The sequence below is a fragment of the Bos indicus x Bos taurus genome, chromosome 5 (assembly GCF_003369695.1).
Source record: "Bos indicus x Bos taurus breed Angus x Brahman F1 hybrid chromosome 5, Bos_hybrid_MaternalHap_v2.0, whole genome shotgun sequence".
Classification (NCBI taxonomy): Eukaryota; Metazoa; Chordata; class Mammalia; order Artiodactyla; family Bovidae; genus Bos; species Bos indicus x Bos taurus.
The window spans coordinates 104899795-104971883 of NC_040080.1; the positions used below are offsets into that span (position 1 = coordinate 104899795).

General features: G+C 38.6%; 1 long non-coding RNA gene across 1 annotated transcript; it reads left to right on the forward strand.

The window, feature by feature from the left end:
* Positions 1-54289: 54289 nt before the first annotated feature.
* LOC113893800 lies at positions 54290-60358 on the forward strand. Its single transcript, XR_003511339.1, has 3 exons — positions 54290-54457; positions 55108-55255; positions 60101-60358. It is a non-coding gene; the product is annotated as an uncharacterized LOC113893800 (long non-coding RNA).
* The last annotated feature ends 11731 nt before the right edge of the window (positions 60359-72089 follow it).

The window sequence follows — 72089 nt, forward strand, 5'->3', positions numbered from 1 at the left end:
TTAATATAGCCAATATCTATAACAATCACCTCTCCTTGTTATCTACATACCATACTAGAACCCTCATTAAGGAAATACTCTTTTTGTACATGTTACCAAGGATCTAATTGAGATTAGGAATTTTGCTTGAATGTTTCTTAGATAATGCATTGTATTGAACTATGTATCTATTTATTTTAATAGTTAACAAAATCTATATTTTATTTTGTTTTTTAATTCTGTTTTGCTTTCATTTTTGTGTTCTTATATGCATAAAACAAGAGGACAATTAGTAACTTTATTGCTGATTATATATGATTCCAAGAAATTTTCAGTCAAATTCCTTTCGTAGTTATAATTTCCACTGACCTAATGATTTCCCTGAGGAAGAGGGATATAACAAATTGTGAAGAAGGCTTGACCAAGATGGTGACATAGAGGGCCCTGAACTCCCATCATTCTATGGACACATCAAATAGGCAACAAGGAGCAATTGTTTCTGAAAGAAATTCTGAAACTAGCTGAGTGACTCCTACACCTTCAGCAAATAAACAAATGTCCACCTTGGAAGGGATAGGAAAGGCTGAGACACACTGTCACCACAAACCCTACCCCTCCCCACCCCACCCCACACCCCCACACACACAGTTCCATACAGTCAGGAAGGAACTTCTAACTCTCAGCTTCTCCCTGAGGAGTGAAGGGCTTGGAGCCCACATTTAGTACCCCAACCTTTAAGACTCCCACCCATGGTATAGGTCCTCAAAACAACTAGCTCCTTAAGCCAGAAGCTGTGCTTATGATACCTATAAAAAGCAGTGAAGGTAAAAGTCACTCAGTCCTGTCCAACTCTTTATGACCCCATGGACAGTAACTCACCAGGCCTTCTGTCCATGAAATTCTCCAGGCAAGAATACTGGAGTGGGTAGCCATTCATTTCTCCAGGGGATCTTCCCAACCCATGGATTGAACCCAGGTCTCCTGCACTGCAGGCAGATTCTTTACCATCTGAGCCACCAGGAAAGCCCCATGACATGTATAAGTATAGCCAATAATGCAGCAGTTGTTGACAGATATAAAAGCACTTGCTACATATATCCCCTCAGGGCTTAACACAGAGATAACAGGCAAAAATGCACAGGTCTCAGTCTTTCTCAGAAAGAAGTCCATTGGCGGATTTTGAAACCTGCAAGCTGAGGGTCAGACTTCTAGTTTAGCACATGTATAGGGGCTGGCTATGATCCTCCCCAGAGACCAGGGAAACAGTGGACACCTTACCTGTGGTCCCCCATTAGTTTGCTCCCAGTTGCCAGCATCTCCCTAGAAGGAGTTCAAACACATGTTTGCATCCCAGTGTATGGACTGCTGCCTGAGGTTAGATCCCCAGATCATATGGCTCTGATAATCAGTGGTGCTTGCTTTCATGATTCCCACAGGACTGTAGCAAACAGAGCAACAATTCTTAACAGGTACAGGAGGATTTGCCTCCCCTTTCCCCCAGCTATATACCCAGGCCCAGTACAGAGCTAACAGGCAAAAACCCTCATCTCCCAGCTACTCTTCTCTACCAGATATTGCTTGAGATTTCAGCTTCTTAGCAGCATTATCTAGGTGCTGAATGTGATCCTCCACTTTGGGACACAAATTCATATACCATGATCAAGAGGGGTTTATTTTAAAGATGCATGGATGGTTCAATATTCACAAATCAATAAAGAAATGTGATATATCACTTTATCAAAATTAAGAGTAAATTATCTACTGATTAAAATGGATCTGACAAAACTGAAGATACTTTTATGATGAAAATTCTGAACAATATGGGTATAAAATGAATTTATCTCAACATAATAAAGGCCATATGTGAAAAGCCCTCAACTAATATCATACTTAATAATGACAAACTCACAGGTTTTCCTCTAAGAACAGAAATAAAACAAGGATGCCCACTCTTGCCACTTTTATTCAATATAGTACTGAAAGTTATAGCCAGAGTAATTAATCAAGAAAAAGAAATTAAATGTGTACAAGTCAGAAAAAAAGAAATACATTTTTTTCTATTTGCAGATATCATGGTATTACATGTAGAAAAGCTAAATACCCCATCAAAAACTAGCTGGAACTAAAAAACAGATTCAATAAATTACAAAAGATCTCAGATAGCCAAAACAAATCTTAAGAAAGAAGACTAGAGCTGAAGGAACTATGCCCCTTCTGACTTCAGACTATACTACAAAGCTACAGTAGTCAAACCAGTACGGTACTGGCACATAAACAGACACATAGATCAGTGAAACAGACTACAGAGCCCAGAAATAAGCCCACATACCTATGGTCAATTAATCTGTGACCAAGGAGGCAAGAATATACAAAAGAGAAAAGACAGTCTCTCAGTAAGCTGGGAAAACAGGACAGCTATATGTCCAAGAATGAAATTAGAACATTATCTAACACCATATACAAAAATAAACTAAAAATGCATTAAAGACCTAAATGTAAGAGTGGAAGCCATAAAACTTCTAGAGGAAAACATAAACAGAACAGTTTTTGTTATAAATTGTAGCAATTTTTTTATGTCTTGTAAACCAAAGGAAATTAAAGCAAAAATAAACAAGTGGGACCTAATTACACTTAAAAGTTTTTTCACAGCATAGAAAACCACTGACAAAACAAAAAGACAAACTACTGAATGCAAGAAAATGTTAGCAAATGATCTGACAGTAAGGAATTAATATCCAACATGTATAAACAGCTCATACAACTCTACATCATAGGATTAGCAGATGCAAACTGGTATATATAGAATGGATATACAACAAAGTCCTACTGTATAGCACAGGGAACTATATTCAATATCCTGTGATAAACCATGATGGAAAAGAATATGAAAAAGAATAACTGAGTCATTGTGCTATAGAGCAGTAATTAATACAACATTGTAATTCAACTATACTTCAATAAACTTTTTAGAAAAATTAAGGAAAGAGTAGAAACTCCCAATCCATCATAGGTAATCAAAATTTTGAAACTTGTAGGTATCCTTCTCTTTTACATATCCATAATGTTACCTCACGTATAATATGACAGAAAATTGAAATCATAACAAAGTAATCATAGTTCAGGCATACAAATGAGTTGATTGGCTACTGAGGATTCAGTCTTACACATGTCCCTGCACCACTGAGAACATGATTCTTTCATTTCGACAAATCTTACTGAAAATTTCAAAGTGATCTTCATTAACCTAAGTAATAGTTCTTACAAAAGAAGGCAGTTTAGTTGCTCAGTCGTGTCTGACTCTTTGCAACCCCATGGACTGCAGCACACCAGGCTTCCCTGTCCATCACCAACTCCTGGAGCTTGCTCAAACTCATGTCTATCAAATTGGTGATACCATCCAACCATCTCATCCTCTGTCATCCCCTTCTCCACCTGCCCTAAATCTTTCCCAGCATCAGGGTCTTTTCTAATGAGATGGCTCTTTGCAGCAGGTGGCCAAAGTATCAGAGCTTCCGCTTCAGCATCAGTCCTTCCAATGAATATTCAGGGCTGACTTCCTTTAGGATGGACTGGTTGGATCTCCTTGCAGTCCAAGGGACTCTCAAGAGTCTTCTCCAACACCACAGTTCAAAAGCATGAATTCTTCGGTGTTCAGCTTTCTTTATGGTCCAACTCTCATATCCATACGTTATTGCATAGCACAGGGAACTATAGTCAATGGGAACTATAGCAATATCTTATAGTAAGCTATAATGGAAAATAATTTCAAAATCAATATATGTGTATGCGTATAATTGAATCATCTTGCTGTACACCTGAAACATTGTAAGTCAACTATACTCAACTATGCTATACTTTTTACTTCAATATATACAAATTATATATGCATTTTATATATATTTATAAATAAAATGAGAAAAATAATATTATCTGCACAGTGTTGACTTCCCAAGTAAATGAAATGACATCTCTAAAGGGATTAGGAACTTTTTTCTTCCTTCTTTTTGTTTGTGAGTTTTGAACTTATTTGTTATGGGTCAGTAATTTAAATCTTCCTCTTAGGATCCAGCCATTTAATATGCAGTGAAACATTAAGCCTACATTGCTTGTAGAAGTTTTAGACATTTTGAAAAGTTTTAGAGATCCAGTAGATTCTAAACTACATGATCCCTTCATTTTCCCTCTGAACTATTCTTTGTATTCTTCCCTCTCCCATCTCTCCCAGGACTCCCTGAAGTAAAATTTTATTATCCTTACTAATTATCAGTTTCAAATTATTTTTTCAATTGAGAGGTAACACAGGATATGTACAAATGTCAAAAAATAACATTTCCCTAATGGGGACACATATATCTTTTCACTGTAGTTACTCTGGTTTAGGCATTGTTCATATCATGTTTTTGATGGTTTGCCTTATTCCACCTCAGGGAAACCACACATGTAATAAAATAATCATATAATTTATTGTGGCAAATGTTACTTAACTAGATTACAACATTCTATACTAAGACTTTAAAACATTCTTAAATTAAGGCTGACCATTATTTTATTTGCCTAAGGTCATAAGAATTCTTGCCAGAACTCTAAAACCCTTGGTTTGGGTGAGTCTCTTCTTTAGATGTGATTTAGCTCACCGTTTCAGTAGAGTAAAAAATGGGTCTTTTTCTTAAGATCATAGACTTCTGCTTATTTTCTGAACCTTTTTCTAAAACTATCACACAAGTAAAGCCAACAGTATTCGTGCCTGGAGAATTCCTTGGTCAGAGGAACCTGGTGGGCTACAGTCCATAGTTTTGCAAAGAGTCAGACACGACTGCTTAGCACTGCACAGCACAAAGCCAACAGAGCAGTGCTGTACCTATCACAATTTATATTACATTTTATTTTTAAATCTTATAGTACTGAAATCGTAAGATAGAATTATTTTACTTTTTTTGAATTCACTGAATTACTTTTGAATTTTTGAATTCATTCCTGGAATAAAATATTGAGAGGAATAATTTTCTAAACTAAACGCCTTGTTTTTTAATTATCAGTGATTATTTTGTTACTTGCTGTTAAAAAAATACTTGTTTTTAAAGTATCAGTGGTAATTCTGTTGCCTGCCTACGACTTTTAAAGCATTATACTTTATTAGAGCCAAGAATAAGCAATCGTCAAGAAAGTATATTTTCACAAACTGTAAAATAAACCTTAAAGTACCAACCAAAGGGTCTACAATTTTCAAAAACATAGACCCAAGTTTATTGCTATAGCAGCAGTAAATTATTGTAATTTTAGAACAATTTCCATAATAACATACTTGCCTTTTCAGGCAAAATGTACGTAATTATATAACCTATGAAATGAAATCATTATGTTGTTAGATATTAAATATAAGGTTTCCCATAAGCTGATTTGGAGAAGGCAATGGTACCCCACTCCAGTGCTCTTGCCTGGAAAATCCCATGGACGGAGGAGCCTGGAAGGCTGCAGTCCATGGAATCGCTGAGGGTCGGACACGACTGAACGACTTCACTTTCAGTTTTCACTTTCATGCATTGGAGAAGGAAATGGCAACCCACCCCAGTGTGCTTGCCTGGAGAATCCCAGGGACAGGGGAGCCTGGTGGGCTGCCGTCTATGGGGTCACACAGAGTCGCACACGATTGAAGTGACTTAGCAGCAGCAGCAGCATAAGCTGATTAGTTACTATTCAGAAGATATCATCTTTTAAAAATGTTTGAAGTTTAATTATTTGGCTGTGCTGTGTCTTAGTTGAGGCACAGGGCATCTCTGATCTTCCTTATGGTATCTGGGATCTTTAGCTGCGGCCTGTGAACTCTCAGTTGTGGCGTGAGGACACTTAGCTGTGCAGCATGTGGTATCTAATTCCTTGACCAGGGATTGAACCTAGGCCCCCTGCACTGGACCACCAGGGAAGTCCCAAAAAGGTACCATCTCTTTTATCTTAACATGTGTAAGTCAGTATCATCATAGTCTTTATTTATTATCTAACATGGCAGTAAATAAATGAATTACTTATAAAAAATATTGGGCAGGAAAATAATTTAGCTGTTAAACTCAATTAGTTTTTCTTGTGGGTCCTTCTGCTTTTGTGGCTTTAGCACATAAAACTTCATTTGCCATTTTGTCATTGGACTTTCCCCCCTTTCTTTAGGTCATTTCCACATCTCATTCTGCTTAGAGGGCATCTTGACTCAAGTGTCAGTCTTCTTTCTGGATTGTAGGCTCACCTTGCCTCTAACCATATAATTCTTCCATCTCTTTATTCTCTGAGCTGGAAATTCTGGTTATCATAGACTTTGCTCCATTTTCTATTTAGTCAGCTTTAGTCGTCTTTATAATTTGGTGCCAGAAAAATGTAAATACTGGGTTTTTTTTTTTTTACTGTAGAATTTGCAGTAGGGAGGAAGTTCATAGATCTGATTTCTAATTCTTCCTTAAACTCTGGTTGGAAGATTATATTCTTGTTCAGGACATAGAATTGTCTCTGTTAAATGAAGGATCTGAAATAGGTTATCTTTAAAATCTTTGGAACTTTATAAATATGCTCAGTCCTCTAAGTGAACGTAATAGAGTGAAAACAATTTATTTTTCAGATTACCTTGACTCTATCAAACATGAGTCCTTTAGGAAAATTCTTTAAATAGCGCATGGAAACTGCTTCCCAGTTGCCACTTTGAGACTGTATTTCCTTTCTACCAGGTATAGATTTTGCTAATATTTTTTCTCCACTGAATCAGTTCAGTTCAGTTCAGTTACTCAGTCATGTCCAACTCTTTGCAATCCCATGACCACAGCACGCCAGGCCTCCCTGTCCATCACCAACTCCTGAAGCTTCCTCAAACTCATGTCCATCAAGTTGGTGATGTCATCCAACCATCTCATCCTCTGTCATCCCCTTTTCCTACTGCCTTCAATCTTTCCCAGCTTCGGATCTCTTCTAATGAGTCAGTTTTTCACATCAGGTGGCCAAAGTATTGGAGTTTCAGCTTCAGCATCAGTGCTTCCAATGAATATTTGGGACTGATTTCCTTTAGGATGGACTGGTTGAGTCTCCTTGCAGTCCAAGGGACTCTCAAGAGTCTTCAAAGCATTAATTCTTTGGTGCTCAAGTTTCTTTATAGTCCAACTCTCACATCCATACATGACTACTGGAAAAACCATAGCTTTGCTAGATGGACATTTGTTGGAAAAGTAATGTCTCTGCTTTTTCATATGCTATCTAGGTTGGTCATAGCTTTTCTTCCAAGGAGCAAGCGTCTTTTAATTTCGTGGCTGCAGTCACCATCTGCAGTGATTTTGAAGCCAAAAAAAATTAAAATCTCTCACTGTTTCCACTGTTTTCCCATCTATTTCCCATGAAGTGATGGGACCAGTGCCATGATCTTAGTTTTCTGAATGTTGAGTTCTAAGCCAACTTTTTCACTCTCCTCTTTCACTTTCATCAAGAGGCTCTTTAGTTCTTTTATGCTTTCTGCCATAAGGATGATGTCATCTGCATATCTGAGGTTATTGATATTTCTCTGGCAATCTTGATTCCAGCTTGTGCTTCATCCAGCCTGGCATTTTGCATGATACACTGAATGAAGCTAGTGTATTTCCTTCCTTCTTTCTATTCTTTTTCAATTCTTTTCTCATTTAGTTTATTACAAAGTTCCCTGTGCTACAGAGTAGGTCCTTGTTGGTTATCTATTTTAATTATAGCAGTGTATGCATGTCAATTGAGTTAGACAAGGCTGTGGTCTGTGTGATCAGTTTGATTAGTTTTCTGTGAATGTGGTTTTCATTCTGTCTCCCTCTGGTAAGGATAAGGATAAGAGGCTTATGGAAGCTACTTGATGGGAGAGACTGACTGTGGGGGAAACTGGGTCTTGTTCTGATAGGTGGGGCCATGCTCAGTTCAGTTCAGTTGCTCAGTCATGTCTGACTCTTTGCGACCCCATGGACTGCAGCGTGCCAGGCTTCCCTGTCCATCATCAGATCCCAGAGTTTACTCAAACTCATGTCCATTGAGTCGGTGATGCCATCCAACCATCTCATCCTCTGTCATCCCTTTCTCCTTCCACCTTCAGTCTTTCCCAGCAACAGGGTGTTTTCCAATGAGTCAGTTCTTTGCATCAGGTGGCCAAAGTATTGGAGCTTCAGCTTCAGCATCAGTCCTTCCAATGAATATTCAGGGTTGATTTCCCTTAGGATTTAGTTTGATCACCTTGCTGTCCAAGGGAATCTCAAGAGTTTTCTCCAGAATCACAATAAAAAGCATCAATTCTTTGGCAATCAGCATTCTTTATGATTCAGCTCACATCTGTACATGACTACTGGAAAAACCATAGCTTTGACTAGATGGGCCTCTATCAGTAAAGTGATGTCTCTGTTTTTTAATATGCTGTCTAGGTTTGTCATAGCTTTTCTTCCAAGGAGCAAGTGTCTTTTAATTTTATGGCTGCAGTCACTGTCTGTAGTGATTTTGGAACTTAAGAAAATAAAGTCTGTCACTTTTTCCTTTGTTTCTCCCTCTATTTGCCATGAAGTGATGGGACCAGATGGCATGATCTTCGTTTTTTTAATGTTGAGTTTTAAACCAGCTTTTTCATTCTCTTTTACCTTCATCAAGAGGCTCTTTAGTTCCTCTTAGCTTTCTGCCAAAAGGGTGGTGTCATCTGCATATCTGAGGTTATTGATATTTCACCCAGAAACCCTGTTTCCAGCCTGAGATTCATCAACCCTGGCATCTCGCATAAAGTACTCTGTATATAAGTTAAATCAGCAGGGTGACAATATACATCCTTGACATAATCCTTTTCCAATTTGGAACCAGTCTGTTGTTCCATGTCCTGTTCTAACTGTTGCTTCTTGATCTGCGTACTGGTTTATCAGGAGGCAAATAAGCTCTTCTGGTATTCCCATCTCTTTAAGCATTTCCCACAGTTTGTTGTGATTCACACAAAGACTTTAGCATAATCAATGAAGCAGAAGTAGATGTTTTCTGGAATTCCCTTGTTTGTCTATGATCAGGCAGATGTTGGCAATTTGATACCTGGTTCCTCTGCCTTTTCTAAATGCAACTTGTACATCTAGAAATCCTCGGTTTACATACTATTGAAGCCTAGCTTGAAGGATTTTGAACATTACTTTGCTAGCATGTGAGATGAATGCTATTGTCCAGTAGTTTGAACATTCTTTGGCATTTCCCTTCTTTGGGATTGGAATGAAAACTGAGCTTTTCCATCCTGTGGCCACTGCTGAATTTTCCAAAATTGCTGGCATATTGAGTGTAACACTTTAACAGCATCACCTTTAGGATCTGAAATAGATCAGCTGGATTCCATCACCTCCGCTAGCTTTGTTCATAATAATACTTTCTAAGGTCCACTTGACTTCACACTCCAGGATGCCTGGCTCTAGGTGTTTGATCTCACCATCGTCGTTATCTGGGTCATTAAGACCTTTTTTTCAACATTCCTTTGTGTATTCTTGCCACCTCGTCTTAATACCTTCTGTTTCTGTTAGGCCCATATATTTGTACTCAGAATTCTTATTTAATTCTACATATATTAATTTCTAGATTGAATTTTACATATCTAACTCAGTTGAGTAGGTCTGCTTTTAGTTTTGTTATGTTTTTGTTTGTTTGTTTTTGTTTTCATTCCCTAAATGTGATGTACCTCTATTAATATTTACTTGGGGAACGTCTTGATCTCTATTTTAGAAAGCCATAAACTGCACATGTAACAGGGGAAGAAACATTGTCCAGCTGAATAAATGTTTTCAAGGATTAATGATATTTTTACAAGCACACGTATGTTCTCTAACACAGGGAAGAAAACAAATTTGAAGCAAACACCTCCTGCTTCCAACTGGTAGCACCCTATAACCCAGTTCAGCTTGTTAATTGGCTGCCCTTGCAATAAAGAACTCCATAAAACACCTATATAATCTCAGAAAATAATAACACTGTCAGCCTGAATGAAAATGCCAGCAGCAGACTCAGTGTGCTTAAAATAAGACGAAAAAGTAAATATAAGGATCAGGGCCAGTTTGGGGGGAATACTGAACTTTCACCATCTGGGCTATTGCATGCATGAATGCTCAGTTGCCCAGTGGTGTCTGACTCTTTGCTACCCCATGGACAGGCTCCTCTGTCCATGATATTTTCCAAGCAAGAATACTGGAGAGGGTTGCCATTTCCTCCTCTAGGGGATCTTGCCCACCCAGGGATCAAGCCAGTATCTCCTGAGTGCCCTGCATTGGCAGGCAGATTCTTTTACCACTGAGCTACTAGGTAAGCCCCTGCTACTTTTAATAGTAGGAAACAATTTTAAAATCTAAGGTGTATAAGAGTATACATATTCAGGGGTACATTATAGAGCAACAAAATTTGCTACCCCCAAATGTGTGGATTATTTGGAACTAGAAATAATCAAGGCCCAAAAAACTCACAAATAAAGTTTGACCTTCTCCCTAATTGTCTCTGAAAAATTTTAGCTAGAGGGCATGTTCCTGAAATAGAGCTATCACCAGAGTTTTCTGCAAAGAATAGGAGCTCAGTGTGGTGGGGAGCAGAAGCAAGGTTCCCTAGAGATCAAAGTTCCCTCAGTGTCCCATTGTCTTGGTATGGCCAGCAACATATACTTATCAAATATTTGTCTAACTCCATGTTCACTGTCTTCCTCTTCTTTGAAGTCCCAAACCCCTTCCCCCAACATCCTCTTTTGTCTTTAGCTAAAGACGATATTTAAGTGAGATTTTCAGCCTCTTGGATAAGTTACTCAGCTTTCCTGGATCTCTTCCAAGTATACATGTTATTAAATCTTGTTTGATTTTCTTCTGTTAAATCTGCCTCATGTCAATTTAATTCTTAGACCAACCGGAAGAACCTACAAGGGTAGAGGAAAATTATTTTTCCCCCTAATAACACCATGACCTTTTGTTAATTGAAATACTTTTCTGTTTAGCACAGTTCTTAAAGACTATAATTTAGGAATTCAATCATGACAATTTAGATTTCAGCCTAAGTGTATTTAACACTTATTTGGATTCAAGAAGAAATGTTTATTTGTGAAAATGATGTTGTAAAATACCAATATCTTATTGGCATGTCCAAAAGATATAATTGATATAGGTTAACAAACCATTCTAGTTATACTTATAGCCATATTACATTTAAAAAGTACTGTCAGAGCATTCTAAAGTTTCCACAAATTAGTATATAACTACCTAAAGGCATATAAGACAATTTAATAGACTGTTTATAATAAAATACAATTCATTTATTTCAAATATGCAGTATGCAAATCTAATTTCTTTCAGACTCTAATTAGATAATGATTATTGGCATTAAAAATTGAGCATGATAAAAGAGTTTTTTGTTGTTGTGTTGTGTTAGTCATTCAGTAGTGTCTAACTCTTTGAGACCCTATGGACTATAGCCCCCAGGCTCCTCGGTCCATGGGTTTTCCCAGGCAAGAATACTGGAGTGGGTTGCCATACCCTTTTCCAGGGGATTTTCCCAACCCAGGGATTGAACTCAGGTCTAAAAGAATTTAATGATGGCTAAAAAACAAATATACTATTGCTGGGCAAGAAAAGTTGTATCTAATTATGTTAGGAAAAATCAGAATGATAACATTTGAGTTGCCTGAGTAAATTACATTTAACTTTCAAAAACTACTTTGAGCATAATTGTTTATAGAGGCACGTACCTTTTCAGAGATGCTTATTATAGTCATCATTATGAAAAGAAACTTTTAAGATGACATGCCTATAAATAGCTAAGCCTTTCAAGAGAGTACTATTCTAGTTTTTCTAAATAATATCACTGCTAGAAAAAAATATGATCCCCAAGATTCAACAACACTTTTCATGAAGTAGTATGTGTTTATTTCAAGGGCTGTCATTCGTGAGAGATATGAGTCCAAGCCTGCTTTGTTTGTGACAGCTAATAATACCGCAGAACTGAAAAGAAGTATTATTTTCATTCTAATCATACTCTGTCCCTGTTCAGTGAATTAAGTCTCAAGCTTTGAGAGTCTTCATGTGCAAGCTTCAACTTTTGGACATCAAAGGCAGTTGAACTGTAGAGCAACTAAAGTTGCGTGAAAGTGAAAGTCGCTCGGTCTTGTCTGACTCTGCGACCTCATGGACCATATAGTTCGTGGAATTCTCCAGCCAGAATACTGGAGTGGTGGGTAGCTGCTCCCTTCTCTGTGGGATCTTCCCAACCCAGGGATCAAACCCAGGTCTCCCTCATTGCAGGCAGATTCTTTACCAGCTGAGCCACCAGGGAAGCCCAGAAAAGAGTAGTCTGGTTACATGTAAATCCATTGAAGTCTGAGGAAAGGAGAGTGAGAGTTTCTAATTTGAATGAGACATGAGTGGTGGGCAGCCACGCTAGTGTAAAAGGATGAGGCTTAGCAGAGGTCTTGCGAAAATTTCATGTATACAAAGGAGCCTTAGTAAGAGATTTATTTGAGAAGGTATAGACTTCACTTGAAGGAGGGGCCAAATCACACCTGTAGTGGTAAGGCCACCTGCTAGTAGTAATTCTTCTTCACAGGAAAGGATAAGAGAACTGACCTTCAAGGAAAGCCCAGCTGGGCAAGGTTTCTGGGAATGGTGTTGGCAGTAGTCGAAGTATCAAGGCACCCATGTTACAGAGCCCTGCCTGAATCAGTGAGACAGTTTCAATTGAATAGAAACACAAATCAAGTGATGATCTTGTCCCAGGTGGCTGCATAGGCAATATTATTTGTTCAAAAGCTTTAAAAAATTCATTGACATTGTAAAACACCAAAGGCAAATTCACTTGTTCATCTTGAACTTGAAAAGAAATATGGGGGGTGGCAATAATTTGAGCACCTTCATGTCAATGGGGAGTCGTAAATCACTCTGATACTTAAAACATGAAAGGACCTTATTTCATTCCAGAATGTCTCTTAATTTTGTAGTTCTAAGGATGAAAGGCCTCTCATAGAAACTGAAAGGAATATTGTAATAGGGCTGCTAGCATAAAAACATATAAATTTAATTCTTTCATATGGCTTTTTTAATGTACTAATAAAATTGGGTAGTTTCAACCACCTTGTAAGCAAGAATTGCAGAGTAATTTTAAAGTTTTCATTATCCAGTCCTTATGATACTTAAAGACAAGGAAGGAGTAGGATTTAGTTAGGGGGGTGGGAATCTTATTAGACCAGGCTTGAAAATTGCAATAAACATGATGGGACTACATAAATGGCAAAGAATTCTTAGCAAGATGTAACAGGGTAGAATTAATGTTGGAGCAATTATTTTAGCAGAATGCTCATTTTCTGTGTGTAATTTATGGCCTTAATCACTGGTATGCAGATTTAATCGCGAGGCAGTGCTCTCAGTACTTAAGAACATGCACAGTGCACAGTGAATGAAAATTTTTCACACATGGTTTCTCCCTCCACAAAGAAAATTTCCTATACTTTTTTGTTGTTGTTCTTGATTTTTCAGCTCAACAAAAGAATGGAGATCTGGCTTTGGAAAGTAAGCGCTTGGAAAGAAGCCACAGATGTCAACAAGCCTAGGCCTGCTTTCTCATCCACAAAGCAATGAATTTATTTTCTTTAACTTTGTGCTAAGCAATATGTGTGGAGAAACAGACCCTGGGTTCGTGTGAAATAGGAACTGAAATGGATTGCTAATCAGCATTGTGAGTTATGCTCAGGGATACTCTGAGTGTATTTTACTGACCCCAAGGAGAAAACAACAACAAAAATGTACATCTAAGAGAGCTGGTGGATGAACATAGGTGTGGGCAGCCCTTCAATGTCGGTGGACCAAGACTGGTCCGACAAAATGCCTCCTTCAAGTGTTTGCCTCAAAACAGAATGTTTCAGGTAATGAGAAAAGTTTCAGACAAAACTCTATATAAATGGTACTAATTTGAGAACACTATGAAATTTTTTAGACTTAGGTTCCAGCAGGTACCTGTTTCAACTCTTATATATTCTCATATTATTTACACTTGTTACCATGAAGTGTCTATTTAAATATCTATTTCTGTCATTAGACTATGAGCTCCTTAAGGATAAAAACTAAATTGTATTCACCTGTGGATTTCCAATATTTGCCAGGGCCTGGTACATATAATATTCAACAAAAGTGACTTCAATATAAATAGGACAGTGGTGAGTCTGCTGATGAATAAATAACTTGATTGAGCCTTGAGGGACAGAAAGATATTATTTATTTATAAGCTATTTATAAGTTGGAGCACTAGTTTCTATTATTATCCAAGATCTTCCACTGGAGAGCTCTCCTCTCTCCAGTCAGAGATGATTCGAGAAACTTTGTATTAAAATCTTTAGTTAAACTATTTGTCTCAGAGGGCTTCCCTGGTGGTTCATCGATTAAGACTCCATGCTTCCACTGCAAGGGCCGCAGGTTCTACCTCCTACTTGGGAAACCAAGATCCTACATGGCACACAGTGCCATCAAAACAAAACAAAAAACAAACTTGTCTCAGAAAACTAACTGGTTTAGAGTTTTGAGAAGTATCAAGGAGAATTGGGGGAATAGGAAAACAAGAGCAAAAGCCTTCAGAGGATGGATTTCTCAAGATACTTTCACCACACCACATAAATTCTAGGAAGTGCTGATTTATGGAATTTTTGGTGTCAAGTAAAGAGACTGTAGGGCTTCTTGGGAAGCTCAGCTGGTAAAGAATCCGCCTGCAATGCAGGAGACCCTGGTTCAATTCCTGGGTCAGTAAGTTCCCCTGGAGAAGGGATAGGCTACCCACTCCAGTATTCTTAGGCTTCCCTAGTGGCTCAGACAGTAAAGAATCTACCTGCAATGTGGGAGACCTGGTTTGACCCCTCTGTTGGGAAGATCCCCTAGAGGAGAGCATGGCAACCCACTCCAGCATTCTTGCCTGGAGAATTCCCATGGACTGAGGACCCTGGTAGCTATGGTCCATGGGGTCACAAACAGTTGGACACGACTGAGCAACAAACACACACAAAGAGACTGCACAGTGCTAATTACGCTGCCTGCAACATTTTCCATGGTATGCTTATTAATACTACACAAATGTAGAAAAGATGATAATAGTTTATGGGTGAGTGGCTTTTAGGTGAACAAACCACGACACGTGAAGGATGTCAACCTGAAAAGAGATCTTTAATATCATGCCACAGGCTGTATCTTTGGGCCTTATTTCATATTTGTAATCAACATTGGTGATTCCAACTTACTAAAATTTTCAAACCACCATACTGGGAAGGAAAATCAGTACATTGAAATCATGATGTTAAATAATAATTACAGTCTGAGCAAATCTAAAATATATATATATATCATATTGAAAGAGAAAAGTATTGGGTTATATTGGAAGTTGCTTTTTAACAATATTACAATAGTGTCCAGTGAGCTAACACAGTATTCCCTTGCATTTACACTCATGTGTGCATTGGGAGTATCTTAGTTCTCTTCTGTGTTTAGGTCAGAACATAAGTGTATACACTATTTCTGGGTACCACATTAAGAACACTGAGGAAGCCATAGCTTGCTCAAAAGAGGATAAAAAGGGAAATCTTGCCATTTGAAGATGTTTAGTGGGGCAATGAGGAACATCCCAAAATTGTCCATAAAGGCAGACACTGTGCTCTAGTTTAGACCCCAACTCCAACAACTCTCACTCCAAAAGCCTTAGGCTTCCATGTGAGTATCCCTTTCTGAAACACCAGGAAGCTGTGGCCAAGTTGACATTACAGTTCCAAACTCTATGGCCAGATCATTAGAGTACCCTTTACAACTTTGCTCCTTACATCTTGCTCAACATTCACTATGGAAATCTCTCTTTTATATATTACTACCTGATCGCCTCTCATACACAACTGTTCTTCTCACCCTCTGTTCTGCACTTAAAAATAGATCTAACGAATTACTAGTCCAGTATTTTAAAATATTCATAAAATAGAAAAGAATTCTTTCTTAACAACATTAATACTTGCTTTCCACCTCCCTTATCTTTTCCCTTCAATTTTTCACAAAAAGTAAATATTTGTTTTTCCTATAAACCATAAGGCCTTGTGTGGGTGATTTCTACTACTAATTTCCAAACTTTTACTCTCTACTTTCATGCAATATTTCCTTTTTATTTGAAATTCACAACTTCTGAATACATCATTCTCTATTTTTCCTTTTTACAGTAATCTAAAAACATTTAGTCACTATCTCATATTGATGAAAGGTTTTGGTATCTGAATCAGTATTTTTCCTTATTCAGTGTTCTATAATTAATTGTGGTGATTTCAAAGTCCAAAAGAAGCACCTATTTATAGGCCTAATTTCACAGATTCTTATTGCTTTAAACTCAGTTAACTTTGAGTCAATTTCACTTCTCTAATCATAAATCTCAAATTTCTCAATCTCCTAAAATTCCTGTTTTCTCAAACCCTCATTTCCAGAAGCTATTCTTTGACTTCTGGTCCTTTTTTTCCCAGTATATTATTCTCAGTTGAACTTTCTTCTCTGATGTACCTAGATGTTTGGTTAATCACTGAACCTGATTCGAACAAGTATTCTCAACTTCTTAATACACAGATCTGCCATTACTGAAGAAAATCATGGAGTTCCCTAGATTTAGTGTGTTATAGTGTTACTTAAACCACTATAAATTAATGGAATCATATTTCAGCTGGACTACAGAAACACTCAATCATCCCTATATTTTTCTTGGTCAGTTACTTTTTTTTCCTTTCTTTTTAATACCTTTCATATACTTATCTTTCTCTTTAGAATTAACAAAAATTATTGGGGTGTAGTTTATTTACAATGTTGTATTTAGTTCAGGTACACAGCAAAGTGAATCTTTGCTGGTATACATATAGTTGCTCTTCTTTAGATTCTTTTAAAAAGCCTACTCTGACACATTTAACAAGTTTACCTGCATTTTTAAAATAAAATTGAGGTCATCAGGCATGAATCATATCAACTACCTGCCTATTTTGTACAAAATAATTTATATCTTCAGATGCTTTTATATTCTCCTTCCAGGATCTTTGTCCAACAAGTTTATCTTCTTTCTCCTAAATATTTAACTTCTCCTGATTTCTATTGGTCTATGCCCTCAGGATGGATAGGTACAGCTATAGATATAAATGTGTGAATATATGTATATGTTCAAGGCTTTCAATTCTCCCAATAATCTAATTGACACCAACTTAATCCACAGTTTTTCAACAAATTCTTGACTTAACTTTCTTAGTTTCCTTTTTGGTTCGATTATCAGGTTTCATTCTCTTAATGATCAGTCTTTTCTTTCCATGCACACACTCTCTTTGGCAATATCATCACTTGTGGGTTAACTAAAGCCTATAAACACAATAACCTCAGTTGTGTATTTCCAGTTTCCAGATCCTGAACTACTTTCCAAAACAGTTAATAGAATTTCAAACTCAACATCATCAATGTCAAATGTCACAGCATCTCTTATTTCCTGCTGCTGCTGCTAAGTCACTTCAGTCATGTCCGACTCTGTGTGACCCCATAGACGACAGCCCACCAGGCTCCCTCGTTCCTGGGATTCTCCAGGCAATAACACTGCAGTGGGTTGCCATTTCCTTCTCCAACATCTACTATTTAGGTAATAAACCTCAATTAATGAATTCTCTGTTTATGGAAATGTTGATTCTCAACATGGGTTATGGGAGCAACAAGAAAACAAAGCACCTGCAGCTCAGTGGCTTCTAGAAGTTTCCAGTCCATGAAGTGCTACTGATGTGCAATGAATCTTATTGTACTGAGAGGACACTATGTCTCCTCCAAGAACCACAAAGCCATTGTGGAAAGAGCAGCCCAGCTGGCCACCAGAGTCTCCAGTTCCAATGCCCGTCTGTGCAGCAAAGGAAATGAATAGATAGTTTGCGTGCATATTGTATTTGTGCTAATAAATCTCTGAGAAAAAATGAAGCCAGTTTATAGCCTACATTTTCCCTCACACTTGGTTCACCAAATTCTGATAATTATGCTTTTGAACCACCTCCTTTCCTATAGCAACTACCCTCATTTCAGTCTATCATTAAATCTTACTTGAACCGTTGAAATGTCCATTTAACCGGGCTCCTTGTCTTTATTGTTACCTATCATTAATTCACCTTTGATAGCACTGCTAAGTAATAGAACATGAAAGCATACTTGATTTATAAAAATGAAGTTTGGTTTGACTATTTAAAGATGGTTCATCGCACACTGTTTATAATAGCCAGGACATGGAAGCAACCTAGATGTCCATCAGCAGATGAATGGATAAGAAAGCTGTGGTACATATACACAATGGAGTATTACTCAGCCATTAAAAAGAATACATTTGAATCAGTTCTAATGAGGTGGATGAAACTGGAGCCTATTATACAGAGCGAAGTAAGCCAGAAAGAAAAACACCAATACAGTATACTAACGCATATATATGGAATTTAGAAAGATGGTAACGATAACCCTGTATACGAGACAGCAAAATAGACATTGATGTATAGAACAGTTTTTTGGACTCTGTGGGAGAGGGAGAGGGTGGGATGATTTGGGAGAATGGCACTGAAATATGTATAATATCATATATGAAACGAGTCGCCAGTCCAGGTTTGATGCACGATACTGGATGCTTGGGGCTGGTGCACTGGGATGACCCAGAGGGATGGTATGGGGAGGGAGGAGGGAGGAGGGTTCAGGATGGGGAACACATGTATACCTGTGGCAGATTCATGTCGATATATGGCAGAACCAATACAATATTGTAAAGTTTAAAAATAAAATTAAATTTAAAAAAAAAGAATAAAAAAAGATGGTTTCAAAGAGTGAAACGATGTTCTTATACTTGGCAAATGATTTGGCATGTCATTCTTCAGGTCACCAAGTATAGAATATGATTAGTTTCTAAAATAACAAATTCATCACCTGCATAGCTCTTCTCCCACAAACTGATTCCTTGGAAATCTAACTCTTTGAAAATGCTCCCTATGACTTGAAATGGAAAGGTGCTTTCTGAAGAGTTTTGTTTTTTTAAAGTGTTATCACTCTGTCTTTGGCTAAGATGTGGTTCTAAGGCATTTATTTAGCCCTCACCACTACCCCAACAAGTAGAATTACTCTTGTCTTTCATCAAAGAAAAAGTGATCCATTGACACACCCTGGTAGAGAAAATCTGAAACCCCCTTCTTCTCCACTCAGCCCTATTTGACAGCAAACAAAACTTATCCTGGCCTGAGAACAATAGGACTCAAAAAACTTCTGGATATGAAAATTAAGAAGAAAATAGAATGAGTTTCTGATCTTGGGGACTGGAAATAGCTTTGAACTTAATTTGGATCTGTAGTTTAAATCAGACCACAAACACTTAGAAGCTAGAGAAGCAGAGAAAATAATGTAAAGCTTAAACTTAAGAGGGTTGAGCTCAAAATAGTCACAGAATGAGAAATTCCTGAGTCATCGCCTATATTAAATAATTCTGGTATCTAGCTAAATTCTGAACCAGTCTGTTGCCATGAAAAGTTTATATCCTTAAAAGAAAATTAATCATATTGTTGAATAACATTAAAACAAACTGTAATAGGCTCCACTACTGAGAAAAATCCTAGAAAAGATTAAATATCAAGATCACCTTCCAAAATTAGATATTCTTTCATAAAAAAAAAAAAAATGCCCAAATTTACAAAGGAGAGTATTGGATACACTTTTATCTTCTGGGTTTTATCTGATTCTTTAAAGGTGTGCTTCCCCAGTAACTCAGTAGTAAAGAATCTGCCTGCAATGCTGGAGCCGCAGGAGTCACAGATTTGATCCCTGGGTCTGGAACATGCCTGGAGCATCCACTCTAGTATTCTTGCCTGGAGAATCCCATGGATAGCAGAGCCTGGTGGACTACAGACCATGGTGCTGCAAAGAATTGGACATGACTGAAGCGACTTAGCACATAAAGGTGTGTTGATATTACTGTCTTTCTCTCAATTAGGTCATTTTAAATCACTGTAAGAGTAGATGATAACTTATTCAAAAAAGGATCATAGGGCAAATAAATATGGCCCAGGGAAGGAAAAAACTTGATTTTTGCCCCATGGAAAAGATGACATCAAATATGACCTAACATTGCATGGAAGATTAAAGAATTTTAAATCTATTAGTGAATTAATTTGAAGAATTAATTTCAATCAGGCCTTCTGAAGGCCTGATTGTCAAATTCTCCTTTGAACTGATTATAACATCTTACTGATTTCCCCGTTAATTAATGAATTAAATAAAATTTTGGCCCATGTTTATTTTATATGTCATAATTTTATCTTTCTGAAAATTATAATTTAGTAATGTTATAGTCAAAAGAATACCCTAAGAAGACCAATTAATTCAATGAATCCTCTGATAATAAGAGTACAAAGGTTTTTTCACATAACCAATAAGTGGTGACTGAATTATTTCACATAAATATCTATACATCAAAAAATTGAAGTGAGAAAATCTTGCCAAACAAAATTTTACACTTTTGCTCTCTAGATGTGTAGTATTTCTAAACATGGAAAACTTTAATTTAGAATTTGCCTAAAGGCAGCAGGTGCTGAATATTTTTTATCATTTTATTTCTACATGAACATCTCATTTCTTAACAGCAATGAGACTTGACATTTTTGATGAGAGGTGGGATTTTGGTAGAGGAATTTTTGTGATAAAGATTAACATTGATTGCAGTACACATTTTTAAATTTAAATTGTTTGAACCTTTTATTGAATGTTGCCATGTACAATCACAAAACAACAACATACGTAAATAGACCTCCCCTCTCCTCAAAATAACTATCGTGTAATTGTGCTCCATGCTCAGTCACACAGTCATGTCTGACTCTTTGTGACCCCATAGACTCGAGACTGCCAGGCTTCTCCATCCATGGAATTTTCCGAGCAAGAATACTTGAGTGGGTTTCCATTTCTTACTCCAGGGGATCTTTCCAATCCAGTAATTAGACTTAATCAAATGTAGTTTGATTCAACATTTTTAATGCACTTATTCTTCTTGACAAGGCAATGTATTTGACTTTCTCAGTGCTAAATGAAATAGAGAAGGTAGGCATTTTACCTTCAGGAGTTTCAAATCAAGGAGAGAATGAAATGCATAATTATAAATAGAATGCATGGTAGAATATAATAATCTGATATACCTTCCTCTCACTAAGGATGATTAATTGATATGCTTTTGGAAATAATGTAGTGATGATATTTATTTCTTTCTTTAAAATGTGCGTTCAAATTAATAAGAGAAATTCAGAAAATAAGAGACTCCACCAATATCTTGTGAATTAAACATCAGTACTTTTTAGGAACTCATTCCAGCGCTCCAGTAAATGAAGGGGCAAAATAAATACCCAAAGCAAGAGGACAGGTACTTTCCTAAGTGGGATTGACCTTGTCAGATGACATTGCTTTGTTTGGTAATATAGGTTTAGAATTTAGAATTATTTCTTTTAATTTTTAAGTCAAAACTAAAAACAAATATTATTTTAAAAATTCATTTAAAAGGAAGACTCTGATGATAACTGTTAAAAGGTAATTACAATGAAGGAAAAATAGAGTTCATCAGACGCAGGGCAAACAAGAATGTACTGTTGCTATAAACTTGCTTCACCATAGTGGAAACACAATGAGAGCAACTCATGACAATGCCAGTGCAATCTGAGAAAGAGCTAAATCTGGAAAATCCTTCAGCATGACAGATACTGGATGCAAAACTTTCTATAATGGAGAAGCAAAATAATAAGTTCATGACTATAGGCTAAAGCCATCTGAAGTTTTACTTTTCTTTAAAAATGTGTTATTCAGTTTCATGTGATATGAGAAAAATAATACAAACGTCTTTTCTCTTATTTTCTACCCTTTTTGAGAAAATTCAACTAGATTTTATTTGTAATCACCTTTCAATTTTTAACACTGTCTATCATATAAAATTAAGAGGTGAGTCTATGAGATATACAAATTAAATATAATGGTAAGAAAAAGTAGGGTAGAGATGAAGGCAAAGGACATTCTAGAAGGAAGTTAGAGGATACACAATATGGGCTATATCAGAAAATGACAAGTCATTAGTTTTTGTTCATGTTTTTCTGTTAAAGAATATACTGGATTCACATTGGGTCTATGTGACTATAAAGCTTGTGCTGACTCTTGCCTATAGAATCCCATCAGTGGAAAAGATAGTTGAGTGGAAAAGTGTAACATTTTTTATGGTTATGAACACAAGATGGATTTCATCAAGAAAGTAGTACTTGGGCTGAACCTGATGCCTAAAGACATTTTCTTCTAATCAGGATATAGTTTCAGTCATTTCAGGAAGCAGCAGGAGCACACTGGGTGTGGGATAATGTATAGAGTTTCTAGAAACTTTATAGAGCAACTCAGACTTAGATGTGAGGAGCTGTTTATATCAAATGTTGAGCTCAGAAGATGAACAGCAGTCAGAAGCTTCATATTTTGTTCAAGGAAATTTTAGCTTTATAGCAGGGGGCCTGGAAGGGCTCTGAGCAGGGAGTTATAATAAATTGACAACATCCATACCCAGACAGAGGATGTTATGGATGTGGGGATGCATGTGACAAAGACGGAAAAAATGATGAATGATGTGTTTGTGACATATTAATAAGTGTGGGTTAGTGTTCTTCACACTGAGTATGTACATCAGGGCTTGAGAGGATGCATAGAAAGAGTTGATGGAGGTCAAGCATGGCTACTAAGGACAGGTTTCCTATAAAAGCCTTGCTTAGATCTCAGATTTGATATGAGAGACATGAGTAGATAAAATAAGGACAGAATGAACCATGACAAGTCAAAGCAATAAAACCAAGAAGCAAGAAAGACCAAGTTTTATGTGAGAAGAGGAGTGGAGTTGTTAAAATAAGAGTTAGAAAATAAAAATGAGAGATGAAATTATTTTGGGGTGTCTAATTCACTTGGGAATGATGGATAAAACTTTCTTGTTGCTGTTATTATTTCAATAAAGAAATAGCCATGTTTTTCAGTTCAGTTCAGTTCAGTCTCTCAGTTGTGTCCGACTCTTTGAGACCCCATGAACCGCAGCATGCCAGGCCTCCCTGTCCATCACCTGGAGTTTACCCAAACTCATGTCCATTGAGTCGGTGATGCTATCCAACCATCTCATCCTCTGTCATCCCCTTCTCCACCTGCCCTCAATCTTTCCCAGCATCAGGGTCTTTTCCATGAGTCAGCTCTTCACATGAGGTGGCCAAAGTATTGGAGTTTCAGCTTCAACATCAGTCCTTCCAATGAACACCCAAGACTGATCTCCTTTAGGATGGACTGGTTGGATCTCCTTGCAGTCCAAGGGACTCTCAAGAGTCTTCTCCAACACCACAGTTCAAAAGCATCAATTCTTTAGCACTCAGCTTTCTTCACAATCCAACTCCCACATCCATACATGACCACTGGAAAAACCATAGCCTTGACTAGACGGACCTTTGTTGGCAAAGTAATGTCTCTGCTTTTGAATATGCTATCTAGGTTGGTCATAACTTTCCTTCCAAGGGGTAAGCGTCTTTTAATTTCATGGCTGCAATCATCTGCAGTGATTTTGGAGCCCAGAAAAATAAAGTCAGCCACTGTTTCCACTCTTTCCCCATCTATTTGCCATGAAGTGATGGGACCAGATGCCATGATCTTAGTTTTCTGAATGTTGAGCTTTAAGTCAACTTTTTCACTCTCCTCTTTCACTTTTATCTTAAATTTTAATCAATCTTACAGTCATATTACTACATTAGTTAGTCCTTTGAGAAAATTCTCACTTAAGACACATAGCAAGCATATTAATAAAAATTATTAAGCAATTTCAGTGCCTTGTGAGATGTAAATTAATTAAAACAGATGCTGATTTTAAGAAGTGATATAAACAGTAAGCTTACAATATATAGGGGTATATGACAACATAGGCTGATACAATGATATACTCACATTGATATATGCAAAATAAATAGATTGTATAAATAAGCACAGAGAGAACGGTATCATTTCCTGGAGGAAAGATGTACAGTAAGCACCGATGATTTTCTCTTGAAGTATATAGAGTTGGTTATATAAAGATTCCCCATAGCTAATTGAACTTCCCAGGTGGCTCAGTGGGAAAGAATCTGTCTGCAATGCAGGAGATGTGAGCTTGATCTCTGGCTCAAGAAGATCCCCTGGAGTAGGAAATGGCAAACCATTCCAGTATACTTGCCTGGGAAATCTCAGGGACAGAGGGGCCCGGCAGGTCACTAGAGTGGGACAGGACTGAGCAACTGAGCATGCACATAGATAATTGGGAAAGATGTTATCTTCCAAGAAATTCTTAAGATAAGAAGGAATTTGCCAAAATCTCTAAAAAGCCCAAATAACTTTCTTCTCCTGCTGAGTCTTGAGTAAGTAAGTGAAATACCAGAAAGGAACATGAATGATATCTTTAGTTACTTTGAAGTCTTAGGTTGAAATCTGAAGGTTTGGGAGCAGGAGATTTGGATTGTACAGTTGAAGTTGTCATCCTTTTATCTAACTGAACACTGCATTTGAATACAAATAAGCATTTGGAATTGAGACCATGCAGATGATACAAAAATTTTGATGGTATTTTCTGGGCTAAAGCTCCTCATTTGAGAATGAGGGATGTCAGAGAAGGAAAAGAGACCATCTCAGGAGAAAAATGAAAAGATGTAAAGTTCAGGCTTTTCTCATATGCTGCTTCCCATAGGAAGGCTCTCCATCCACTCTTGCCACTTTATCATTTAGATTATTTTGTATTTGGATGCAAACAGTGAACGTATACTTTTATATCTAAAAATATCACAAACATAAAGATAGGGGAAGCTGACAGACTATGAATTCGATTGCATTGTTGTTTGAAAAGAAAAGCTGAATTAATAGGATCAAATGCCAGAGGTATTAATGTAATTTCCTACACCTATTTTCAGAAATTAGCTGTGCAAGTACAGGATGATTCGATTAAAAAACAAAACAAAACAAAACTCACACACACTGGCTTAACTGCATTTTAGTTTAAAATATATATATATACTTGTCTGGATAAAGTCAGTTTTAGAATTCTGTGAAGCCAACTGTGTGATTCGGCAACCAAAATTATCTAATGAATTTTCAAACTGCATTAGCAAAATTTTAATACCCAGGGAAAGCAAAGTAATAATTCTCTGTCTCTTTGCTTTGCCAAGACCACATCTGGAGCTATTTGTTAATTTTCAGACTCGGTTGACAGTTAATTATAGTACACCCCAGGAACATAAGTGGTTGTTAAGGGCTATGGAAACTATGGATATGAGAAAGAGTTAGAAAAAAATGTCACGGTTAATCTGGGAAAGAAGACATTAATAGAAGTAGAAGCTGCCTTAAAGTCTTTGACTGACTGTCATATGGCAAAAAGTTTCTTTTTATATTGTGTAGCTTTTGAATTGTGATTAATGCCAAGTCAGAGGTAAATTTCACAGCAAAGCATTTTGAGTATATATAAGGGAGATCTCTTTAAAACTTGAAGTCTGTCAGTACATGGGCTTCTTCGTGAAGTAGTTGCAGGTCACAAAAAATATTCTAAATAGAGAGAGTTGAACACTAACAACATGTGCTTGAATTATCTCCTACCAGTTATGAAAGACAAATGTTAAATATTTAGGAATTTTTCCAGTTGGCTTGGTATCTTAAAATCAGTAAACTTTGGGAATATTTACAGTAGAGATACTGGCAAACACTATAAATCAGGATTTTTATTTTTTCCTTCTGAGAGCTAGTTTACCTGCATACTACAGGGTTTTTATAGGTGATGTCAGTGCAATGATTGAGAGTTTTCGGTCTTTCAAATCTAAAACCCTATGGATTTATTAATATGTAAAAGAATATAACCCCACTCCAGTACTTTTGCCTAGAAAATCCAATGGATGCAGGAGCCTGGTAGGCTACAGTCCATGGGGTCACTAGAGTCAGACATGACTGAGCGGCTTCACTTTCACTTTTCACTTTCATGCATTGGAGAAGGAAATGGCAACCCACTCCAGTGTTCTTGCCTGGAGAATCCCAGGGACGGGGGAGCCTGGTGGGCTGCCGTCTATGGAGTCGCACAGAGTCGGACACGACTGAAGCAATTTAGCAGCAGCAGCAGCAGCAGAATATAAACTGAGTTTAAAAAGAAACAGGGGGAATAAATATGGTTATCAAAGTCAGGGAAATTTGTGAAGGAACTTAGAAGTGAAATGATACGAGTAAATACTAGGGGAATGGATTATATTCTGTGGGAATAAGAAAATATAGAATTTTAGGGAGAATTTTCTGAATATTTTGAATTTGTGAGATTTCCCTTTGTTGAGAGAAAAGCATAACATCCTAGAAATATCTGCTCTTTTCTTTCCTTTAGAGATGGATATATTAAGGAGTAAATGAATAAAATTTAAACCCAGAAACTGCAGAATGGAGTAACTACAAATTTTGAGTTTAAAAAATCAGACTATCTTTCAAAAATGCAAAAATATTTTCACTGTCTACTTCATAGCTAAAAGTAAATGCTACAGGAGTTTGTTGTTTCTAACACAAATTTATATTCTTCATTCCATAATTTATGAGTGGACTAATTATTCCTACATTTAATCATAAACATAAATTATCTTAATTCCAGGGGTATTTAAGATTTTTTTTATATGGGTGATCCTTTTGATATATACTTAATTAGTGCCTAACTTGGATGTTTGTGCTGAAATAGCTATATTACAATGTTCCATAAAAACAAAACTCTTGTAGTCTTTCATGTTATAAAAATTTAACTATCCCACATTTCAAAGTGTAAGAGTTTTGAAATTTTAAAAAGATAATACTTTCAAAATGTCTTTAATTGCTGCATGATATTTTAATAAGCTTTTGTAGATATTTCATTTCAAAGAGGAAGGGAAGTTCTCCAACTTGAAAAGTTTCCTTGCTGTTCTCTATGACATCAATACAATAAGGAAATAAAACCACAAAACTTCATATTTAGTTCTTCTTTCTTTGAGTGCCTATAACACTATGTGTATGCTCCTGGCATGATAATAATTATATTATTACTCACATGTTATAATTAGTTTAATATTAAATAAAACTCTAAACTTATTAGATTCCTAAGAGCAATGCCCAGGTCTCATTCACTTTAGTGCTTTAAAAAAAAAAAAAAAACACTATTTACAATAATAGATATGCTGCTACTGCTAAGTCACTTCAGTCGTGTCCAACTCTGTGCGACCCCATAGACGGCAGCCCACCAGGCTTCCCTGTCCCTGGAATTCTCCAGGCAAGAACACTGGAGTGGGTTGCCATTTCCTTCTCCAATGCAGGAAAGTGAAAAGTGAAAGTGAAGTCACTCAGTCGTGTCCGACTCTTAGTGACCCATGGACTGCAGCCTAGCAGGCTCCTCCATCCATGGGATTTTCCAGGCAAGAGTACTATATACTAAATAAATATTTTTAAGTGAAGAGTTCAGCCATTTTTCTGTCAAATAAGACATGCAACATGCTGTTTAGATACATCCATAAATACATCCATAAATGACATAAACCCATTTCTCTAATATCTTCTCTATGGTTTGTTTGAGGAACTCCATTCCTCATTCAAAATGTTGATTTAAACTTTATAGAACAAGTTAAGTCATAATCTTTGTGTGGAATGGAATTTTGAAAAAAAAAAATGTGTTTAGTAAGATCCAAAATAAATATATTTGCATTCTTTCCACCAGAATAATAAATTTTCTATCCAAATTATATGGATATAATATTTTCTATACAGATACATGAATGTGTGTATATACATATGTGTGGATAACACATATAATATATATAGTATATACACACATACATGTAAAAATAGAGATATTATCCAAGTATATCTGTCAGGCCAAATACTTATTCACTCAAAAAGTGCTTAAGGGCCTATTGCATGCCAGGTACTGTATAAAGTGTCCTTGATACATCGGTGGACACATAACAGAGAAAAATGCCTGCCCTAGTGGAACTCACATTGTAATAGGGAATAGAGCAATTAAATAATTAAAAGTGATTAATATTTTTTTAAAGGAAGTAATGTTCACTGTAAGAGAAAAGGGACATGATATAAATAGGAATATCAGCTTATGATCATTTCAGATGACAGTTTGGATCAACAAAATGAGTCATATTCCATATATTTTTGGAAGTTAAGTTAGCAGGATTCCTGACAAGTGTAGAGTATGAGAAAAAGAAAAGGGTCATAGACGATGCTAAGGTTTTTTGACCAGAACAATTATAAGCTGATAGAGCTACTTTCAAACAAACAATGGGAAGCTGTGCATGTAACAAGTTTGAGAGGAAAATACAACAAGAGTGCAAATTAGGAAATTCCAAAATAAATATGATTGAGAATAAGCCCATTACATAGGTGAGATGATACATACATTTCAGACCACAGAAAGAGCTGTGAACAAGAGCTAACAGATTTTGTTCCAATGAATTAGAAAAGGATGGTGTTCTTCTTTACGTTAATTCACATAAATTTATAGGATGTCTAATATTTCTCTTTTTTAACTACAATATTACACACGCAATTAAGAAGTTATTCTTTTTATGGCACAAAATTCCAAAGGGAAGACATTCATCAAAAGAGTTAGATACTTTTATGGTGTTGGTGTTAAAGATTCACTATGTCCACCATTTAACTGTGCTCTTTCCAGCGTCTGCTGATTCTTCAGGTTTGTAGGCACTGTGAATCCTGCCCGCTGGATGATAAAATACCATTAATTTCCATTTTAGTTGAGTGGAGTATACCATTTTATTGACCAAAATTGGGATTAAATTGATCATTACATTTTGGATAAAAAATGACTTGTTGAGAAAATTAATTCCATACAAAGAACAAAGAATATTTTTAATCTACTAAAGGAAACACATGTTTACCAAGTACATGATGGCACACAGCTATGGACAGGTGAAAAAGTGTACTGTGTTCTATGCAGTGCAGGAAAACAGTACTTGGTTCCAACCACCAAGTATTCACAGTCAGAGGACATTCAGTAGTCAAGAGAAAATAAAAGAAAGATTGTGCTAAGAACTTTATGGGAAGAATAACCTTCACTGGGGTTTAAAAAGTGTGATTAATTTTAATAATGTGACTATAATAGCAGGGGCTACAGCTGTGGAAAATTCTGAAAGAGATGGGAATACCAGACCACCTGACCTGCCTCTTGAGAAACCTATGTTCAGGTCAGGAAGCAACAGTTAGAACTGGACATGGAACAACAGACTGGTTCCAAATAGGAAAAGGAATACGTCAAAGGTGTATATTGTCACCCTGCTTCTTTAACTTATATGCAGAGTACATCATGAGAAACACTGGGCTGGAAGAAGCACAGCTGGGATCAAGATTGCCAGGAGAAATGTCAATAACCTCAGATATGCAGATGACACCACCCTTATGGCAGAAAGTGAAGAGGAACTAAAGAGCCTCTTGATGAAAGTGAAAGAGGAGAGTGAAAAAGTTGGCTTAAAGCTCAACATTCAGAAAACTAAGATCATGGCATCTGGTCCCATCACTTCATGGGAAATAGATGGGGAAACAGTGGAAACAGTGTCAGACTTTATTTTTCTGGGCTCCAAAATCACTGCAGATGATGACTGTAGGCATGAAATTAAAAGAGACATTACTTTGCCAACAAAAGTCCGTCTAGTCAAGGCTATGGTTTTTCCAGTGGTCATGTATGAATGTGAGAGTTGGACTGTAAAGAAAGCTGAGCACTGAAGAATTGGTGCTTTTGAACTGTGGTGTTGGAGAAGGCTCTTGAGAGTCCCTTGGACTGCAAGGAGATCCAACCAGTCCATTCTGAAAGAGATCAGTCCTAGGTGTTCACTGGAAGGACTGATGCTAAAGCTGAAACTCCAGTACTTTGGCCACCTCATGCGAAGAGTTGACTCATTGGAAAAGACTCTGAAGCTGGGACGGATTGTGGGCAGGAGGAGAAGGGGACGACAGAGGATGAGATGGCTGGATAGCATCACCGACTCTATGGACATGAGATTGAGTGAACTCCAGGAGTTGATGATGGACAGGGAGGCCTGGCATGCTGGGATTCATGGGGTCACAATGAGTCGGACACGACTGAGTGACTGAACTGAACTGAATAGCATGGGCTTCACTGTGACCATTCAGTTCAGTTCAACGAAGAGGAACTAAAAAGCCTCTTGATGAAAGTGAAAGTGGAGAGTGAAGAATTTGGCTTAAAGCTCAACATTCAGAAAATGAAGATCATGGCATCTGGTCCCATCACTTCATGGGAAATAGATGGGGAAACAGTGGAAACAGTCTCAGACTTTATTTTTTTGGGCTCCAAAAGCACTGCAGATGGTGACTGCAGCCATGAAATTAAAAGATACTTACTCCTTGGAAGGAAACTTCTTTATTAAAATTATGTCTTTATGAAGCATTTATTCTCGATTGACTTCTATATTACTTATGCGTGCTCAGTCGTTTCAGTCATGTCCAACTCTTTTGTGACCCTATGAACTAGCCTGCCAGGCTCCTCTGTCCATGGAGATTCTCCAGGCAAGAATACTGGAGTGAGTTGCTCTGCACTCTGCACTCTTCCAGGGAAGCCTGGCATACTGCAGTCCATGGGGTTGCAAAGAGTTGGACATGATTGAGCAACTGAATTGAACTGGGTCACTGGATTTTTTCTTTTTTTCACCTCTATCTTTTGGATTTTGTCTGAAGATTTGTTGTTGTCATTTCCTTTTCCCAGAAGAAGTTCAGTAGACTCCATAGTTTTTAGAAAAGTTTAAAATAACACAAAAGAATCTACGTTTTTCCCATAAAAATATAGACCATTATTCAATTTAAAACGTCTCTCCAACATCTGCTCAAGACTGCTACAGGCTGTACTGGGGGAAAATGTCATAGTTGACTTCACTTTTTTTCTCTTGATGTATTTCCTACCTCATGCTCTGTCACTTCTTATCTCACATTTCTCTTCTCTACAGTGTAAGGCTAACAGACCTGAAGCAGATAGACTGCCAGATATTTCTCCAGCATATATGGGTTTATTCAGGATTAACTGAGAATTGCAATGTGGAGTCTGCAACCATGGTGAGCCATGTGCAGATCCCCCTGCACAGCAAGAGAAGGGACACGCTCTTACAGAGAGGAAAAGGAAGTTGGGAGGGCTTAGTAAATAAGGAGTTCTTGGTTTTTCATTGCCTGGCTCCCTCCCAGGAAAGAGAAGTGTTAAAGTCTTTCTTCTCTGCTGGCCTCTGCTACTGTCACAGGATGTAAGAGCTCCTCCTCCAGGTCTCTCAGTTTATTTGAGGTTTCTGCTTGTTGCCTGTGTGCTAAGTCGCTTCAGTCCTGTCAGACTCTGTGATCCCATTGAACTGTAGCCTGCCAGGCTCCCCTGTCTGTGGGATTCTCCAGGAAAGAATACCAGAGTGGGTTGCCAGGCCCTCTTCCAGGGAATCTTCCCGAATCAAGGATCAAACTCACAACTCTTACGTTTCTTGCATTGGCAAATGGATTCTTTACTGCTGGTGCCACCGTCCAATGTCAACAAGGTGTAGGGGAATAGAGAAGTGGTGAAAGGGTAAAAAAGACTTTACATGATTGGTTCAGTTGTAACTTAACGTTGGGTCTTTGTATTGGTTACGATGGTGGCTTTGTTTTTCTTGTAGGATGCTTCAACAGTTTCTTCTGATAGCCTCACCTGCTAGAACTTTAACTGTTAAAGATAATGCTTTCTGTAGGAATGTAGCTTGCTCCTACGGCTCATGAAAGCTGATAGCATCAATTTCCAATTCAGTGTTCAGTAACTTCATGGTGGTAACTTGAAATTCACCATAGTGCCCATACTTATATGATGGTAATCAGCAAGTCCTACAAATCAGGGTTTTTAAATATATATACATACATATGTATGTATGTATATATTTTTTCCCCTCCTGGAGGGTCTGACAATTGGTAAACATATACCAGCACATTACTCCATATATTGCTTCCTCAGGATTCTTTGGCTGGCCTTTTCTTTGAAAATGCTTTGGGGAAGTGATTTTGCGTACCATTATTTATTCCCTTAAGTTCAGGAACATAATGTAAATGTTTAGAGTTTGTCTCTTAGAGTCCCTTGCTTTGGGGGAATGGGAAGGGAAATAGAATATAAACATAATGGCAAACTTACCACAAAATCCCTTACTGTCAGCATCCAAGGTCATTTTCTTAGGCCTTTCTTATAAGAATAGACTCCTGACCCTTCTTGTGCCTCCTTAGCACCTTGCCTGAACTTGTGTAAGACTAGTTGAAAAATGAATAATTTAAAAGCCAGACTTTGGAAAATAAAATAATTGTTATTTGTTTTAGTTGTGACTAATACTACTGTTTCTGGGGGCAAATAATATCACAGTAATTATTATTATTGTTTTATTATTATCACACAAATAGCTCCCATTGATTCCAGGACTACTCCAAGGGCCTTCTACACACTATAAATTTTCACTCCATTAATCTTCACAACACTTATGGTTACAATAATAATAAGGTACTATTATTAACCTCACTTTATAGATAAGAAAACAGAAGCACACAGAGACTGAGTTACTTGCCCTAGATCAATCTAGAATATATGTATTGTTAATCAGTCTGTTCAGTCCTCAGAGGAAATAAGAAGAATTAGTACTCTCTAAATTCATCCTGCCTCTGTATGCAGAGTATAGCACATGTAAGACTCATTTATACCATACAGCAACTTCTGATTTAGGTATTATTACTGTATTTCACAAACTGAAAGTGCTATCTGTGGAATATCATGAGTATGAGCTTGCATTAGTAAAATATGAGTCTAATATTTCACATGGTTATGCGTGACCTCAAAATTCACATTTTTAGAGTTCATCACAGTTCTTTGGTAGGAACTGACTGTAAGTCTTTTTACCCTCTTCATCGAGTGTCATATTCTCAGTACTATTATATGAAAAATTATGTACTTAATATTGAAACTGAGACTACTTGAGAAATTAATATACAAAGCATAAAAATAATATTAAAAGAAAGGGAAATGTACACCATTAAGAATCCTAATATTTCAGAAATAAGACTTAATATGTATTGAGTGTTATGGTATGTTGGGTATTGTTCTAAACACATCCTATTTCATATTTATAAAGAATTCTAATACAGAGTTTCAAATAGTCTTACACCACTAGCTTCTGATCTGTATATTTTAGAATTACCTATTTGCTTAACAACTGTTTAGATTTCTTACTCCTCCCTCCTCATGCCATGCACTTAGCTCCTGTCCCACATACACTACACTCTGAGAGCATCTGCAATGGTTAGTTTGATGTGTCAACTTGACTGGGCAATAGGGCACACAGATAGTTGGTGAAACATTATTCTAGGTATTTCTATAAATGTATTTTGGGAGTGAGTAACATTCAACTTGGTAGATGGCATAAAGCGGATGGTTTTCCTAATGTTGGTATGCCTCATCTAATCAATTAAGGGTCTGTATAGAACAAAAAGGCTGACCCTTTCAAGTAGGACTCTCTGATGGCTTTCATGCTTTTAAACTGTGGTGTTGGAGAAGACTCTTGAGAGTCCTTTGGACTGCAAGGTGATCCAACCAGTCCCTCCTAAAGGAAATCAGTCCTGAATATTCATTGGAAAGACTGAGGCTGAAACTGAAATTCCAATACTTTGGCCACCTGATGTGAAAAACTAGCTCATTGGAAAACACCCTGATACTGGGAAAAATTGAAGGCAGGAGGAGAAGGGGACGACAGAGGATGAGATGGTTGGATGGCATTACCAACTCAGTGGACATGAGTTTGAGTTAGCTCCAGGAGTTGGTGAAGGACAGGGAGGCCTGGCATACTGCAGTCCATGGGGTTGCAAAGAGTTGGACATGATTGAGCAACTGAATTGAACTGGGTCACTGGATTTTTTCTGCTTTCATATTTGAGTTGAGTATTGACTCCTCCTGGGTCTTCAATCAGGTAGCTTTTTGACTAGAACTAAACCACTGGGGCTCCTAGTTCTCGAGCTTGCCAACTCACTCTGCAAATCTTGAGACACACCAGTCTCCATAATTGTGTGAATTAATTCCTGGATGCTTGGGGCTGGTGCATTGGGACGACCCAGAGGGATGGTACGGGGAGGGAGGAGGGAGGAGGGTTCAGAATGGGGAACACGTGTATACCTGTGGCAGATTCATGTTGATATATGGCAAAACCAATACAATATTGTAAAGTTAAAAAATGAAATAAAAATATTTCTTTCAGTTCAGTTCAGTTCAGTCACTCAGTCATGTCCTACTCTTTGCAACCCCATGAACTGCGGCACACCAGGCCTCCCTGTCCACTATCTTCCAGAGTTTACCCAAACTCATGTCCATTGAGTTGGTGATGCCATCCAATCATCTCATCCTCTGTCAACCCCTTCTCCTCCTGCCCTCAATCTTTCCCAGCATCAGGGTCTTTTCCAATGAGTCAACTCTTTGCATCAGGTGGCCAAAGTATTGGAGTTTCAGCTTCAACATCAGTCCTTCCAATGAACACACAGGACTGATCTCCTTTAGGATGGACTGGTTGGATCTCTTTGCAGTCCAAGAGACTCTCAAGAGTCTTCTCCAACACCACAGTTCAAAAGCATCAATTCTTCATTGCTCAGCTGTCTTTATAGTCCAACTCTCTCATCCATACAGGACCACTGGAAAAACCATACCCTTGACTAGATGGACCTTTGTTGACAAAGTAATGTCTCTGCTTTTGAATATGCTATCTAAGTTGGTCGTAACTTTCCTTCCAAGGAGTAAGTGTCTTTTAATTTCATGGCTGCAATCACCATCTGCAGTGATTTTGGAGCCCCCAAAAATAAAGCCTGACACTGTTTCCAGTGTTTCCCCATCTATTTCCCATGAACCAATGGGACCAGATGCCATGATCTTAGTTTTCTGAATGTTGAGCTTTAAGCCAACTTTTTCACTCTCCTCTTTCACTTTGATTAGAGGCTCTTTAGTTGTTCTTCACTTTCTGCCATAAGTGTGGAGTCATCTGCATATCTGAGGTATTGATACTTCTCCCAGTAATCTTGATTTCAGTTTGTGCTTCTTCCAGCCCAGCATTTCTCATGATGTACTCTGCATATAAGTTAAATAAGCAGGGTGACAATATACAACCTTGACATACTCCTTTTCCTATCTGAACCAGTCTATTGTTTCATGTTCAGTTCTAACTGTTGCTTCCTGGATAGATATAACTGTTTATATTTATCTATCTACATCTGTATCTATAACTGGGTTTCCCTGGTGGCTCAGATGGTAAAGAATCTACCTGCAATGCAGAAGACCTGGGTTCAGTCCCTGAGTTGGGAAAATCCCCTAGAGAAGGGAATAGCTACCCACTCCAGTATTTTTACCTGGAAAAGTCCATGGACAGAGGATCCTGGGGGGTTATTGTCCATGGGGTCACAAAGAGTTGGACACGACAAAGCACAGCACAGAACATCCGTATTGGTAACTATGTACAGATAGATATCTATCCTATTGATTCTGTTTCTGTAGAGGACCCTGATTAATACAGATTTCAATGTAGTCCTAGCACAATTTTTTAAATCAACATCCAGCATTTGCATTATTATGACTATTGTAACTATTATTTCCTGCTGTCAGAGTAGTTTGTAATTTCCTCAGTTCTGTCTTACCACAGCAAAAATTTGAAGTGATGGACAGACCAGCTGTCTGTCCATCAGATTACACCTGTTTTATTTGACAAGCAAAGGAAAATACACCTTCAAGGCTTGAGGGCAGGCTGACCCAAAGGACACAAAGAGAAGCCCCCAGCTCAATTTTGGCTCCTCTCTGTGTATGTTTTTTCTCCTCCCCTGAGCCTGCCTAATGTAAATTGGACAGCCAGGAGGGCTGTCTGTTTTCCCTGAGGTTCTCACACAGGTCCTTGGACCTTCCTTTGTTCTGTTTGCAGGCTTTTCCTTTCTTTCTCTTTTAGCCACCACCATTATGAACTCCTTTTTCCTATTCTATCTACCTAACATTCCCCCCTCAAGAGATGGGAGGCCCAATTCTTTGGAAACAGGAGCATAGATGTCTCTCTGGCTATTTCCTGCTGACCTGGGACAACGAGGGGAACTGAGCCTCCCCTTCTTAGTCTCAAGCCTCACTCAGAGTCCTTAAAGTGGTGTCCAACTAAGGGTGAGTGATATTTTCCATGGTTGGGTGTAGTTTTATATATCCTTGTTGAACTGGCACTGCATGTTGTAGCTTGTTAACCTGAGAAGAAACAAAACGGGTTAGACAATTGATAATACATGGAGCAATCATAAGCAGCATCAATATGTTTATGACACGGATTAATAGGGGCATTTAGTTCAGTTCAGTTCAGTCGCTAAGTCATGTCTGACTCTTTGCGACCCCATGAACTGCAGCACGCCAGGCCTCCCTGTCCATCACCAACTCCCGGAGTTCACCTAAACTCACGCCCATCGAGTCAGTGATGCCATTCAGCCATCTCATCATCTGTCGTCCCCTTCTCCTCCTGCCCCCAATCCCTCCCAGCATCAGAGTCTTTCTCAATGAGTCAACTCTTCGCATGAGGTGGCCAAAGTACTGGAGTTTCAGCTTTAGCATCATTCCTTCCAAAGAAATCCCAGGGCTGATCTCCTTCAGAATGGACTGGTTGGATCTCCTTGCAGTCCAAGGGACTCTCAAGAGTCTTCTCCAACACCACAGTTCAAAAGAATCAATTCTTCAGTGCTCAGCCTCCTTCACAGTCCAACTCTCACATCCATACATGACCACAGGAAAAACCATAGCCTTGACTAGCCGGACCTTTGTTGGCAAAGTAATGTCTCTGCTTTTCAATATGCTATCTAGTTTGGTCATAACTTTCCTTCCAAGGAGTAAGCGTTTTTTAATTTCTTGGCTGCAGTCACCATCTGTAGTGATTTTGGAGCCCAGAAAAATTAAGTCTGACACTGTTACCATTGTTTCCCTATCTATTTCCCATGAAGTGATGGGACCAGATGCCATGATCTTCGTTTTCTGAATGTTGAGCTTTAAGCCAAATTTTTCACTCTCCACTTTCACTTTCATCAAGAGGCTTTTGAGTTCCTCTTCACTTTCTGCCATAAGGGTGGTGTCATCTGCATATCTGAGGTTATTGATATTTCTCCTGGCAATCTTGATTCCAGCTTGTGTTTCTTCCAGTCCAGAGTTTCTCATGATGTACTCTGCATATAAGTTAAATAAGCAGGGTGACAATATACAGCCTTGACGTACTTCCTTTTCCTATTTGGAACCAGTCAGTTGTTTCATGTCCAGTTCTAACTGTTGCTTCCTGACCTGCATACAAACTTCTCAAGAGGCAGATCAGGTGGTCTGGTATTCCCATCTCTTTCAGAATTTTCCACAGTTTATTGTGATCCACACAGTCAAAGGCTTTGGTATAGTCAATAAAGCAGAAATAGATGTTTTTCTGGAACTCTCTTGCTTTTTCCATGATCCAGCAGTTGTTGGCAATTTGATTTCTGGTTCCTCTGCCTTTTCTAAAACCAGCTTGAACATCAGGAAGTTCACAGTTCACATATTGCTGAAGCCTGGCTTGGAGAATTTTGAGCATTACTTTACTAGCGTGTGAGATGAGTGCAATTGTGCGGTAGTTTGAGCATTCTTTGGCATTGCCTTTCTTTAGGATTGGAATGAAAACTGACCTTTTCCAGTCCTGTGGCCATTGCTGAGTTTTCCAAATTTGCTGGCATATTGAGTGTAGCACCTTCACAGCATCATCTTTCAGGATTTGAAATTGCTCAACTGGAATGCCGTCACCTCCACTAGCTTTGTTCGTAGTGATGCTTTCTAAGGCCCGCTTGACTTCACATTCCAGGATATCTGGCTCTAGGTCAGTGATCACACCATCGTGATTATCTGGGTCGTGAAGATCTTTTTTGTACAGTTCTTCTGTGTATTCTTGCCATCTCTTCTTAATATCTTCTGCTTCTGTTAGGTCCATGCCATTTCTGTCCTTTATGAAGCCCATCTTTGCATGAAATGTTCCCTTGATATCTCTAATTTTCTTGAAGAGATCTCTAGTCTTTCCCATTCTGTTGTTTTCCTCTATTTCTTTGCATTGATCACTGAAGAAGGCTTTCTTATCTCTTCTTGCTATTCTTGCCAGGAGAAGGATCCCCAAAACAGATTATATCCACCTGAGAACTCTCCAGCTCATTTTTTGAGATCCTATAGAATCTAATGTTTTTCTTGAGGGCCGTGAGACTTTTTTAACTTGGCTGGAAGTATTTTCCCAGAAACAAGTCTCGTTCAAGATGGCTCAAGTCCCTCCTTGTTTAGGGATCAGGAAATCTATCTCCTGTCTATTTTTTGTTGTCTCTGCCAAGCTGTGTTGGCTCTTTAGAGCTATCCTGAGAAATCTGATCCCCAAAAACTTAATTTTGGGGGTGTTCATTAGGATGGCACTCATTTGTAGTTCTGAATAGGTATCTGTGATCTCCCATGGGCTCACAGGTGGATTGAATGTCCTCTTCTGTTTTCCTCCATGGCTTGACTTGTGAGTAGTAAATCCAGGAATCATGTCCTGGTACTTTGACTGCTGTGGGGGTAGAAAGTATTACAGAGTAGGGACCCTTCCATGTGGGCTGCAGTTGAGCTTTTGGGGACCCATCTTTCCAAACTTTAATTAGGACATGAGTCCCTGGAGCATATAGTGGTGGCTCTTTAGAATCTTTTGGGTCCTGGTTGACACCCCAGAAGCATATATCTTGTTGGAATTGCCCAATGGCCATAGTATAAGATCAGTAGGTTTGAGCCTCCATATCTAGGAAAAGATAATTGACATAAACAAAAGGTCTCCCATACAGCATCTCATAAGGACTAAGAACAACCTGTTCCTTTGGGGTAATATGGGTGCAAAGGAGAGCTATTGGTAAAGCCTCCTTCATCCCAGGAAGGTCTCCTGGGTTATCTTTTTTATCACTGATATTAAGAATTTGTTCACTCTTTCTACTTTTCCTGAAGACTGAGGCCTCCAGGCACAATGGAGGTAATAAGTAATGCCCAATGCTCTAGAGACCCCTTGGGTGACCTTAGAAGTAAATGATGTCCCATTGTCACTTTGTAATGACCTGGGCAGACCATATCTTGGAATGATTTCATGGAGCAGTTTTTTACCACCTCTTCGGCCTTCTCAATCTGATTGGGAAAGCCTTCAATCCATCCTGTGAATGCATCTATCACTAATAGGTATTTATACCCTTGAGAAACTGGCATCTGGGTAAAGTCCATCTGCCAGTCCTCTCCTGGGTAGGTCCCATGCCATTGGATGGGCTGGGTCAGCTGGGGTCTTCGAGCTCCTTGGGCACTGTTTAATTGACAAGTGGGACAAGAGGAGACCACTTGCCTTATAGTTGTTTGGAGGCTTGTTCCTCTGAAGGACCTTTCTAGTAATCTTTGGAGGGCCTAAATGAGTGGTGGCATGTAAGAAGTTAACCAACTTCCACTGTTCCCAGACAGAAAAAGGAGTCCCTCCTTTTGGAACCACCCCATGTAATCTTGAAAGCCCTCACTCTTTAAGAGTCTCACCTTCAGTATATGAAGGAGTTTCTGGCAAATTAGTCTGTGGAACTAAGGTGGTAACCCCTATTAGGTTATTGTTCTGTAATGCTGCTCTCTTAGCTGCTTGGATCAGCTGCTTGGTTCCCTCATACCACTTCTGTGCTCCCCTTTTGGTGTCCTTTACAATGAGAGACTGAAACCTCAGCAGGGAGATGTACTGCCACCAAGAGCCTAAGGGTTTGATTACCATATTTGATTGGGGATCCTCGGGTGGTCAAGTGGCCTCTTTCTTCCCAAATAGCAGCATGTACATGTAGAACCAGAGAGGCATACTTGGAGTCAGTGTAAAAGGCTACTCTTTTTCCTTTTCCCAGCTGTAAAGCTCGAGTCAGGGCTATGAGATCAGCAAACTGGGCTGAAAAGGAGTATGTCAAGGCTGTATATTGTCACCTTGCTTATTTAACTTATATACATCATGAGAAACGCTGGGCTGGAAGAAGCACAATCTGGAATCAAGATTGCTGGGAGAAATATCAATAACCTCAGATATAGATGACACCACCCTTATGGCAGAAACTGAAGAGGAATTAAAAAGTTTCTTGATGAAAGTGAAAGAGAAAAGTGAAAAAGTTGGTTTAAAGCTCAACATTCAGAAGACTAAGATCATGGCTTCTGGTCCCATCACTTCATGGGAAATAGATGGGGAAACAGTGGAAACAGTGTCAGACTTTATTTTGGGGGCTCCAAAATCACTGCAGATGGTGATTGCAGCCATGAAATTAAAAGATGCTTCCTTCTTGGAAGGAAAGCTATGACCAACCTAGATAGCATATTCAAAAGCAGAGACATTACTCTGCCCACAAAGGTCCGTCTAGTCAAGGCTATGGTTTTTCCAGTGGTCGTGTATGGATGTGAGAGTTGGACTATAAAGAAAGCTGAGTGCCAAAGAATTGATGCTTTTGAACTGTGGTGCTGGTGAAGACTCTTGAGAGTCCCTTGGACTGCAAGGAGATCCAACCAGTCTTTCTTATAGGAAACCAGTCCTGGGTGTTCACTGGAAGGATTGATGCTGAGACTGAAACTCCAATACTTTGGCCACCTGATGCAAAGAGTTGACTCATTGGAAAAGACTCTGATGCTGGGAGGGATTGGGGGCAGGAGGAGAAGGGGACGACAGATGATGAGATGGCTGGATGGCATCACCGAATTGATGCACATGAGTTTGGGTGAACTCTGGGAGTTGGTGATGGACAGGAAGGCCTGGCATGCTGCAATTCATGGGATCGCAAAGAGTCGGACACGACTGAGCAACTGAACTGAACTGAACTGAATTGGGCTGAAGTTCCAGTGGCAAAGGTTTAGCCTCTAAGGTCCCCAAATTGGAAACTACTGCATATACAGCTCTTCTTTTTCTATCCAAGGCAAAGCTGCTTCCATCAGTGTACCAGATTTCCTCAGGATTGGTCAGAGGATCTTCTGACAATCCCTCTCAAGGGACTGTCCAATGGTCCAAAGCTTCTAGGGAAGAGTGAAAGGGGAGAGAGCCCTCAGGAGTAAGCAGGAGGGTAGCTGGGTTACGAACCTCACAAAGGGATATAGTCAGTCCTGAATATTCCAGCAGTACTACTTGATATCTGAGGATTCTTTGATCAGACATCCATAAATGACCTCTCCCATTTAGAAGCTGTTTCACTTGGTGGCTGGTAAAAATAGTTAGTTTACCCCAAAAGAGAGTTTTAAAGCATTTTCTATCAGGACTCCAATAGCTTCAAGATTTCGAAGGGAAAGATATCTTTCCAAGAAGGAAGTAGGACAGTCAGGGATCACCAGAAACTGGTGGGAAAATATTTGTCCATCCTAGCAACAAAGAAGTGCTTGGGTGAATTTTTTTGTAATTGTTTTTCCTGTAACACCCAAAATGGTTTGAGCGGAGAAGGCTCCAGAGTAGGAGGTCAGGACAGAGTAGGTAACCCTTGTGTCAACCAAGAAATTCTTGGACTTACCAGCCACAACAGTTGTACCCTTGGCTCCAGCCCCGTGATGGTTATCTGTGACAGGTGGGCTGACTGGAGCGGGCCATTTCAGTCCTGTTGAACCATCATGAGGGAAGGCTTGGTACTAGACCTTGAGGCTCTTGGGTCCCAAGGGCAGAGTGCCGCCCAATGTCCCAACTGATGGCATTTGTAGCAAGCTGTTTTAGGAGACTTGTCATGGTTTGGACACTCTTTGGCCCAACGTCCCACCTGTATACAGATTCGGCATTTGCCTAGTGCCTTGTCTTTTAAAGACTCAGGGTTTGCCACAGGGTTTCCCTGGAGGGTGGCCAGGATCTGGATATGCTTCGTCTCTTTCCTTTTCTCCCTTTCCTGGGCCTTGGCCTTCCTCTCCCATTCTCTGCTATAAAAGGTATTGGTGGCTGTCTGGACCATCTCATCTATAAGAGACAGCAAGGTCTTGCTGCTATAGCTGTTGTAACTTTATCCTGATGTCTGATGCACACTGGGACAGGAATTTGTCCTTTAAAATCACCTGTCCCTCATAAGAGTGTAAGTCTAGATTGGTAAACTTTTGGAGGGCCTCTTTTAGCCCTTCCAGAAAGGCAATGGAGTTCTCGTTGGGGTCCTGAGTTACTGCTGAGACTGGGCACAGTCCCACAACTAATAGACCTCCTTCAATTTCCATGGGTGGACTTCCTTAGGGGTGAGTCCTTCTGAAGTTTATCCTACCCAGTCTTGTTGCAACCTGAGAGCCAGGCATCCCCGGGTCAGAGTGCAGATACCCAGGCAGACTGAAGCATGACAGCCTCCTGGAGATCAAATCCCTGGGCAGGTTGAGGCAGGTCAGCCTCCCAAGAATTGGGTCCCTGGGCAGATTGAGGCATGTCCACTGGACCAGTGGATCCCCAAGCAGTTTGAAGTGTGACAACCTTTTGAGGACCAGATCCCTAGGCAGGTCGAGGAAGGTTGACCTCCTGGGACCCCTAGACTGGAGTTGGTCTCCAGTATGACCAGTGCTGGGTAGGTTTAAGGGATTGTAATCTTAACTCATTGCTTGTTTGTCCACTGCACATGGGAATAGATACCATGATGTAAAGCAGTCCAAGTCTGTGCCCTGACGCTGGGAACCTGGGCAAATAGCCATAAGCCTTATCCTCTTATTGCTCTTAGGAAATGTAAGTCACTGATTTCCTTCCCTAGTTTTTCATAAGAGCAGTTTAGAGTGTCTCCATTGGTAAACATTTCATTGTCATAGACACACTTTAGGTAAAATTAGAAGTAATGACAAAGGAGTGGGTTATCTGGTCCTGTTAGGGGCATTAAGAATATTTTAATAATAAGCAGGGTGGAGCAATGTTACCTACAAGAGGGCAAGGTCCTAGTTGTAGGAGTTGTCAGCGGTTTAAGAACAAATTCGTAACAGGCAACAGAGCAAATGTTCCATAAAAGCAGAGTGGAGATTTGATCCAAGGGTATGTTTGTAACTTTAGGAGAAGGGTGGCAAGGGTTTGGGCCCAAACAGCCTGCAGGGCTAACTCCCAAAGTGGAAAACATTATCCCTGGAAGCCCAATTGCCCTTGAAGGGAATCCCATCAACAGATGGACTTCAAGCAGGCATTGTGTGCCTGTCATCCATCCCTAGTGGGTTCACTAAGAGATGCTGTTGTTGCACATGTTGTAGGAAACACGGAAGATGAAGGCCTGAATTCTAGAGGGATTGGGTATTTTACAGTATTTCCCTCCCAAGGGCCAGCTATTTTCTGGTTGTCCCTCCAGATGATTGTAGAGGCAACATTGTGGGCCTGGACAGGGCTGAGGAAAAGAGCATGAAACAGGAGGGAAAGGGGGCAGGGCACAGCTTTTGAAAGAATGACATAGCCCAAGTGCATAACATAAACTGATTAAAATCAAGTAGGTCCAAGAAGACAAGTCAAATTCAACTAGACCTTGATCCTCAGTCTGCAGACTAAATGATATGCCCAGAGGTGCCAGAACAGTTCCAAATCACTGTCAAAAGACCCAGCAGTGTGTGGTTCCCCAATTGTTGGAATGATCCTCCCACTCATTAGCATATGAAATCACCAAGCTTGGGAAAACTAAACACACCACATTCCATGGCCCACACTCTTGAAGTGTGCTTCTCTCTAAATCTGAACAAATCCACCTCTTACCTATCACTGTGTCTCTCACTGAATTTTTTTGCAATGAGACATCAAGAACCTGAGTGTTATTAGGTCCTAAAACCAGGCATCATAGGTTTTGGCCAGGCTCAAGTACCAGTCGGATACAACTGAGTGACAAAGCACAGCACAGAGTCCCTGCCATGTGGGTTTGAGTCCCGATCTTAGGTAAATGGTTTCAAGCACAACTTTTAGAAATGAAAAGATAATAACCTACCCAATACTTTGTAAGCAGTGGCATAGATGGAGAGAGGAGCTGAAGGATGGGAGGAAACAGCAGTGGGAAAAACGTGACAAGGAATCCCTTTCATAACCTGCTGGAAAATCTGCTAAATACCTGACCTGTGCTCACAGTTTTCATTGGTCTGAACCTTGGCACAAAGAAGATTAAGGACAGAAGGACCCCCACCTGCTTGGGCTACAGCTACTAGGGCACTGCAGATAGTAGAGCCTTCGGGACACCCTGAGGCACCCTCTGCTGCTTGCCTGTTCACAGGGGGTTCAAGGAAACAATAAATGAGACATTGTAAAGGAATTAAGATTTTGTTAGCCGTATGTCCTTCCAACCATAGGAGTGATTACTTGCTACCCCAACCAGAGCCTCCTGGAATCTGAGACTGAGTCGTGTGAGCTTTCTGTCAAGTTTGTTTTTGCTGTCCTGGTTTCCAGCACACTGGGCTTCTTGTCACTTCCACTGTGCTGGGTTTTCTTCACGTTCAGCATCCACTGTGGGAGCTTTCACCAAGTTGAGCTTCTGCTGTGCTCAGCCTCTGCCTCGTGGGAGCCGAGCCAAGGTTGTTTCAGCCAAGTTAAATCAGGGAAATGGCACAATATATGTCGGGGGAGTTTACAATTTCCTCGGTTCTGTCTTGCTACAGCAAAAATTTGAAGCGACGGATGGACCAGTGTTACAGCTCCATGTTACAGCTCAGCTTTATTTGACAAGCAAAGGCTAGTACATCCTTGAGGTGTGAGGGCTGGCTACCCAAAAGACACAAAGAGAAGAGAAGCCCGCAGCTCAACTTTGGCTCTTCTTTTTATATGTTTCTTCTCCTCCCCCTGAGCCTACTTATGTAAATTGGACAGCCAGGAGGGTTGTTTGTTTTCCCTAAGGTTCTTACTCCAGTTCTTGGACCTTCCTTTGTTCTATTTTCACCAGCTTTTCCCTTCTTTGTCTTTTAGCCACTGTTTTATGGACTCCTTTTTCCTATTCTAACTACCTAACACTGCTAAACACCCCGACTGCTAGAATAGAATTCAGTGGAAAGAGGGGATATTGTGTACTATGTTTTCCCTCCTATTTACAGTTCAACTTACAAGATTCTTCTGGAACACCACATTATTCTTAAGTGAAACATGTGGATGAGAAACAACACAGACTGAAAATACTCCCATATACCTTTTCAACCCACCATAAATTTATGCATTCATTCAACAGTTATTGAGAACTTAACCTATGTTAGACACTGTGCTAGTGTTGTGAGAGATACAAAGATATCCTTAAAAAGGTGAACTTAAAACCCTGTCAGGAAATGACATTGCATGAATGCCAGCTCAATAATAAAATGCCCTTTCACATTGTTTGATGGCAGAAACCAACATACTGTAAAAAAAAATTTTTTAATGCCCTTTCATAGATACTGATTTCTTTTTTCTTCTTTTTAGAGAGAAAAGCACACTACACCAGAAAAAAAAGTATTTTTAATTTTCTTTTTTGAGAAAAATATCTATAAGCATCATTAAAATATGATTATTAGAATTCCTGAATGAACAGACCTCTGGAATTAAAAAGTCAGGTAGAGTTTCAGCTCTCAAGTTATATTAAATATGGATAAACAGATGTTAAGCAGGTAGACAGATTAAAAACTCAGGTAGGGTTTCAGCTCTCAAGTTATGTCAGGGATGGATAAACAGATGTTAAGCAGGTAGACAGACAGACATATATTTAAATCTTCTTTTGGAACTGTGGGAATTTTACTGAGATTCAAATGATAAGTAGTTTAAGCATGTGCTGACGTTTCTTTTTAAACAATACTCAGTATCAAACCATGACTGTTTTTAAATTAACAATTATCTGCAAATTCCATAGGTAATTATTGCAGTTTAATGACAAGCTGTTCTACTATTTCTTAAATGTCAATCGCTTTAAGAAATAGAAAGTCACAGACATTATTATGCTAATTATCTAATTATTTTGCAAGAAGTTTTTGTGAGGTTGTTAGTTTGGGATAACAGAACAATTAACTTAAAGGAAAGTCAAAAGAATGAGCAACAACAACAAAAAATCCCCAAACATATAGATATTGGTAAGAATGAGCAATTTAAATACTAAGTAATCAACAGTAGTTCCTGAAGAGCTAGTAAATAGAAGTAAAAAAAGAACACTGAATTTCTTTTCAAAAATATTTTTATTTAATTTTGGCTGTGCTGGGTCTTCATTGCTACGTGGGCTTTTCTCTATCTGCTGCAAATGGGGATGAGTCTCTAGCTGTGGTGTGAGGGCTTTTCATTGCTGTGGCTTCTCTCATTGCAGAGCACAGGTTCTAGGGTACTTGGGCTTCAGTAGTTGCAGCTCTCAGGATCTCGAGTATGTTCTCAGTAGTTGTGGCACACGGGTTTTATTGCTCTGTGGAATGTGGGATCCTCCTGGATCAGGGATCGAACTTGTGTATCTTGAACTGGTAGGCAGATTCTTATCTCTGAGTTACCAGGGAATCCCGAACACTGATTTTCTTTTTTTTTTAAGGAAGACTTTTATACTATTTTCTCTGTTGCCCTAAGTCATTCATTGCCTGGAATAACTACCTCTGTGGGCTATATTTCCAAAGGCCCTTTTCTGCCTCCAATAAGAGGTGATCCAAAGGAAATCTTTAGATTTGCCTGGGTCAAAATAAACTTTCAAAAAGCAGTTTCAGGGGAATGTTGTGAGTAGATGAGGAAAGAACACATAGAATATAGTTACTTGTTTTGTGCTGCTCAATATGGACTAAAATGGAAAAATTTGAATATTCCTAGACACAATGATATTAATCTAAGAGTTGTGTTTACTTATTTTAAGAAAATGGAAAACTGATGTTTGGAAAGCAACTAAAAAATCAACGATATAGAAGAGAATGAAAATACTTCAAAGGAAGGGAGAATTACCAATTGCTGGGCAAAAGATGGGAAATCATCAAGTAAAAAAACAGGTGAGGTACTGAAGAATTTATTTACAGGGCAAAAATAGAGAAACAGACATAAATAATAGACTTATTGACATGGGGAGATGAGAGGAGAGGGAGAGATGTATGGAAAGAGTAACATGGAAACTTACATTACCATATGTAAAATAGACAGCCAACTTGTATTTGCTGTATGGCTCAGGAAACTCAAACAGGGGCTCTGTATCAACCTAGGGGGGTGGGATGGGGAGGGAGATGGGAAGGAGTTTCAAAAGGGAAAGGATATATGAATACCTATGGCTGATTCATGTTGAGGTTTGACAGAAAACAGCAAAATTCTATAAAGCAATTATGATTCAGTAAAAAATAAATTAATAATAAAAAAAAACAGGTGAGAATCTCAGCTGAGTTAGAGGCTGAACACATGAGACACAGAGGTAGGATAACATGAGAATAAACATAGATAGGCATGAGGAAAGTGGTCAAGGATGTGGGCCTGGGAGAAGGACAGTCTGAGTCTGAAGATGAACTCTGCCAGTTTTTGACCATGTTGCCTCAGGACAATAAGGTTTTATTTCTCTGTGCCTTCATTTCCTTATATAGAAAATAGGGGTGGTATTAGTATCTTTATCATAGCACTATTGCTGAAATCAAGATTGCCAGGAGAAATATCAATAACCTTAGATATGCAGATGACACCACCCACTCTTATGGCAGAAAGTGAAGAAGAACTAAAGAGCCTCTTGATGAAAGTGAAAGAGGAGAATGAAAAAGTTGGCTTAAAACTCAGCATTCAGAAAACTAAGATCATGGCATCTGGCCCCACCACTTCATGGCAAATAGATGGAGAAATAATGGAAACAGTGAGAGACTTTATTTTTGGGGGTTCCAAAATCACTGCAGATGGTGATTGCAGCCATGAAATTAAAAGACACTCCTTGGAAGAAAAGCTATGACCAACCTAGACAGCATATTAAAAAGCAGAGACATTACTTTGCAACAAAAGTCCATTTAGTCAAAGCTGTGGTTTTTCCAGTGGTCATGTATGGATATGAGAGTTGGACTATAAAGAAAGCTGAGCCCCAGAGAATTGATTCTTTTGAACTATGGTGTTGGAGAAGACTTTTGAAAGTCCCTTGGACAGCAAGGATATCCAACCAGTCCATCTTAAAGGAGATTAATCCTAGGTGTTCATTGGAAGGACTGATGCTGAAGCTGAAACTCCTATACTTTGGCTGCCTGATGTGAAGAACTGACTCATTGAAAAAGCCCCTGATGCTGGGAAAGATTGAAGGCAGGAGGAGAAGGGGAGGACAGAGGATGAGCTGGTTGGATGGCATCACCAATGCGATGGACATGAGTTTGAGTAGGCTCCAGTAGTTGGTGATGGACAGGGAAGCCTGAACTGCTGCAGTCCATGGGATCACAAAGAGTCAGACATAGCTGAGAGACTGAACTGAGCTGATTGTGACCATTATCTATGTTAACACATAGAAAGCACTCAAAATAGTGCCTCATACATGAGAGACACTAAAGCTTAGCTCTAATTATTTGGCAAATCATCTGTTGCACTGGAGGATAATTGGAATTCTTAGAGAAAAGTCTGCAGTAACTCCGCAGCAGTGTTATCCACACGCTACAAATCATATTAACATGATAACACTAAAAATATCATTGCCGGTGGCGGATTCATTTTGATATTTGGCAAAACTAATACAATTATGTAAAGTTTAAAAATAAAATAAAATTTTAAAAAAATAAATAAAAATATCATTGAGTAATCAACAGAGTGTTTGCTCTTCTAGTGCTTTATGTTTACTCATTAAATCCTCATAGCAAACCTATGTGGTAGGTACTGGAAGTATCCCCTTTTGCAAATGAGGAAATATACAGATAAATAACAAAATGGGCCTCAGGTATCAGATGAGCTATAGAAATTTTTTTCTGGATTGCTCTGAAACCCAGTGAATTCTACAGTCAGTATGTTATGTGTTCCAAATCTCATTCCTATTGAAATGTAGCAGGACCCTATGGTCCTTGCCCCCATGTCCTCTGCCTGCTTTTTGTTTGTAGAAAAGCTTTAGCCAAAGAATAAGTTTAATCAGAGAACTGACAACATGCAATCACAAAATAAAACAGTCAAAGGAGACCAAATAGTAACAATTTAGTCATTACACAAAGTCAAGGACCTATAGTTGCTCTTCAAAGGCTATAGATGATACTCTGAGCCATATTCTGTGAGCTGTCTTGGGCACACTTGCACTAAGCCACTTCAGTCGTATCTGACTCTTTGTGACCCTATGTACTGTAGCCCACCTGGCTCCTCTGTCTATGGGATTCTCCAGGCAAGAATACTGGAGTGGGTTGCCATGCCCTATACCAGGGGATCTTTCTGATCCAGGGATTGAACGTGCATCTCTTATGTTTCCTGCATTGGCAGGCGGGTTCTTTATAAGTGCCACCTAGGAAGCCTGAACTCCCACCAGATAAAAAAAAGTTAACTACATGATCACCAGACTGCAGCTATCACACAAGCTGCCACAATCCCAAAAACTGGCCTTAGAGAAATGAAAATAAACCTACTATTGAACTGACGATTGTTGTCATTGATCAGATGCTCAGTCATTTCTGACTCTTCAGGACTTCAAGGACAGCAGCACCCCAGGGACCTGAAGATTAACTGTACCTAAAACAAACAAGATGATACTGGTCAGACCACCAGTGACCGATTTCAGGGTGACTGTCAGAGCTGACTGTGCTATTTCTGCATGTACAATCCTATCTCTATCTATAAAAGTTCTTACACCCTAATTGTTGATGGGGTTTTGGGGGGGTGGGAGTCGGCTTTTGGACAGGCATCTGCCCCCTCCCCAAACCCCCACCATTGCCAGCATCCAAAATAAAGCAAACTTTTCTTTCTACCAGCCTGGGTTTTTGAGCAGCAAGCAACTGGACCTGGATTTGGTAACAATATATCAGAACATCCTGTTAAATCTGTGTGCAAATTAGAGCATTCACCACACATTACAGAAGTGATAAATTTATTAGCAAGTTTGTATAATTGATATAGATTAATGATGAGATGAGAAAAAAAAAAAAAAACCAGGATCAACAGATAAGAAAGGAAAAGGAGACTACAAGTAGGAGCTTGACTGTATGTGCAGAGGAGTCATACAGTGTTAAGATAGTCTCAGTGGTGAGGGCACGATGAGCCCCTATCTTCCTCATTACAGAACTTTGTGTCCATGCTGCATTTTTCTGATGGTGTACAAATTATGCCGCAACAGCATTATCAAAGGCACTTGCTTTCTGCTCAAGGAGGAGTAACAGGCCTATACCACCTGCCCCGTTAACCATTCCTTTTTTTTCTATTAAAGTTTGTGCCTCCTGTTCACTTTTCCTTTCTTTATTGCTCATAAACATTCAACCTCTGTAGGCTTTGCTGAAATATGCAAGCTTTCCCAGAGTTACAATCCCAGTTGGTGTATCACTCACTTTTTCCCCTTCTTATCTATGATATGCAAGTAACCATCTGCTGCTTGAAATTGCATTGTTGCCAGCATAAACTGTTAGAGGTATGTTAGAAAGATGCAAATCTGTTACTACACTACAGAGGAGAAAACCTGTTTTAAAGAATCCTAAAGGTGGCTTTATATCAAATGCTTGACTTATTTTCATTTGAGGAATGTTAAAAGGACCAGGATTGAAAAACACTGACCATAAGACCTACAGGTGTCCAGCCTAGAGATATGTACCTCATTGGAAAATGTGTTGTTATTATTGCTATAAGACTCTGGAGTTATGCAATAGAAGGAACTCTGTAAGTTTAGTTTTGTTATTTTTGTGTGTTCATAATTTTAATCCAAGCAGTTCTTCCTGATTGCTTCATGTAACATCCTATTGTTAGGTCCATTGCTATTTGCACAAAGTCAGCTTCTACTTCTGTTCTTTGTTAATAACTAGAGACAACCAGTAAAATTAATAAATGGTTTAAATTGGTAATCTTTAAAAGGAGGATGCTCTTCAGATATACCATTCATCAAATACAAGAGGATGCCTTTCTTAGGAACTTGGAACATTTTAGATCACGCTTCTGTCAGTGGAACTGCAGGGTACATGTTACTTGAGGTTAGGAATATAAAAGTAATCATTTCAGTTTATAATTGACAACATTATTTGAAATTTATTACTCAAATTACTTGTTACCAAAGAATTGATGGGTGATTTCCATTTTTTAAACTATAGCTGAGAGAAAGATATCCTATCCTTTTTAAAAAATATTTATTTATTTGGTTGCACAGGGTCTTTGGTTGTCAGGATCTAGTTCCCTTGCCAGGATGAGCACAGGCCTTCTGCCCTGGGAGCCTGGAGTCTTAGCCACTGGACCACCAGAGAAGTCCCAAAAGCCACCCATTTGAAACAGAAAGAAAAAAAGTGGCCCTCTATCTTCCACTTTATAAATGCCTTGATAAACTCAGTCTTTGACAAAGTAAGTGATATCTTCCTAAAGCAGCATCCCAGTACCCAGAGACAATTACCAAATTGCTTCCTTTCTCTACACTAGCCACCAAGAGGTTTTTGATGAGGGTTTTCAAGAAAAGTAATAAAATATTAAAAGTGAAGCCAAAATCATCAGGGAATCTTCTGGAATCTATACAGTCAAGGCACTTGAAAGCAGAAGTGGAAAAAAAAAGTCACATCACAGAGAACACTAGATGTCTAGAAGCCATCTAGTATCTAAGTATGCTGTCTTAGAGGCTGGGACAGTCATGAAGATAAAGGTGATTAAAAGGAATATGTGCATTGAGATTCTCTGCATGTTTGAGTCTGTGTAATTTAGAGACATTGTGTGTGGAACCCAGACTTAGAGTGTGACGGTCTGGGCCAAGCCGAGGTCACCAGTGCACAGAAGAATGTACTCACTGCTCCAGATGCCCTGGGTCTGTTTTAGGGTGGCTGTACATCCCATCTCCTCTGACAAACAGGAAATTGAGGTGCACAGGATTTGCCCAACTGTGTAATTTTCCTGAAAGTGTACCAAGATTTATCCAGCTATGCTACCCTTAGAGAGTATAAAACTTTACTTCTAGAGCAGAAGGAAATAAAAATATCATTCTGAGGTTCTCCACTCAGTACTTTGAAGAGATGTGGCACAAAGCAAGTGCTCACAAGTTTTGTTGAATAATTAATAAAATAGACCAAATGGTGTAAAGAGCTGTTACAAAGGAGTGATGGCAATGAGGACCTGATTATAGTGAGTCCGAGGAAGAATAAAAAGAATAGTTGTGGGGAGAAGAGGGGAGGAAACCCTGCTGAGGAGTTTCACTGTTAAAGGGATAAGGAAAAGGAATAGAAGAGAAAGGTAGAGTGACTTGAGTTTTTATGAAAACAAGTTATTTTTTCAGGTGGATATAATATGGCACGTTTTTATTTCAATAGGAATGATTTATTAGAGGGATGTTTGGGGTTGGACAAAAAGTTTGCCCTGGTTTTTCAGTAAGATGTTATGGAAAAATCCGAGTGAACTTTTGGGCCAACCTAATAAGATTGATTGTGGAAGAGATAGAGGGAGACAGTACTAGAGCAGTGCCCTTCAGCGGGTAAAAAGTGCTTGCCTTTAGATAAGAGCACTGGCTCTTCTTTGGTCTGTGGGTTATGGGGAACTAGAGAACCTACAGAAGCAGATGGATGTAGGCTAGCAGATGCTGGAGCATAAAATAGTTTTCTTCTGACTTCTCCATGTTTCAAATGGAAAAGGAACTGATATCACCAGCACAGAATAAGTGGCAACAAGTATTTCAGGTTTAAGGAGAAAAGGGTATAAGGTTTAAGGAGAAAAGAGTATAGAAAGGTGAGAGATTGAATAAACCACCGAAATTGCCAGGCAGCCCTAACAAATTACTGCATTTCCCTTAAAGTGTACTTTCTTAACTCCTCTACTCTCTAGATTTATACAGAAATTGAAACCAGGTGTACAAAGAAAAAAATTTACTCTCTTAGAAAAAATCGTACTTTTCCCAGTAGGGTTTAAGACTTCTTGCAAAACAATCACATTAATCTTCTATAAATATAATTGAATCTGTATAGATAGTTAAACTTAATGTTACAGTTCCTACTAAAGACTGGCTTTATATCTTGACTTCGGGTTATACAAATCAGTGAAATAGTTTGCACACTGCAGTTCAATTCAACTGTGTCACCTTTTAAGTTATATGGTATTAACAGCATGCTAATTAACCAAGTATGATTCTGGACACGTAGAATATTATATCTTTCAATTTTAATATCTTTTGTGAATATGAAAAGTATTTATGTTATATTTCAAAAAGATCACAAAGATTTTATTTTTCAAAAAGAAAAAATCTGGAAACAGTGTTTTCACTGTACATACAATAAAGAGTACATAAACAGTATATAAAATTGGTGTCTCAGGCTTCTAGAAGTAAATGTACTAAATATCCTGAAGATATTTTCTTCAAGGTCTTGTTGATCTGCTCTTCCTGTTGCCTGAAAAACCTGAGGAAGAAGGGAAAAAAGTAGAGAATATGGCCAAAGAATCCTTTAAATAGATGAATCTTTCTGTCTAGTGAGTTATTATATATATTGTTACATAAAATATCAACTATAAAAATGCTCCAATATGCTTAAAATTATTTTATGAAAATTTGGGGAACTAGACAAAGATAGATATGGTAAACAAATTTCAGAGATAAAGAAACTAACAGTTAAAAAAGTACACATTTCAGCCCCTGACTCCTGGCTTAATTTACTTTTCTTTCTTTACACTGAAATTGCCTCCCACAGGTTCTGGCTCTAAAAACTATAATTGTTTTGGAGATTCTGTATGGTAGGAACCTTAACAGAGAATGTAATTATTATTTTCAGTAGTGTGTGGAATGCACACAGGATTTATAATAAGCGTTCATATATTCAAGTTCATTACCATCATTAGTTATGTATGACACACACTTTCAGGAATGTTAATACCTTATTTGAGGAAACTGAGGCATAAAATTTGTTCAGACAGTGAGTGGCAAAGAAAAAATAACAGCTTAGTCTTGCAATCTTGATCCCAGAGAAAAAATAATTTATGGGAGTTATTTTATCATTCCTAATCTTTTATCTTCTATCCATGCTTTTTGCTACAGCATTGAGATACTTTAGAAAACATTCTTAGTCTTGAGACACATGCTGAGATTGTCCTATGAATACCTCTGAGAACTCCAGCCTCAGTACAGTTTGACATAGGTCAGTCAGAAAAATGATAGGCTGACAGATCTGAGCGTGATATGAGTCAGAGCATATCCGGTGCACAGTTTCAGGAAGAGACTGAATGTCCACATACTTTTGTGTCATCGTACTCCAGCAGTTACTAAATTTTCTCAATGGCAGAAATGGCAATGGCCTAGCAGGAATCTTTCACTGATTATCCTCTTATATAAATAGGAGACAAAGACATGTTCTCCCTCTTGGAGAAGAGTGGGAATCAGAGGGCAACTGGGAAACTCAGCAAAGAAAACCCTAAAAGGTAAGTTCAAAGGAGGTTCCTATTGCATATTGCAAAGGGGAAGGTCATAAAGCTAAGAGGAATATCAGATGGCATAATGTGCTGATTGCACATGAAGCAGAATAAAGCAAACACACAAACACTGGGGACTATGTATGAAAGTGAAAGTGTTATTCGCTCAGTCACGTCCGTCTCTTTGAGACCCCATGGTCTGTCCATGGGATTCCCCAGGCAAGAATACTGGAGTGCTTTGCCATTCCGTTCTCCAGGGGATCTTCCCGACCCAGGGATCAAACACAGTTCTCTTACACCGCAGGCACATTCTTTACCATCTGAGCTACCAGGGAAACCCTGAGGAATATGGATATATTTGGTTAAGTACTTGAGTGAGGAGGTGTACCAGATGAGGACATTCTCTGTTGGGATACTTTATTTGATCAAGTTGATAATTTATTATGTGGGAAAATATAAAGGTAAACATTTATAATTTAGTTCAATCAAATGACTTTGACATGTGTAATGGAGTGTGGTTTATAAGATACATTTGTTCAGGCACTTCAACCTGACATGATTATTTTTAATAACTTGATTATTTAATTCCAAAGCAAATATGCCTGCCTGGTTTCATTATAAGTTCAAAATATTTATTTATTTGAAGTTCATTCTCTCAGAGCTTTCAGGTTATAAGAGAAGAATAAGGAGCAGAAAATATGGATTATTATCTCTGTTATAGACTGAACTATCTCCTTCCAAAATTCATATGTTGAAGCTCCAAGACCTCAGAATATGACTGAATTTGGAGATAAGGCATTTAAGGAGGTAATTAAGCTAAGATGGGGTTCTTGGGATGGGCCCTAGTGTAATATGACTAGGAGTGTTTCAAAGTAGAGATTAGAACACAACACAGACAGAAGGATGACTGTACAAGAAAACAGCGAGAAGCTGTCCAGCCACACACCAAGGAGAGAGGCCCTGGAAGAAACCAAACACCCTGACATTTCCATCTCAGAATTCTAGCTCCCAGATCTGTGAAAAAATACATTTCTGTTGTTTGAGTCATCAGTCTGTGGTATTTTGTTATAGGAGCCCTAGAAAATAATATTATCTTCAGTGTACATTTAACCCAGCGATCTCACTACTGGGCATTCACCCTGCAAAAAACAAATTAAAAAAGATACATGTACCCCAATGTTGATTATAGTACTGTTTACAATAGCCAAGACACGGAAGCAACCTTAATGTCTATCAACAGATGAACGGATAAAGAAGTCGTGGTACATATATACACTGAATATTACACAGCCATAAAAAAAAAAATGAACAAGTTTGAGTCAACTGAACTAGATGGATGAACCTACACCTATTATACAGAGTGAAGGAAGTCAGAGAAAAATAAATATCGTATATCAAAGAATATATATAGAATCTAGAAAAAATGGTACTGATGAACCTATTTTCAGGACAGGCACACATTGAGAATGGACTTGTGGACACAGCAGGGGAAGGAGAGGGTGGGAAGAATTGAGAGGGTAATATTGGCATATATATATTACCATGTGTAAAACAGATTGTTAGTGGGAAATTGTATAACAGGGATTTCAGCCAGTGCTCTGTGGTCAAGGCTGACCTTGAGAGGTGGGATGGGGGTGTGGGAGGGAAGCTCAACAGGGAGGAGACCCATGCATACTTATGGCTGATTCATGTTTTTGTTCAGCAGAAATCAACACAACATTGTGAAGCAATTACCCTCCAAAGAAAAAGAAATTAAAAAATAAATTGATCCTTGTGTGTTCAGTCACTAAGTCATGTCCAACTCTTTGCAACCCCATGGACTGCAGCAAGCCAGGCTTCCCTGTCCTTCACTGTCTCCCAGAGTTTGCTCAAACTCATGTCCAGTTGAGCTGGTGATGCTATCTAACTAACCACCTCATCCTCTGCCATCCTCTTCTTGTTTTGCCCTTAATCTTTCCCAGCATCAGAGTCTTTTCCGATGAGTCAGCTCTTCGCATCAGGTGGCCAAAGTATCAGAGCTTCAGTTTCAGCATCAGTACTTCCAATGAATATTCAGTGTTGATTTACCTTAAGGTTGACTGGTTTGACCTCCATGCAGTCCAAGGGACTCTCAACAGTCTTCTCCAGCACCACAATTCAAAAGCTTCAGTTCTTTGGCTTTTTTATGGTTCTTCTTTATGATCCAACTCTCATATCCTACATGACTACCTTCTTTATGGTCAGCCTTCTTTATGATTCAACTCTCACATCCATACATGACTATCGGAAAAACCATAGCTTTGACTAGACAGACCTTTGTCAGCAAAGTGATGTTTTTGCTTTTTAATACACTGTTAGGTCTGTCATAGCTTTCCTTCCAAGGAGTAATCATCTTTAAATTTCACGGCTGCAGTCACCCTCTGCAGTGATTTTGGAGCCCAATAAAATAAATTCTAACTTCTTTCACCTTTTTCTCTTCTATTTGCCATGAAGTGATGGGACTGGATGCCATTTTTGGCATCGCTTTTTGAATGTTGAGTTTTAAGCTAACTTTTTCACTCTCCTCTTTCACCCTCATCAAGAAGCTCTTTTGTTCCTCTTCAGTTTCTGCCTTGCTAAATAACTAAGCCTTTAGGGAAAAATACAGAGTCTGAGGAGAAGAAAGGAAAATAAATATCACTATTAAGGGGAATTTGCATTCTCTTGAGAGTAGGAAGGGAAGGTTGAAAAGATAAAAGCTTCACAGAAGAAGTGGCATTTGGACCTTGAGGAAAATCTTTTATTTTCTCAAGGTAAAACTGCCAACTGTTGTCATGTAGGAATTACTTTATACTGAGACCCAGGGTATTAAAATCTAAACCTTCTTAGACACAAGTCCTCTTTTCCTAGGCAAAAGGAGATTCACATCATGGGACTCATCTCAAAATCCAGTGGTGAACATTGGTTGGAACCTACTGGAGAATAAACAAATCCCCAAAGATAATCTAAACCTTTGACAGAACTATTTACTTGGGCTAAATGTTTACAATTAGTAAATGATAAGCAGATACATGACACATTAATCATTGAAATTTTGTTGATATTGTTTACTTGGTAAGTCAGTCCAATTTTTTTGCGACCCCATGGATTGTAGTCTGCCAGACTCCTATGTCCATGAGATTTCCCAGGCAAGAATACTGGAGTAGATTGCCATTTCCTTCTCCAGGGGATTTTCCAATCCCACAGATTGAACCCACATCTGCATTGGCATGTGGATTCTTTACCACTGAGCAACCAGGGAAGCCCAATCCCTGAAAATAATTAAATTTTAAATTAGATTTAGCATAAACATTTTTATTCATCTTTGCTAGAACTGAGTGGCAGACAATATTTCTGTTGCAGGTAGGATTTTCTCTATTACAAGTAATAGAATACCTGTCCCAAATGGCTGAGGCAAAAGAAGGCAATTTCTTAACTCACAGGGATAAGATCCAGGTTGGTGGAGGAAGGATTATGCCTCTTCAGGTGCATCTTGAGTTCAATCTGAAATGAAGTTGCAGGATTTCATCTTCTTCCTCTGCTCCCTTGGGGATCCTTTCTTCTCAGGTTTTGAGACAACACTCACAATAATTACATTTCTTAAGAACTCACTGAGGTTTTTTTTTTACATATAGTAAAATGACTTATTAAAGAGTACTGTTTGATGAGCTTCGACACATGTACTTATGTCTATATAGTTAAAACCATCATCACAGTCAGAATAGCAAAACTGCTTGCCCCCCACAAAAGTATCTGCATGCCCCTTGGCAATTTCATCTCTCATTTCACCTTGGTCCCATTCTGTGACCATGACAGGCAATCATTGATCTGCTTTTTGCCATTATAGATTGCTTTGTAACTCCTGGAATTTTATATAAATGTATAATAAAGTATGCAGTCTTGTATTGCTTTTTTCACCAAACATAATGAACTTGACATTCATCCATATTTTGGTTATATCAAAGTTTGTTTCTTTTTTACCTATAAGAGAATTCCATTTATGCATATAGTTTACCACATGCTATTTATTTACCTTTCGATAGGCATTTTGTGTTTTTTCCCTAGATTGTGACTATTACAAATAAAGCTATTTTTAAAAACTATTTTTCCATATTCTCTGTATTTTTATTTCTGCAATAGGTACTATAGCTTGGTAGTTTAAAAATCTTATCTCCATTAAATGATTTTTGCATACCTTGGGCAAATTTACGTTAAGTCCCTGTCTTGTTCTTGTGTGTGTTGACTTTTGTTTTTGTCAGGATGATGTCTAGGTTCAGAAGAATTCTGATGGTATTAGGTTAACTACTTACTGGAGTATTTTTTCACTTGACTTCAATTAGGTTAGCTGACTTCTGCTACTCTGCTACTTTAATAACATTGCTTTTGCCTGGAATGAACCTTTCATGATATGTGCTGTCAGAGTACTTAAAATAATAGAGAGCTGGAATTTCATCAAGTATACAGAACAGGTGGTATGGTTATTTCTGTACTTTCTTGCTGTTAAATGTGAGGCAAATTCACTTGGAGACTTGAGTTCATTATAATTCATGCCACCTGCAGCAAAGTTGATTATCCAATATCTAACTATAACTACCTAAAATAGTATAATGATTTTGAACAATTAAATTGATTTAGTTCAGTTCATAATACTCAGTTACCTCCTATAAGAAGATGGAGTAGTAATAGTAATAAACAGATAAAGGCTTTGTGAAAATTAAATGAAATATATATACATATACACACACATAAATGTACTTAAACAGTGTCTGTCATTTAGTAAGTATAATGTAGAATGGTATAGGTACCTATCTATCCATCTATCTGTCTATCCAGGAGATGGTGAAGGACAGGGAAGCCTGGCATGCTGCCATCCATGGGGCTGCAAAGAGTCAGATACAACTGAGAGATGGAACAAAAAAACATCTATTTATTTACCTACCCATGTTTCTGAGGGCTCCTCTAAGGCTGAAAATTTTCTAACTACCAGAAAGTTGATCATGATGTGAGCTTTAAGCTAAAAAGATAAAACTATTTAGGAAATCTAATAAGAAGCAAGTTAAGACTTTGGGCAATATTATTGAATTGTGTGCTCCAAAAAAGGTATGTTGAAGTCTTAACTTCCTGTATCTGTGAATATGACCTTATTTGAAAATAGGGTTTTTGCAGATGTTATCAAGATTAATTTATATGGATTAGGATAGGCCTTAATTCAATGACTGGTGTCCTTTTAAGAAGAGAGAATGTGGACATGGAGACATATAGAGACACAGGGAAAAGTGTCCTATAAAGACAAAAGAGAAGATTGAAATTATGGTGATACAAAGACATGCCAAGGACTGCTGGCAGCCATCAGAAGCTAGAAGAGGCAAGGAAATATTCTCTAGATCAGTCAGAGGGAACAGGATGGACACTGTGATTTCAGACGCTTAGCTTTCAGAACTGTGAGAAAGTAAATTTCTGTTGTTTTAAGTTGCCTAGTGTGTGGTACTTAGTTGTCATTAACTTCAAATATTTTTGTAAAGAAAAAGCTAAGTAAATAAACAAATAAGTGAAATCTCTAGTTTTAGAAGCCGAAAATTTGCAATTAAAATAGTCCAGCAACAAACAAAATGTCTGTTCAACTGGCTGAATTGTTGTATATGCTTCATTTTCTAGGTTATCTCCTCTCTGCTTAATCATTCCCTGGTGACTCAGATGGCAAACAATCTGCCTGCAATGCAAGAGACCCAGGTTTGATCCCTGGGGCAGGAAGATCCCCCTGGAGAGGGGAATGGCTACCCGCAGTGAACCATCATGTTGTGCTTAAATTTCAAACATTTCACATAGTTTTTCAGTCCTGAGGGCTTATATTATTGAAATAATCAAATTCTTTAAATGAAAGAAAATTTTATCACAGTGCTTCCTTTTTTTGTGACAAAAAAGAAAATAAACTAAATTTGTAAAATTACACTTAATTTCTTGACCAAGCATTTTGTTTGCACTTCTATTTACATGGTTTATCCTACTTTCAAATTCTTTTCTTGGTCTTAAATAACCAAAAAACTCAAAGAAGTGTCTGATTATTATCGGTAATTTTAGAAAATGATGCTCAAGCAGGTATCTTGTTCTTTTCCCTTGTAAAAAATATAACACAGATTGAGTGGTTCATACAGCCTCAGAGCAACAGAATAACAAAACAAAAGCAAGATAAATACAAATTTAATTAGTGTAAGAAGAAAAGGAATGTCATTAATTTACAAAATTGTCTCTCAGTTGATTGATGTTAAGTGTCACAGTAAGCCATTATTATTTAGAGATTGAAAGACTGAATATCCACATGGACAATAGCCAAACTATACAAAAATACAATTCTAACCCACAATCTGCAGCAAAAAGCCCAGGAAACCAATCCATTCTCTACAGTAATCAGCCAACCTGCCATCTATAAGTTGGATTTCTGGGAAGTCAGACCAACTAAGAAGCTAAACTCCTGTATCAATTGGCCTAAAATGGCCAGGACTTGATTAATAACTAACAGCTTCCTTAATTTGTATCTCCACTTCCAATTTAAGACCAACCAGAGAGAGCCAAATATGCACCCCTAACCAATCACATGGGCTTCCCTGGTGGCTTATCCGGTAAAGAACCCGCCTGCAACGGGGGAAACCTGGGTTCAATCCCTAGGTTGGGAAGATCCCCTGGAGAAGGGAAAGGCTGCCCACTCCAATATTCTGGCCTGGAGAATTCCATGGACTGTATAGTCTATAGGGTCACAAAGAGTCAGACATGACTGAGCGACTTTTACTTTCAACCAATCACATAGGATACCCAGTCTCTAGGTACCCCATCTGTAGCTTCCCCTGCCAAAGACTATTCCAGTCAAGGCACACCTGGAGCCTTCTCTTTTCTACAAAACTTTCCCACTCCTCTCTCTGATCTTCGAGTCTCTGTCAAAACACCAGTGATGGTAGTTGCCTCTTGCTCTGAATAAATAAACTTTACCTCTTCTTACACAAACCTTTCAAAATTTTCCACAGTTTATTGTGATCCACACAGTCAAAGGCTTTGGCATAGTCAATAAAGCAGAAATAGATGTTTTTCTGGAACTCTCTTGCTTTTTCCATGATCCAGCAGATGTTGGCAATTTGATCTCTGGTTCCTCTGCCTTTTCTAAATACAGCTTGAACATCTGGAAGTTCACGGTTCACGTATTGCTGAAGCCTGGCTTGGAGAATTTTGAGCATTACTTTACTAGCCTGTGAGGCGGAGAAGGCAATGGCACCCCACTCCAGTACTCTTGCCTGGAAAAATCCCATGGACGGAGGAGCCTGGTAGGCTGCAGTCCAGGAGGTCGCTAAGAGTCAGACACGACTGAGCTACTTCACTTTCACTTTTCACTTCATGCATTGTAGAAGGAAATGGCAACCCACTCCAGTATTCTTTCCTGGAGAATCCCAGGGACAGGGGAGCCTGGTGGGCTGCCATCTATGGGGTCGCACAGAGTCGGACATGACTGAAGCGACTTAGCAGTAGCAGCAGCAGAGGTGAGTGCAACTGTGTTGTAGTTTGAGCATTCTTTGGCATTGCCTTTCTTTGGGATTGGAATGAAAACTGACCTTTTCCAGTCCTGTGGCCACTGCTGAGTGTTCCAAATTTGCTGGCATATTGAGTGTAGCACTTTCACAGCATCATCTTCCAAGATTTGAAATAGCTCAACTGGAATTCCATCACTTCCACTAGCTTTGTTCATAGTGATGCTTTCTAAGGCCCACTTGACAGCACATTCCAGGATGTCTGGCTCTGGGTGAGTGATCACACCATTGTGATTATCTGGGTCATGAAAATCTTTTTTGTACACTTTTTCTGTGTATTCCTGCCACGTCTTCTTGATATCTTCTGCTTCTGTTAGGTCCATACCATTTCTGTCCTTTATCGAGCCCATCTTTGCATGAAACGTTCCCTTGGTATCTCTAATTTTCTTGAAAAGATCTCTAGTCTTTCCCATTTTGTTGTTTTCCTCTATTTCTTTGCATTGATCATTGAGGAAGGCTTTCTTATCTCTTCTTGCTATTCTTTGGAACTCTGCTTTCAGATTCTTTTATCTTTGCTTTTCTCCTTTGCTTTTCGCTTCTCTTATTTTCACAGCTATTTGTAAGGCCTCCTCAGACAGCCATATTGCTTTTCTGCATTTCTTTTCCATGGGGATGGTCTTGATCCCTGTCTCCTGTACGATATCACGAATTTCAGTCCATAGGTCAGGAAGCAACAGTTAGAACTGGGCATGGAACAACAGACTGTTTCCAAATAGGAAAAGGAGTACGTCAAGGCTGTATATTGTCACCCTGCTTATTTAACTTATATGCAGAGTACATTATGGGAAACGCTGGGCTGGAAGAAGCACAAGCTGGAATCAAGATTGCCAGGAGAAATATCAATAACCTCAGATATGCAGAGGACACCACCCTTATGGCAGAAAGTGAAGAGGAACTAAAAAGCCTCTTGATGAAAGTGAAAGAGGAGTGTGAAAAAGTTGGCTTAAAGCTCAACATTCAGAAAACTAAGATCATGGCATCTGGTCCCAACACTTCATGGGAAATAGATGGGGAAATAGTGGAAACAGTGTCAGACTTTATTTTGGGGGGCTCCAAAATCACTGCAGATGGTGACTGCAGCCATGAAATTAAAAGATGCTTACTCCTTGGAAGGAAAGTTATGACCAACCTAGATAACATATTCAAAAGCAGAGACATTACTTTCCCAACAAAGGTCCGTCTAGTCAAGGCTATGGTTTTTCCTATGGTCATGTATGGATGTGAGAGTTGGACTGTGAAGAAAGCTGAGCGCCAAAGAATTGATGCTTTTGAACTGTCGTGTTGGAGAAGAATCTTGAGAGTCCCTTGGACTGCAAGGAGATCCAACCAGTCCATTCTGAAGGATATCAGCCCTGGGTGTTCTTTGGAAGGAATGATGCTAAAGCTGAAACTCCAGTACTTTGGTCACCTCATGCAAAGAGTTGACTCATTGGAAAAGACTCTGATGCTGGGAGGGATTGGGGGCAGGAGGAGAAGGGGATGACAGAGGATGAGATGGCTGGATGGCATAATTGACTCAAAGGACATGAGTCTGAGTGAACTCCGGGAGTTGGTCATGAACAGGGAGGCCTGGCGTGCTGCGATTCATGGGGTTGCAAAGAGTTGGACACGACTGAGTGATTTAACTGAATTGAACACTAACCTTTTGGGTAAGAGAGCTAAGTAGAGGATTAATTCCTAAAAACTAGTGACTGTTTCTATGGTTTTACTTCTAATAGCTGGATCTATACAACCATAAGCACTCAATGGATGTAACTGTTGAATAATCTATCTATAATTCTAAACTTATATAGCCTCTATTCATTTATATGTAGAGATAAAGTAGACAGCATATGGCATATTCAATGATGAGTAATAATTGAATTGCATGAACATGTTCAGTTGGCACCAATGATTATTCTCTAAAGACAAGAAATAGCTGCAACATTTTATTCTATTAAACACAAAGTATGGAGGTAATTGGTGAGTAATTACAAGGTGTCACATATGAATTCCATCCACAAAAACCAGGCAAAGTACTTTTTTTCCTTACCTTGGTTCAGGAGATGACAGTGGATTCAGAGGTTTATTAAATGCACCATTTTAAATTGAATTCTCTTACATATGATATACATGATGCTTGGTTTGTTGGGTTCAAAACTAAAGTTTTCTTTCCAAATTGTATTTTTCTCATTGTTACTAAAGGAACTGATTAATATATTCAGTTTTCCATTTAATTTTTGTATTTTATCCAGCAGAGTTGATTTTTCTGTATACATTCATGAAACAATCACTGTTATCTAAGCAAAAAACATGTCCACCACCTCTAAAAGGATCCCCCTGCTCTCTTTGTTACTTTTATTTTTTGATAAAAACACAATGTAAGATCTACCCTTTTACACCAGTAGAGTTGATATGGTATAACTAAAGTACCATCAACTATTCAAATAAAGAATAGCTCAGCTGTTTAAAAACTGGTTTATATATAAGGTAAATGGAATAAAATTGTATTAGCAGATTATCCATCAATATTAATATCATACTAAAGTCTTGCTTGAGATAGAAGAAAAAAACCAACATAACCTGGGTCTAGATTCTAGCTTTGCCTTGGCCTTAACTGACTGAGACTTGGATAAATGGATAATAATTTCTGGACATGTTTCACTATTATAAAATGAACTGGACTAGATGACACCCAAGATTTCTTTGTGTCTTGCACTAGCATTTTTAAATGATTTGAAGACTTTCTTCAAATTATACTCTGTTCTTGATAAAAATATCATTATAACTGGAAAGGGCAACATTGAACAAGAGCATCTTAGAGTCAACACTGAATCATTCAGTATCTGATTACCTGGCTTGTAAATATTACACGCCCTGCTCCTTTCTCTATCTGCCTGGCGTTTCATAATGTTTCTTTCTAAGGCTGCCTTTGTCACTTCAAATTTCTCAGTCTAGAGCTGCACTAACTGGTATGGGAACCATTAGTCACAAGTGGCTATTCAACATTTGCAACACAACTAGTGCTCCTGAAACCCCAAATGTTTATTTTAGTGAATATGAATACTTCAGTTATCGGAAAACTATTGGAACAACATAGGCCTATGAATATACTTTCTGACTGTACATTTTATGACATCTAAATATTGAACATTAATAAAAACTTAATGTCTGATTTGAGATCGCCTGTAAGTGAAAGATAAATGCCAAATTCAAAGACTTAGTATAAAAAAGTACAATATTTCATTAATAATTTTATATTGATTATATAAAGAAATGATAGTATTTGGAACATACAGAGCTAGATATCAATATACAATTCTGTTGCTTCTTTTTACTTCTTTTATTGTAACTATTAAAGTATTTAATTATTTTTAGTTGGTTCGAAGTCTCTCTCTTTGGGACAGTGCTGATTTAATATATGCAAGGCTCTTCCTCAACTTTCTCTGGGTAATTGATTTGCATTTTCTAGGCTCAGTTTGCTGTCACTTTGCAAATCCTAGGGCATTCCCAGGAAACTTTGCAACTCCCAGCATTTCCCTCAATCACTCTCCTTTAGTCTCCATTAAGGAAACTCAAAATCCATGTCTATACTTACAAAATCCCTTACACTATTCCTTTTATTTGAGTTAAGTCTGATTATAAATTCCATAAACCAACTTAAGCTATCAGAGGTAGAAGAGGGATGGATATTAGAAAGATACTAAAGTGTTTTGCATCTGGTCCCATCACTTCATGGGAAATAGATGGCGAAACAGTGGAAATAGTGTCAGACTTTATTTTGGGGGGCTCCAAAATCACTGCAGATGGTGACTACAGCCATGAAATTAAAAGACGCTTACTCCTTGGAAGGAAAGTTATGACCAATCTAGATAGAATATTCAAAAGCAGAGACATTACTTTGCCAACAAAGGTCCGTCTAGTCAAGGCTATGGTTTTTCCTGTGGTCATGTATGGATGTGAGAGTTGGACTGTGAAGAAAACTTAGTGCCGAAGAATTGATGCTTTTGAACTGTGGTGTTGGAGAATACTCTTTAGAGTCCCCTGGACTGCAAGGAGATCCAACCAGTCCATTCTAAACGAGATCAGCCCTGGGTGTTCTTTGGAAGGAATGATGCTAAAGCTGAAACTCCAGTACTTTGGCCACCTCATGAGAAGAGTTGACTCATTGGAAAAGACTCTAATGCTGGGAGGGATTGGGGGCAGGAGGAGAAGGGGGCGACAGAGGATGAGATGGCTGGATGGCATCACTGACTCGATGGATGTGAGTTTGAGGAAACTCCGGAAGATGGTGATGGACAGGGAGGCCTGTGCTGTGATTCATGGCATGCTGTGATTCATGGGTCGCAAAGAGTCAGACACAACTGAGCGACTGAACTGAAGTGAACTGAACTGAAAGTGTTTTGCAGACTAAAAACTTTCTTTTATCAAACACATGATAATAAATAAATGAAAACATGTTTAAGAGTAATAAATAGTGGAGCCTTTAATGTTTGAGTTAATCAAATAATTACTTGTCTTTTAAATTTCAGTTTCCTTGCTGTTTAAGGAAAATAACAAGGACAATGAAGGGGACTAAATGTAAATTGGGTAATCATATGCTAGTTACTTATTATTCATTAACAGTTATCTGATAATACCAGAAGGGCTCTGACAGTAATCATAGTGCCTACTTATTTAGAGATTCTTTTTAGAAATATGTGAGTCATTTAAACTCAGTTCAAAGTTTGGGTAAAAATGACATTCAATAATGCTGTTTATTATAATGCTAATGTTTTAGAATTACTAGCTCTTTTCTATCAAACAAACCTTTGAAAACAACTTTAATTACTGCTTTTAAAAATTAGCAGCTGATTAAATGCCCACAATTGCCAGGAAATAAAATATTTAGGACTTTTAGGCTAAGATTATTTTTCTGTTTAGTAACTAATTCAATAAATATTTGCTGAATGTCACCTATGTGAGGCAAAACTCCAAGAGAAGACATACATAAATAAAACACAATACTTGATCTTGAAGGTTAAGAGCTTAGTTACTAGGATGTTATTGGGTAGTTGGGGGAATTATAAAATATATATATATATATTTTCTCATATGTTGTTTTTTCTTTTCACAAACTTAAAGAGTCTCCTTTCCCCATATCTATTAGTATCGAGTCCCTCAAAAGTCTGAACACTCCAAGCACTAGCTAACTCCAAATCCTTACCCCAGGGAGTAATAATCTTTTGTTATGGGCCCACTGCTGGAAGAGTAAAGCTGAATGCTCCCAGAAGGCAGAAGGAGAGGCTGGGCTTCGAGGTACAGGATGGAAGAGGCCCTACTCTGTGAACTAAAATCCACAAGAGGGAAACAGTAGAGGAATCCAAAACATCATTTCAACACCATGCTTCACAACATGGCAGCCTCTCCAAATAGAATTAGCTACCTCCCACCCTCAAAAGTCATATAGATTCTAGAAAGAGAAGACTGGGGGAGTGGGGGAGAGAAGGGAATGCATGTGTGCCTGCGTGCTCAGCTGTGTCTGACACTTGGTGACCCTTCAGACTGTAGCCTGCCAGTCTCCTCTCTCCATGGGACTTCCCAGGCAAGAATACTGGCCTGGGTTGCCATTTCTTTTTCTAGGGGATCTTCCCAACCTGGGGTTGAACCTGGGTCTCCTGCACTAGCAGGTGGATCCTTTATCACTTGAGTCACCTGGGAAACCCCTTAAGTAGGCTAAACAGAAGAAATGAAGGGATAGTGCAAGCACTTCCCTTACCCGCCACATACACAGAGAGTGAAGCGACTTCCTGCCCAACGCAAGAGCTGGTGGGATGGAGCTTGATATTTATTTTACTACTTTTTAGAAACCTATTATTTATTATTGGAGTATAACAGATTAACAATGTTGTGATAGTTTCAGGTGGACATCAAAGGGACTCAGCCAGACATATACATGTATCCATTCTCCCCCGCCAGGATTTCCTGGTGTCTCAGTCCCTAAAAAATACACTTGTAATTTAGGAGACCACATGAAATGCAGGAGACACGGATTCAATCCCTAGGTTGGGAGGATCCCCTGGAGGAGGAAATGGCAACCCACTCCAGTATTCTTGCCTGCGAAATCCCATGAACAGAGGAGCCTGGTGGGCTACACTCTGTGGAGTCACAAAGAGTCAGACATGACTTAGTGACTAAACCACCAATTCTCCCCAAACTCCCCTCCCATTCAGGCTGCCACATAACACTGAGCAGAGTTCTCTGAGCCTGGCATTTCTGATTTAGAATCGTGAAGCCACGTGATAGTGCTAATATCTAAGCCTGGGAAGAAAATTCATATTGTCACAGGTTGATACCCAAAGTTGATAGTCAGCCAACAGTCTGGGATATAAATAAATAGCTGAATAGACACCTGCATTGCCAAGCCGAGCAAATTTACTTCCCACTGCCTCAGCTACCCTGGTTCAAGTTCCACTTCTCTGTAATTCTTGGACTTTTCTCAATCCAGCAGCTATAATGGTAGTGCTTGGCACATTAGGAGCCCCAGGACCTCACTCCAACATGAAAGCAATTATCCTTTGATTGTTCTGTACATACACATCTATTCATGGTGTTAATATTGTGACATACAGCCTGTTTATAACCCATCAAATCTGCAAAAAATTGAGTTACAAAAAATTTTTAGACAATTTGAAAAGAAATTAAGTCTACTACTTTATTATTTAAATATATGAAATAGTAAAGATTACTTCCTTCATTTTGAATATTGCTCAAAATTCTTTTCAGTTTTCTCCTTTGCATTTAAAATATATTGAGGTTTATGGAAGAACTATATTTTAAAATAGAAAATAATAACTAAATACTATCCAAGAAAGTCAACAATTAGTGAGCTAATATTAATAGCATCAGTTGATCCCCTGAATTATTGATACTTAGGGATTTTTGTTTGTTTGTTTGTTTAATCTTGTTTTGCTATTTCATTTTCATTTGGGGCTTCCCAGGTGGCCTAGTGGTAAAGAATCCTCCTATTATTCAGGAGACGCAAGATACATGGGTTCTATCCCTGGGTCAGGAAGATCCCCTGGAGTAAGAAATGGCAACCCACTCCAGTATTCTTGCCTGGAAAATCCCATGGACAGAAGAGACTGGCAGGGCTACAATCCATGGGATGCAAAGAGTCGGACACATCTGAATGAGCACATACGCACGTTTCTAAGGTATACCATTATGTGTAGTGGGAGAATATTTTTGACATATTAACCAATTTATCCCTCTAATTTCTTCTATTATTACTATTTTACTATTTTTTTTTTACCACAAGGCTTTCCCTCTATTAAAACTAATTATTGAAATAGAAAATATAGAGTTCCAATATGGTGTGCATATTGAGAATACTCAAAATCTAGCTTTGGATGCCAAAACAGACTTTCAAAGCATAGAGATAAATATCTTGAATGTTAATTTCTCATTTGTAAGAACTGAGTATTTTGGAACTCAAAAGACTAAGTCTTGATGGGAGCAGAGCATGAATATTATGCCAAATGCAACATATTACAAGAGCAATAATAAAAGAGCCAAATCTTCCAACCTAAGGGCTACCGAAGCTAGGCAAGGAGAGAAGAGAAGAGATGAGACCAAGGGGAGGGGTTTGTGGTAAGAGGACCCAACCTGAAAATCCTGATCATCAACACTGAGAACTGTCAAGTCTCTACATGAGACTGGCCAAGGAATCCTCTGTAAACTGAGATTGCCTTGGGAGCCCATCCCATCACCAAGCTGTTGAGTATAACACACTCTCCCAGGTGAGAACATAGGATTTCTTGTATGTCTAAGTGATGCATATCATCAGCTAATAAACAGGAGTAATATCCACCCCTACCCTGCGGGAATGACCAATATCATCAATCTCCCTGCTAATGTGCCAGAATATTATTGAATCTTTCCACTCCCAGTCGTGCACCTCCTGCCAAACAGAGAGTCTGGATATCTCGAAGGCCAGTGATAGTACAAAAGAGGCCTATATGATGTGGAAAAGAAAACCTTCAACAACTTTACTTTGTTGGGGCAGGCGGGGCAGAAAGGAATTGGGCTTCCCAGGTGGCACTAGTGGTAAATAACCCTCCTGCCAATGCAGGTAGATATAAGAAATGCAGATTAGATCCCTGGGTTGGGGAGATCCCTTGGCAGAGGGCATGGCAACTCAACTCTGGTATCCTTGCCTAGAGAACCCCATGGACAGAGAAGCCTGGTGGGCTACAGTCCATAGCATCACAACAAACTGGACATGACTGAAACAGCTTAGCACATGTGCACGCAGAAAGGAATTAGTTCACAATTCCAACCTTTCTTCATTTGAATACCAATTACATACAATTTTCTGCTCTCATATGGAAGATGTAAAAATAACTGAACTTTCAGTAAAAATATCTTTCAAGGCCTAAGTTTACCTTGTACATGAAAGGGTTCCTAATAAATGAAAAAATAAAGAAGTCACCAGATACTGGGTAAGAATCTTATTACTCCTTGATATACCTTGACAACTTCCTTTTTTCTGCCTTTAAAGGTTTATCTTCAGTTTCTTATTAATCTATTTCTCATTCAAATATGGAGATAAAATTGCTCGAAGGTTTTTCTGTGTGTTTTAATCATTGAGCTGCTGCTGCTGCTGCTAAGTTGCTACATCCATCTTATTTTAAAAATCACATTCACACTTTAGTTCAACAAGGTAATGTGAAAAAAAAAAAAAACTCTGCCTTTTAGGGTTTTATGATTTATGTATTTATTTATTGTCAAAAGACAATCCTCATCTTCCCTCAGCAGGCTTGAAAGGGACCAGATGTTTCCTATCATGTGTTTTCTCAGCTCTTCAGTTCATTTTTGACAGGCTGAAACTGGAGTATTCATCACCGTTGGTGTTGTGCTCAGCAATTGCTATTTGTCAAATTCACAGCAACATCCTCTAAAGTGAGCTAGCGTCATCTAGACTAGGGCTATCCAATTTGACTATCATGACAACATGTAGTCAAAAATCTCAATCAAATGGGGGTATTGAATAGTTTCCCTTTCCATAGCATATACATGTTCAAATTAGCTGTTTGGACTGATTTGAATTTTCAACATTAACGATGTCTTAGAAAGGACTGAAGGCAGTTTCCAACTATACTTGAAAACAATAATAAAGCATAAGTAATGACAAAGGCATTTTTAAATAGGTAAAACCCTTTAATCTGGAAAGCATTCAATGTTATTGCTATTATCATTATAATGAAATGGTCATAGTTATAATTCATATTTTAACATATTTTATAGTTTAATAAGAACTCAGAAATTTAACCCATAATTCTCTCAAGACATTCTGATGAATTAGACAGAATGGACATTATTAGTCATATTTTCTCAATGAAAAAAAGGGAGGCAAAGAAAGATTAAGGGATCCAGCCAGTTTTACATTAAGAAAAGCTTCTTGATTTTATTCTAAATGATAATTAGTTGTATGTTAAAGTGAGTGGTACTCTCTGATTTGAAACAAATCATGTCCTTCATATATATGCCATAAGCCCAGAGAGATGGATGCTTGTTTTTTCATAAGCTTAGAAATTCAGGGTAACAGAAAAATGGTACAGTAACTGCAAGAAGATACGAGGTCAAGAGGAGCTTTTTTTTTAATGGAAAATATTAGAGATTGGTTGACTGTTAATAAAAATAACTAATGAATGATAGATTGAGAAGTCAGGAAAAAGGGGTATAATAATGAAAAGAGCTTCTTGAGAAGATGAGAGTCAATAGGACAAAAGATGCAAATGGGGTCAGTTAGCTTTTGCTACCAGCATTGACAGGGCTTCACAGGTGGTTCAGTGGTAAAGAACATGCCTGCCAATGTGGGAGACACAGGTTCTATCCCTGGGTTGGGAAGATCCTCTGGAGAAGGAAATTGCAACCCACTCTAGTATTCTTGCCTGGGAAATCCCATGGACAAAGGAGTCTGGTGGACTACAGACCAGGGATTGCAAAGAGTTAAACACAAGTGAGCATGCACACACCAGCACTGACACTTAATAAGAGATGGGAACTTGGAGAAGATTGATGAAGTGCAAATAAAATTTGCTCCTATGGGA